General features: G+C 48.1%; 4 protein-coding genes across 5 annotated transcripts; 2 read left to right on the forward strand and 2 right to left on the reverse strand.

The window, feature by feature from the left end:
* Positions 1 to 1,481: 1,481 nt before the first annotated feature.
* On the forward strand, positions 1,482 to 29,791 carry LOC103182403 (suppressor of tumorigenicity 7 protein homolog). 2 transcript variants are annotated; one of them, XM_042342096.1, is made up of 15 exons: positions 1,482 to 1,513; positions 5,326 to 5,408; positions 5,809 to 5,971; positions 6,389 to 6,443; positions 6,783 to 6,898; positions 8,333 to 8,411; positions 9,434 to 9,588; positions 9,675 to 9,772; positions 10,273 to 10,387; positions 10,756 to 10,828; positions 13,275 to 13,377; positions 22,576 to 22,726; positions 24,156 to 24,248; positions 24,515 to 24,654; positions 29,453 to 29,791. In XM_042342096.1, exons 2-15 carry the CDS (start codon positions 5,331 to 5,333, stop codon positions 29,546 to 29,548), a joined length of 1,515 nt encoding a protein of 504 aa, XP_042198030.1. In that variant the 5' UTR covers positions 1,482 to 1,513; positions 5,326 to 5,330; the 3' UTR covers positions 29,549 to 29,791. The 2 variants fall into 2 exon arrangements, with proteins under 2 accessions (XP_042198030.1, XP_042198031.1); XM_042342097.1 differs by lacking the exon at positions 1,482 to 1,513 and adding an exon at positions 2,217 to 2,239.
* Positions 29,792 to 32,255: 2,464 nt separating this feature from the next.
* Positions 32,256 to 43,961, reverse strand: LOC103182404 (protein Wnt-2b-A). Its single transcript, XM_007899413.2, has 5 exons — positions 43,482 to 43,961; positions 39,926 to 40,146; positions 38,502 to 38,779; positions 36,815 to 37,079; positions 32,256 to 36,067 (listed from the first exon to the last, which is right to left on the reverse strand). The coding sequence occupies exons 1-5, from the start codon at positions 43,661 to 43,663 to the stop codon at positions 35,838 to 35,840; spliced, it is 1,176 nt and encodes a 391-aa protein (XP_007897604.1). The 5' UTR covers positions 43,664 to 43,961; the 3' UTR covers positions 32,256 to 35,837.
* Positions 43,962 to 61,388: 17,427 nt separating this feature from the next.
* LOC103182529 (putative serine protease 45) lies at positions 61,389 to 62,571 on the forward strand. The gene has a single exon (XM_007899594.2). The coding sequence runs from the start codon at positions 61,477 to 61,479 to the stop codon at positions 62,569 to 62,571; it is 1,095 nt and encodes a 364-aa protein (XP_007897785.1). The 5' UTR covers positions 61,389 to 61,476.
* A 2,276-nt stretch (positions 62,572 to 64,847) lies between these two features.
* On the reverse strand, positions 64,848 to 66,374 carry gpr61 (G protein-coupled receptor 61). Its single transcript, XM_007899414.2, has one exon. It carries the CDS (start codon positions 66,201 to 66,203, stop codon positions 64,863 to 64,865), a length of 1,341 nt encoding a protein of 446 aa, XP_007897605.1. The 5' UTR covers positions 66,204 to 66,374; the 3' UTR covers positions 64,848 to 64,862.
* Between the last annotated feature and the right edge of the window lie 4,147 nt (positions 66,375 to 70,521).

Below are 70,521 nucleotides of genomic sequence, written 5' to 3' on the forward strand. Positions count from 1 at the left end.
CTTGTCTCCAAAATGCTCAAGCAGCAGCACTTTAATAATAATAATCCTTGCATTTGATATAGCGCTTTTCACGTCTTATCGACGTCTCAAAGCGCTTCACAGAATAGACGGTAAAATGAATTGACTGTATATTTGTGGGCGAAACCTGGCAGCCAATTGTGCACAGCAGCGTCCCACAAACAGTCGTGGATTGAAAATGACCAATTTATTATTGTTTTGTTTGGAGGGATTATTATTAGGGCTGTGTGTGGAGTAAGGAAACTTGCCCAAGGTTTGGATCTGCCTGGAACTGAACCCAAGTGTCTCGTTTGGAAGGCGAGTGCTCTAACCCCTGAGGTACAGGACTCCACTTTAACTATCTCAAGCTGCCCAACCGTCGCTGTGTGTATACACATACAAACGCCTTCCAGCACAGGGTCACCAGCGACAGCAAACGGGAGCAAAGGTTTCCCTGAGGGAAACCTTTGCTCCCGTTTGCTGTCGCTGGTGACCCTGTGCTGGAAGGCGTGTGCGTGGGTGTGTGCACGCAGCGAGGCACTGTGAGGCCCTCTGTGGGCAATGACCTGCCAACACTTGGAGTCCTGTAGCTCAGTGGTTAGAGCACTCGCTTTGCAAGTGAGAGACCCGAGTTCAATCCCAGGCAGGTCAGGGGGAAACCTTGGGCAAGTTTCCTTACTCCACACAGAGCCAAATAATAATCCCTCCAAAACAAAGCAGTAATAGATTGGTCACTTCAATCCACGACTGTTTGTGGGACATTGCTGTGCGCAATCGGCTGCCGCGTTCGCCCACAAACATACAGTCAATTCACTTTACAGTCTATTCTGCGAAGCGCTTTGGGACGTCGAGAAGACGTGAAAAGTTCTATATCGAATGCCAGGATTATTATTATTATTATTACTCGCTTGTTCCAGGGTTAGGAACGAGCAGTGGCTGCCGTGCCCGAGGCCAGGAGATGGCACCACCGTGTCACGCGGACAGACCGGGGGTTAGGAGCCGAGGGGTAGGAGGGCGGGTGGGGGGGAGAGAGTGGGGGGGGGGTCAAGGAGGCGGGTCTTCAGACAGTCTTGTCCTTTTCCCTATGAGGCACTGTCACAGTCACTACACTCGTGAGCAACAACAACTTGCACTTATGTCACGCCCTTCCCGCAGAGCGCCCCCCCCCCCCCCCCCCAGGGCTCACAGTCACTACACTCGCTCCTGATGGCGAGCGCGCACCCGCTGCTGTCTGGCGCCGCGCGGGCTGGGAGGACTGGGACGAGTCCTCCAGTATCCCGGCGTGCCGCGGGCGGGAGGCCGGTCGATGGCGGAGGCGGGGCTGGGGGCGGCCGGGGCCGGGCGGCTGCGGCGCGGCGGCGGCTGGAGTTGGAGCTGGAGCTGCCTGTGGGGCCTGTGGTTCCTGCTGCTGCTCGGCCTCGTCTACATCCTGCGGGCGCCGCTCCGCCTGCACCACAACCTCGGCGCCGGTAAGCGGCTCGGGGCGGCCCGGGGGCCGGGGCAGGCCCGCTGACGGGTGAGAGAGGCCGAGGGAGGGAGTGGGGGGGAGAGGCTGAGGGGGGTGGGGGAGAGGCTGAGGGGAGGGAGAGGCTGAGGGGGTGGGGGAGAGGCTGAGGGGAGGGAGAGGCTGAGGGGAGGGAGAGGCTGAGAGGGGGGGAGAGGTTGAGGGGAGGGAGAGGCTGAGGGGAGGGAGAGGTTGAGGGGAGGGAGAGGTTGAGGGGAGGGAGAGGTTGAGGGGAGGGAGAGGCTGAGGGGAGGGAGAGGCTGAGGGGAGGGAGAGGCTGAGGGGTGGAGAGGCTGAGGGGGTGGGGAGCGGCTGAGGGGGTGGAGAGGCTGAGGGGTGGAGAGGCTGAGGGGTGGAGAGGCTGAGGGGTGGAGAGGCTGAGGGGGTGGGGAGAGGCTGAGGGGGTGGAGAGGCTGAGGGGGTGGAGAGGCTGAGGGGGTGGAGAGGCTGAGGGGAGGGAGAAGCTGAGGGGAGGGAGAGGTTGAGGGGGTGGGGAGAGGCTGCGGAGGGGTTGAACAGCCTGGATGGGGGAGAACCTGCACCCAGTGTGGGCTGCACTGTACCCGCTGTGCGAGGCTACTCTGGTGAGGGACGCTATATAAATGCAAGTGGTTGTTATGTAGATGGGGATCGGGAGCTGATTTCGCCCTTTCTTGCCCCAGGACGGCACTTTTGCCCCTTTTCACCGCCCGGTAACCAGCCTTGACCCCGGCTGCAACCACTCACTGAAACCTCTTGGTGGGTCAGGCTACCCTCTCTGGGCTTCAAGTGTCCCTCTCTAGAAATATTTGTTTTTAAGTCTCAAAGCGCTTCACATGATATACTGTAAAGTGGAGTGACTGTGTGTTTTGTAGATGACATCTCAATGTAGCCTGACACTGGCAGTGACACCTCTACATACACCATGATATTAGCAATCCACTTGTCTATCTACATCTGTATATCTATGTATGTGTGTGTCTTTCTCTCTCTCTCTCTCTAGGTGTGTGTCTCTATCTTTACCACTCTCTATCTGTATCTCTTTGTTTCTCTGTGTTTTCTATGAAGCTAACCTGTCTGTGTATGTCACTGTCTGTGCGCGCACGTGTGTGTATGTACATCCTTGGCACACACTCTGAGAAATGGGAGGGGAGAGAGCAAATTAAAATATTCCCAGTCTAGCTTAGTTATGTTTCCAGTGCCAATTTTGAGACGAACGTTTCCCGTTTCTCTACTGTACGAGAGAGACATTTCTGGTCAAAAAAGCCTTTTTTTTGATCATATTTTTGCCTTATATCTGGTTCTGTAAGTACCTTGTCCATGTGGCAGGAATGTTCAGTGTCAACTCTTCCTGTAGGTATTGCTGAGCAATGTTGTATACTGTACATGTAATTAAACATTCAACTAGCTGCTGGGCTTTACTCACGCTTCACTCACCTGAAATGTGATGTGTAATGATTGCCTCATACTGGAGAAATTTGTGAGCCACTCGCTTTCCTTTTTAACGTTCTTAGAATAATAATAATAATCCTTGCGTTTGATATAGCGCCTTATCACGTCTTTGATATGTCTCAAAGCGCTTCACAGAATACATTGTAAAGTGTAATGACTGTATACAAGCGTATGGGATTCACTTCCAGTGGAGCGGGGTAAGGAGGTGGGATGTGGAGGGTGGATTTGCAGCGAGGTTGGTATCAGGATGTGTATAGTAACTGGTGTTTGCTGTTTTTGTGTTCCTGAATTAGACCCCCCACCCCAGGTGATTACAGGTGATCTATCCTAATGAAGATTTTTGTCGAAGGCAATTTAAGAGAAGTGAGGCTTGTTTTCACTGAGCTGGTAACCCAGCGGTTACACTAAGTATAAATGAAATGGATTAATAATGGTTTGCTTTGCAATGTAAATCAGAAGAAGGTAACTTCAAATGTTCTAAAGGTCTCCAGATTTTACATTAGGTTCTGAACTGTCGCTGAAGCAACCAAAGGCAACTAATAATAATAATAATCTTTGCATTTGATATAGCGCTTTTCACATCTTCTAGATGTCTCAAAGCGCTTCACAGAATAGACTGTAAAGTGAATTGACTGTATACTTGTGGGTGAAATGTGGCAGCCAATTGTGCACAACAGTGTCCCACAAACAGTCGTAGATTGAAATGACCAATTTTTTTTTTTTTTGGAGAGATTATTATCAGGCGTGTGGAGTAAAAACAAAATTGGAGCAATGAGAGAGGGAGTCACAACAACATTTTGTTAATGATAATAATCCTGCATTTGATCTCACGTCTCTGATGCTGAAACATCTCAAAGTGTTTCGCAGGCAGTCTGGTGTAGTGACTATTTGTTGGCAAATGCAGGAGCCAACTTGTGCACACCAAGGTCTAACAGCCAGGGAGGCAGTGACCAATATGCTGTATCTGGAGGATTATTGGCCAAGACAACTATTTTTCAATAGTGTCATAGGATCTTTCAAGTTCAGCTCCTGTTTAACATCAAGGTAAATGCGATCTTGTTTCAATGATTCATCCAAAGGAAGGCAACCTAACATTTGAAGCATTACAATATTGTAAACGTACAGTAATTGTCAAGTTACCATTGATCATCGCTGTAAAGCTGCATTGCTGGCAGTGACTCACATTGTCACTGTTGTTATCTGGAGGGGGTTGGTGCTAAGTTCTGTTCCTTGTTTTATCTCACAATATGAGCTGACTGCATTGTCATTTCTAGCCAATGCGCTTCATAAAAAAATGTTTCTAATAGTTTCATATTTTTAGGAAGTGTGGAGATATTTGCTGATTCTGTGGGCAGAATCTTAGTTTGTGTTCGTGACTTCTGTAAACTCTTGAGCTCGACCAGTGAAGAATCTGAACAGCCGGAGGGAGGGTGTTGCTATTGAGTATCTGTTCATCATTTCAGTTCCTCCATCTTGGTTCGGCAGGAAAATTAGAGTTTTATACTTGTCAGATTGATCCTGAATGTTTAACCGCTCTGAGACACTAGCCTGCGTGGAGGGCGCTATATAAGTGCAAGTTGTTGTTGTTGAATGTTGAAACGCACAGGCTGTTGTGTGCATGTCAGGCCCTAACATCAGTCATTTTGAAGTGAAATTAGATTAGATTTGGGTGCATGTATGAGGGAGTGTGTACATGTGTGTACGTGTTGGTGTGAATGTGCTCAAGTATGTCCATAGAATGTATGTTGCAATACTGCTAGAGTTTAACCCACCAAAACCACTTGGTGAGTCATTGAGAGCACAGTGACCAGGTTCCCACAGCTTGTCCAGTGAGGACCAGCCAAGGCCTACCTACCCTTCAGGGCTTTGGCATAAAGGGGAGACAGCAGCTGAGTGGGAAGATTCCCTGCCACAGTAAAGAGCCAGTCTAGCTGGTCTGTCGTTAGTGGGGTACTGCAATATGTCTGCTCACGAACTGGGTTACAGAGACTGCTCACAGCATCAAGCTCACATACTGTCGTCACGTCGGGGGTTTTGAGAAGAGCAGATTCTCTTCTGTTTAAAGCTCTTTGGTGCCACCTACCGTTACTCCCCCAGTCTAAAACATATTCGAAAATTTTTTCAGCTCATTCAGAAGTCCATGATTGAGGCCGGCCCCTTATTCCCACCCTGTAGCTCCCGCCCTTACCCTCCTCCCATTACCCCCACCACCCTGTAGCCCCCTCTCCCACCCACCCTGACTCCCCACAGAGTTCATTTCAGGATCTTCATTTTCCACTCCTCCAAGTCTCACTGAAATCTCTGGTGAAATAAAGATATATAATATGTGTGTATTGTAAATGTGAGTTGTGAATTGTTCCTGATTATAATTATTTTGATTCCTTCCCTCACAGTGACCATGTTCCTGAACACACTGACTCCGAAATTCTATGTGGCCCTTACAGGGACCTCCTCACTCATATCAGGACTAATATTAGTAAGTACAGTATTGCTTCTTTTTAAAACAAACTAAATGAATTATTTCCTGCTCTCAGTATTCCCCATTAGCACAGTGTGGGGGCGAGTGTGTGAACGCAGTGCATGCGTCTCACTGTGTATATATGTGGCAGGCGAGGCCAGAATTTGGAGTTGCTATAATGGGCTGGAAGTGTGCATGTAATAGGGATTCCTTCATACAAATTCATCCCCAAATTTAAAATTAATTCAAATGACTGACATTGTACAGCAATAGGAGCAGCAGCAGAGGTGACGTTACATTTAGTTTTGGAGGGAAATTTGTCCATAGAATCCTCTGCGAATTACACTGAAGACAAATGAAAAGCTGAGGATGTGGAGAGGACTCGGGATGGACTGACGTTCTGATTTCTCCATTTCAGATATTTGAATGGTGGTACTTTCGAAAGTATGGCACCTCCTTCATCGAGCAAGTCTCAGTGAGTCACCTGCGACCCCTGCTTGGAGGCGTGGATAACACATCATCAGCCGTTAACTTCTCCACCAGCAATGGTGAGGCTGATTCCAGCAGGCAGAGTGTCTCAGGTAATGTACCTTAATTTAAGTGCTCTGTGACGCTCCCCTGCGTGAAGGGTCTATAAAAAATGTAAGTTGTTTTTGACTTATAGTTTAGCCGTGAAAAGTGGGACATACAAGGTCTGAAATTCCACCTGGTCTTAGCCTTTCAGATCTTTTTATCTTAAAATCATCTTAAGCTGCCGGTTCTTTTAAAGAAATGTAAAAAAAAANCTGCTTCTAAGTTAAGACTGAACTGAAGGATTTTTCATGCAACTATCGACCCGTCACTAAATGGAGACATTGACTGGGCTGCCGGGAGGCTTGTCACCTTGTTAAAGTTAAAGCTTCTTATGTGAACATCTTGGTATAACTGTACGCTGTGACTTGCTGAGTTTGAGGTCATTGTATTTTGTTGGACTCACGTTTGGAAACTTTCATCAACAGAATGTAAAGTGTGGAGAAACCCGCTCAATCTCTTCCGAGGAGCAGAGTACAGCAGGTGTGTTTGTGCCGGGATTAATGTGTGTTGTTGGGAAGGGGACGGTGGGTGGCGGGGGGGTGGGGTGGGAAGGGAGAAGCAGGGGAATGAAAACCAAATTCCCTGTCTTACCCAAAGCTGCTGCTGGGGTGGGTGCCTACGCTTGGATAAGCTGCCGACTCTTGTCAATTACATATGGTCAGTGATGCTGTACGTCTGTCTAACTTTAACATAGATACTCCTTTGATGGTTCAGTGGGTAAAAGCAGCACTGTCCCACATGAACGTGAAGGTGTTTTGTGATGCTTTGAGGTCATAACGATGTGTGTCTGTGAGTAAATCCTGCTTTTGTCCCCGGCAGGTACACATGGGTGACAGGCAGAGAGCCCCTGACCTATTATGACATGAATCTGTCCGCACAGGATCATCAGACTTTCTTCACATGTGATACGGATCAGCTCAGACCTGCCGACATCGGTGAGTACAAACAAGAGAGAAAACAATTATGTACGGCGTAGCCGGGGTCCGTGGTTGCAGCTGTGTAATAACAGGATGCACGAGATTAACCTGACTTGTCGTTCACATTCTTTGTTTGGGGATTTGGCATCTTTATCAGTTTGCCGGAGTTAGATGGCCGAAGGCTCAGTTGAAGAGGAGGGTCTTGAGACGTGCCTTGAAGGAGACGAGGGAGGGAGTGAGGCTGTGGGACTGTGGGATAGGGTTCCACAGGGTGGGGGCAGAGAGGCCTTGTATGTAGGTAGGTTGTCAATCCTGTGTATAATAATAATAATAATGACCAATTTATTATTGTTTTGGCGGGATTATTATCAGGCGTGTGGAGTAAGGAAACTTGCCCAAGGTTTTGCCCTGCCTTGTGTGGTGCACATCCACAGATATGTAGAGATATCAAGGAACCATGTTGTAAGGAAGCACACGGTCAAGATGCCTGCCTTGACGTTACTTCCTGCCCAGGAAATGAAGTTAAGATCAAGCATCTTTACTACGCTCCTACCTTACAATCCAGTTTACAACTTTAGATCTACAGCACCTGCCATTTTCAGCACATATGCTTCTGCACCTCAACTTCTAGCCACTCCAATTCTTCTTTTGCGCATGTATAAAGTCTAGTTTAAGTGAAAAATGGTTCCCATGGACACAGACACACATACAGAGAATCCTGAGTGAGCACAAGGGACGAATGTAGAAGAAAGTGTAAGATTGCGAGTGTTATCACTTGATAACAAAGGCAGCTCTCTGTGTGATGCCATGTGTGGAGGGTGTATTTGTAGCCAGAATGTATAGTGGTTTTGGTGCCACTTGCTTTGCACCAGGGATCTTACTTTTTTAAAGCACCCTGTCTTCCTATTCCTATTCCTCGCCACTGGCTCTGCTGATAACCTGCTTCCTCTCTTTAGTAGCTGAGAGGTTTGTGAGAGCAACACTTCCTCTTCCCCCTCCCCCATTCTAGCTTCTCTGCACTGTGAGGGGTTGCGGGGCGTGGGTGGGTCGGTGGGGGGGGACGCGGCATTCTCAGAGGCACTGTCATCACATTGAGGTTTAGGACACTCAGCCCCTCAAGCCTGTTTTGCCATCCTGTAAGATTATTACTGATCTGTACCTCAGCTCCAATTACCCATCCCTTGATGCCCTGACTTAACAAACGTATATCCACATCAATCTTGAAAATTTTTATGTTTTTCCCCAGTGGCTTCACCAGGTAAATTGGTCATTTCTAAATGATAGTCCTTGGGTTTAATGTAGCGCCTACATTGTCAAAGAGTTACAATCACTACACTCGTCAGCAATTCCGTGCTGACGAGTGTAGTGATTGTGTTGCTGTTCTCATACTGAATATGCTGTGTGGATATAAACCCTTATGTGATTTGCTCTGATGTTTGTGTTCTCTGACAGTGATGCAGAAGGCCTGGCGAGAGAGGAACCCACAAGCCAGAATCAAAGCTGCTTATCAAGCCTTAGAACTAAACAATGAGTAGGTTGTGCGCTGCAGATTGTGTTCAGCGATGACTCCTTTCGCTCCTCCTCATCCCTATAAGGTTTTCACACTTAATCGGTGCCTTTTTCTGCCTTGATTAAGAGACTAACAGCTCTGGTTATTATTGCCAACTTGAACTTTTATTTTAATATCTTTATATCTTTTTATCTCAGAATTGGACTAGAAGACAAGGCATTGTACTGCGTTGCTTCTTACAGCATGCTATTTTGCTCTGAGCACATCATTGACTGACATTTTAATGTTGTAAGTGACTTTCAGTGAGAAGGTCTCACATTTCTCAGCTAGCGAGGCCCTAAAGCACTGAGTGCTGTAATATCCGCAGAGTGTTCTCATAGGTTGTTAAATTCAATCATTTGACTTACAAATCCAACATTTGACCGGTGCCTGATTCATGTGTCTGGTGTTAGGAGAGGCTGATTTTCTGATGAGGGATTTGAAAAATAAGATATCTACATAGATGCCATTCTTCCCACTGAATTAACAAGTGGTTGTCGGGGTCTCTTATTCTCACAACTAAATACCAGGATTTATATCAGTGGCTGACTCAGTTCTAGGTTGTGTCCTGGCTGTGGGAATATCTCAATGTTTGGCTGAGAAATAGGAGCCAGTGTTTGAGCTCTGGGGATTAAATTGAACTGGAAAAATAATAGACTACCTCAGTGACACGGAAAAACATTGTGAGGGAGTTCATTTTCAATTTTAATCTCTTAATTCGGGGATTTAAATACTAATTCTAAGTAAATCTTTAGTCATATTGAGGAGTACACAGAGATGTGCGAGTATCTTTACTCTTGCCCTCACTGCTGTGTGGAAACAGTTATTAAATTATATTGAACTACAGATGCTTCTGATTATAAAGACAGTTGCTGTCCTTCACAACAATTGCCTGCTACAACGTCCTGTTGAGATGTTTCCACTTGATAAAGTACCGTAAAACCACAAGCTTTTTTTCCCCTTACATTTTGATCTCTGAGGTCTGGTTTATCTACAATCTCCAGGTGTGCCACAGCATATGTTCTGCTCGCTGAGGAGGAGACAACTACAATTGTTGAAGCCGAGAAACTATTTAAACAGGCCCTCAAAGTGGGAGACGTATGCTACAAACGCAGCCAACAATCCCAGCATCACAGTGCCCAGCTGGAGGCACAGCACAGTGAGTACCAGAGACAGAGTGGCATTCAGCCTCTGTACCTGCTGGCACTGACCTGTGGTAACCGTGTGATGTCTTCTCTCTGGCAGGACGGGACACCAACGTGTTAGTTTATATTAAGCGAAGACTGGCCATGTGCGCACGGAAACTGGGACGAGTGCGAGAAGCCGTCAAGCTTATGCGAGATGTTAGTAACTCAACAACAAATTACATTTGTGTAGCCCTTTCATGTCAGGAGAACTACTAGTTTGCTGAGCTTAGTAACAGGCCGAAGAAACTTCTTCATGCTTTAGCTCCAGTTTTCACGTAACAGCTAATAAGTAATGTCGCCTCAGTTAAACACTGCGGAGATCCCACACAACACACTTCCAGCCTTTCCTCAAACTGTGTCATTAGAAACTTGCTGTGCGGCTTAGTTCACTGTAAGTGAAGAGTTTGTAAATGTTGCATGCTTGGTGTTACATTGCCAAGGCTCTTCCCTCCTACACTGAGGTTCCTGTGAAGCACAGAGTTATGGTGGGCACGTCAAACACAAGCAATCTGTTTGGGAGTGGGGTGGTGACTGGGCTGCCGATTAGCTGGGTTTTCACCTAACGATGTCCCGACTGTGGTCACATGCTTCTCTTGGTTCTGTATTCCCATGAGGTTACAGACCTTGGAGTAATAGCTTTATTTTATTTTCCTTAGTTAATGAAAGAGTTCCCTCTGCTCAGTATGCTGAACATACATGAAAATCTATTGGAAGCTCTGCTGGAGTTACAGGCCTACGCTGATGTTCAGGTGGTGCTCGCCAAATACGATGGTAAGAGAATTAACCAGGACCTTTGCATGTTGTTTACAGATAGACCATTAATGGGATACACTCACCCTCTAGTCTCTGATTGAAGCAATGAGTTGAAGGCTGGAATTTAATGAAGTTATTTTTTGGGAGTGATTTACAGGATGGAATCTGATCGAGGGATTTAGATGGTTTAAAAGGGAGTAAGTTATAGGCTGTGAATCTGTTTTGATACAAAGTGTGTTGGTCTTTTCTTTAAGGACCTCATTCTTCAGGGAGTTATGGCCAAAGTCATTCATATTGCCACATATCTAATTGTGTTTGGAGAGAATTTGTGTTGAACATTCATTAGAATTTCCAATCCTTATGTCACTTATTTATTTTAATTTCAGATATTAGTTTGCCAAAATCAGCAACAATATGTTACACAGCAGCACTACTGAAAGCAAGAGCTGTATCAGACAAGTAAGTGTTATGGTTTTGCAGGGAGGGGGTGTTTTGTGGGGTGGAAGCGGAGGTAATGCGTTCATCGAATTGCCTCTTGCAGGAGCAGATTGGTCTGGCCCTTGGAGCTTGACATTATTGCTGTTTTCCCAATGCACAATTGTGTCCAGAGCAATTCCTTTCAATAAATGCTGACTGTTCAAGTGATAAATTAGATCAACCTTCAAACTTGCATTTTTTGGGGCCCTGTCACATTGTAACGTCTCTAAAAGCTCTGAGGTAATTTCTGTGAAGTCGTCATAGGAAGGGTAGGTACTCTAGCTTGGATCAGATGGTTTGAAGGATCTCTTTCAACTTCTCATTCACTGATATTGGATTGAAATGGCCAATGAGCCCATCATGTATTCATTGCTTACAGTTACAGCATGGACAGGTTTCAATGTCTGTCATGTGTGTGTTATAAATGGCTTCCAGTGTGTTCAAGGCTGTGCACGTTCCAGGGCTTCACATCATGAGTATAAATAACTCTAGCTTTTCCTTGAACCATTCATAACCTCATCTGAATGCCACAATAGATTCCGCTCTTGGTATAAATTGCCTGTTCTCTCGTGTTACTTGCTGCCGTCTGAGACGATTGTGTCTGTGACACCCTCTCACCCACATTCCAAAGCTCACTTTCCCACTGCTAATGACCATTACAGATGAAATAAAGCAACTCCACCAACTTCCATAAGTCATGAACACAACCCAGAATGTATTACCATGAATTGTGAATTGTCCAAGCACCGAGGCTTGATGTTGATGTTAAAAGCTCCTCAAGCTTCTTATCCATTTGATGATGGCACCAACACTGCTACACCAGCCTAGCTCCAGTGGCAGCTGGCTGGTGTCCAGATTAGGAGTTTGCGAGTTCCTCTCATACTGTGGGACTTGAGCTCACTGTCTGGGCTGCTGCTCTGGTGCAGTGCTGGGGGGCACTGAGTTATCTTTTGATTGATACATTAACGTTAAACCACGATCCAGTCCGTCTCCTCGGGTGTGTGTCTAAGATTCCGTGACAACATGGCAAAAGAGAAGCAATCCTGCTGTTATTTACCCCATGCTTGTTAGTGGGACTTTGCTCTCACAATTAGGTGCTATGTTTGCCAACAAAAGTCACGGTACTTGACAGCAATTACCTGTGAAAAGCTTTGAGATGTTTTGAAATGATGAGTTGCTATAAAAATGCAAGTTTCTTTCTCTTTCTTTTTCTTTCTCTTTCTTTTTCTCTCTTTCTCTCTCTCTCTTTGTTTTGCTGTCTCCTATCTGGTCATCTGTTCCTTTTTACATTAATACTCTGCTGTCCACGTTCTGTGCTTGACACAGAGGATAATTCACATGAGCAATAAGTTACCTGACTCCTCACAGAAATAAAGCAAATGGATTTAAGAGATAATGGGATGTGTTTATTGAGAGTTGGGAAAATTGCAGTGTGAAGGTTGAATTGAGATCAGTCAAAAGGGAGTGAGTTTGAGCCAAATATCTTTTGCTTGTTCTTAAAATGTCCCAATGTTTCCTACATGAAAACCTCCTGTATCCTTTGATTTAGATTCCAGACTGTAACTCACAAGCAGCTTTACTCAGTCCAGATGGTTGTCGCTGTTTCCAAACACATCACATTCCTCTCTAGCTTTAACACACATGGTATAAGAATGTGCAGTTTTTAATATTGTCAAATCGTACATTTCAGAACAATGAAACGGGCTTTTGCCGGGTTGAATCATTTCGCCCACAAAATACACTTAACAATATATTCTGTGAAGCGTTTTGAGACATCTCGAAGACATTAAGGCGCTAAATCAAATGCAAGGATTATTATTATTACGGGTTATTATTGAATCTGGGTAAACCTCTCCCATCTTTTACACTGAAGCTTTGAATCCTGTCTTTGCTGGTTAATGGGGCAATATGGAATGAGTTTGGCCACTTTTTTCTGGTCCAGGAGAATATCTGTAGCTGTGTAACATGCACAAATGCTACTAAACAACATAAATTCATAGGAACATGGTTATCTCCATATCTTCTACAGCCACAGCCCCATCCAGTGGGCTCAGGCTGGTCCCAAAACTCTTCAAAACAATAGATGGTAAAAATTAAACATTTTCACTTTTTCACATTCGTTTGTAAAGTAGGGTTTTCTAATCTTGTTTCTAATCTGTTGTCTCGTATTCCAAACTGTCACCTAATTTTATAAGATTATCTGATTTAGAAAATTACTCAACGCCTCAATGATATCATCAAGACTCATTGTGTGAGTTAGATACGAGGAAACTGTGGTTAGTGCATTCGCTCAATGCTCAATCGCCCTGATCATAAACTAGATATTTAGCTACAAAGACACAAAGGGTAACTGCCTGAGAAGTGACTGAGCCATTTGATGTTTAGATGTTTGGTTATCATCAGAAATGTCTGTTTTGTCTAAATGCAGATTCTCCCCCGAGTCAGCGTCCAGGCGAGGACTCAGTACAGCGGAAATGAACGCTGTGGAAGCCATACACAGAGCAGTGGAGTTCAACCCACATGTGCCAAAGGTGAGTGTTAGACACACCTACCGACCAGCCGGGTGGCTCTTTAATGAGGGCTGATAATCGCTGGAGCTTGTAGCAATTGTCTCCGGTCCCATAAAATCTTTTATGACGGACAGGGCAACTTTCCTGCACTTCTTCTCTTGCCCCTGTGCTTGTGTGTGTGTGATTGTCCGTCTGTTTGTCTGTGTGTGTGTGTGATTGTCCGTCTGTCTGTGTGTGTGTGCTTGTCTCTGTGTGTGTGTGTCTGTGTGTGATTGTCTTTCTGTGCTGTGTGCCGCCTGCCCAAGGGGACAATTACAGTAAACATCTGCCCATTGTATTTATGTGGTCAACAGCTGAAGAGGTTTCTGCGTCTTATCACACTTTAGCTCTGTACAGACAGAATACCCTTGATTGGCTCCTGTACCAGACACTGTGGTCACGGCACAGTGTCTGGCACAGCTACTGAGCCATGGCTGCCCCACACGACAAGATTAGAAACATTGCTTCTATGAGGAATGGGAAAAGTCGAGATAACATTGAGCTTTGGATTTGCACAGACAACTCTGTCAGTGCGTAGTCTGTTTTATTTACAAACCAATAAATCCTTCATAATCATTTTGTTTTATTGAATGCAATATTTTAGTATTTTATTGTTTGTTATAAACATCAATGCCCGTTATTACATTCCTGTCCCTGTTCATGGCATCCCAGGCCACATTTGGAATATCAATGTAAAAACTGTGACCTAATTTTCAATTAACTTGACATTTATGGTCACGCTGTCTACTTTCCAGAACCCTTTGACATTTTACCTGTTTCTCTTATTCCTCCTGTGGATTTTAATGTCAGCAAAAGACGACAAACTACACAACATGTGGCAGAAAGTGAAGCCCTGAGTGGCTCATCCCTGGGGCTGAAAAAGCAAAGCCTGGAGCTCCACAGTGTCTAGCTCATCAGGGGAACATAGTCATTAGGAGTTGACATATACACACATACACTCTCGTTTTTTCTCTCTCTCTCTCTCTCTCTCACTTACTCTTCCCTCTCCCTGTCTCCCTCGCTCCCTCTGTGTTTTTTCTCTCTCTCCCCCTGTGTGTGTGTCTCTCTCTCTCTCTCTCTCTCTGTGTCTCTCTGTTTGTCTCTCCCTCTGCTATCTATAGTGCCCTGCTCCACAGCTCATTTCACCTCTCGGGGACATATCCCTTCCTGTTCTCATCAAGCAATGCTTTCCTGCTCACTTTTCTTATAGTGGGGAAAGTTACCTCTTTTGCCGCACCCCCCCCATTTACATTTGAAAGATGTTTCTGAATAGTTTTCAGAGATGTTGTTTGACAAAGCCTCTCGGAAGTATGGATTTAATCAGCTTCATTGAGCAGAACAAATGAACACAGTTTATGCTTGTTTAACCCTAAAGCTGTTTACATTCCATGCCAAGCTTTCCATCTGAGACCTTGACACCAGGCTGTGTTTGCTATGTTTGCCTGAGGGTAGAGCAGCCATGGCACTGAGCCACACTGGTACATGGTGGGAACGAGGATGTGAGCCGTGCAGTGTTAGGGAGGATGTACAGTTCAGTAACGCAGTCAATTTTATATTTTTGATGTGATTTTTTTGGTTGTACGCAGAGTTTTGAAATTGTTTCTGGACTCAATCTGAGTACATAGTGTGACAAATCTTTAAATGCCTACGAGCAAGAAATTAGTTATTACAATTTAGCTTGTTTAAGTCATACTTATCTGTACCTCGGCAATTGGTTTGCTTTTCATAATCTATGGCAATGGATGGCAGAAGTTTTTATACCTTTGTGAACGTTGTGATGTATCTGCAGTGTATGTATGTCCTGGCCACCCACAACCATCACTGTGTGCAAGAGGGAGAGAGAGAGAAAGAGTGTTAGTGTTGAGGCAGCAAGAAGTAAAGAGAAACACAAACCCTGGCAATGCACATCTGGATAATCAACATGAGAGAGAGGGACTGCTCAGGTGTGACTATATCAGAGCTGTTCTGCTTGAGTGGATTTACATCTGAAATGCCCCGCAGTCAGGCCTTGGTTCCAATTGATGTGTGTTTCCAGTATTTCTGGTTTAATTTAAAGCCTCAGGGAATCTGTTCCTGGTGCAAGACGCACCATGAATCATTCCCATTCTTGCTCTTCAGTAAATGACCTCTTTGCTGGGTCTCTGGTGTTGTCATCCACAGATGTTAATCTGTCAATTATTGATTTTTTGCAAAGTGCTGAGAAGGAGCTTACTCTTCACAGCACAACAACAACATGGATTTATATAGTGCCCTCCACGCCGGACGGCGTCTCAGAGCGCTTTATGCATTAGGATCCCGGGACCGAGCCAGGGGGAGGGGTGGGAAGGTGACCAAAGGTGCGGTTGAAAAGAAAGGTCCCATCTCAGCAACTCAGCACTTCCCTGTCCAGTGTAGTGATTGTTTTGGGTGGTCATTTGCACATGGAAAGATCCCACACACACAGCAAAGAGGAGAATAGATCTGGCGTACACAAGGATAAACTGCCCTATCTTCCTAATAGTGTTGTGGGATCTTTAATGTCCACCTGAGCAGACAGGGAGCAGCGGGGTTTAAGGTACATCTGAAGGATATTATCTCCCGACAATGCAGTGCTCCCCCCAGCACTGCAGTGTTAGTCCAGAGACTGTGCTCACGCCCCGATGTGGGGCTCGAACCCACAAACGTCTGACCCAAGAGCGCGACCAACTGAGCCAAGTTGAGGAGCGACAGCGAGTGGCATTCAGATGTAGTAAAGCTTGTAAACGAGTTGCTTTTACAGTTTCTGGTTACTTTATTGTGCGTGTGGTGTATTTCGACCTTGACCTCGGTGTTGTTCCTGACGGACACGGTTCGGTCTAATTGTATCCTGTGTTAGTCGAGGAGTATTGAGGGTTTCCCCGAGCGAGCGGGCGGGCGGGCGGGCGGCCTGGGTGCTGCTGCAGTTCACTCTCATCCCAGCGGGTGGCAGTCTGGAGCTGTGGCAGTAGCTGCCGTGTGTCCGACCTCAGCACAGAGTGGCCACTCGGTGAGGAATGGATCATTCCAAGGTCAGCGCAGATCGGCATGGTTTAGTAAAGTTCAGCAGTTATTCCTCCTTTTCACCCCCTCCACCCCCCTCCCTCCACCCCCCCCCCCCCCCACTCCCCCCCCCCCCAAAAAAAGCGAAACGACTTGTATTGTCTAAGGTTTAAATAACAGCCTTGGAAATCAGAATGTGCCCGAGAGGAGAGGAGCGCGACGGCTCCAATTGCTGAGCTGTTGGAGGTTTCAGCACTGAAACTGTTTCACGCATTAACCGGGGGACTGACCCACTTTGTCTCGTTGGATCAAGGTGGTGTTACACTCAGATTTCACTCAGCGGTGTTGCTTTCCAGGGTTATGTCGTCAAAACTAACTATAATAATAATCCTTGGGTTTGATAGAGCGCCGGATCACATCTTCAAGACGTCTCAAAGCGCTTCACAGATTGTACTGTAAAGTGTACATTTTGTGTGGGCGAAACTCAGCAGCCAATTGTGCACAGCAGTGTCCCACAAACAGCTGTGGATTGAGTGACCACATTATTATTATTTTTATTTATTTATTTTTTGAAGGCATTATTACCCTGCTGCCCAAAGGGCTTTGGGTTTCCCAGCAGCCTTATTGCTGAGCTGGATGGAGGAGAGTGCCGTTTACAATTCCCAATCTGTTCCTGTTTTCCTCAAAATTGCAACCGCGTTTTAAACCCAGTCAAAATTCGACAATAATTATACAACTTGCATTTATACCGCGCCTCTCACGAAAGATGGATATCTTGAAATGCTTAATTATAATTCTCTGCAGCTGTTTTTGATGTTCTTACCTAAATCCCACAAAGTAATTTCTCAGCAGTTAACTAATGGCGGCACCATGGTGATCTGAAAACTACTGAGTGAGCAGCATTTATCACTGATTGACGCACTCCTTCATGTCACCAACTTTTGGTCTCCAGTATGTGTCACTGGGTCTCTCTCTCTCTCCTGTGTGTGTCACTTGGGTCTCTCTCCCACTGTGTTCATTCCACAGAGACTGTAACCCCTGTCAGGGTGACTGGGCAACGTGAACTGAAGGCTGGCAGCCTTGTGTCCTCAGTTGTACAAGTTGCCGTCTCATGGCGTTAAGCGCAGTGCATTGACGTTTGCACCACGGCCACTGTTTGTGTAAATGTCAGATTGGCCCAGCCAATGTGATTTGTGGGCAGAGAGTACTTTACACTTGGCAGCCAGAACTGTGAGCAGCCCAGGTGCCCGTCCATCCCATCGTTTCCATCCACCCTGACATGGTGGCTACTGTCTCCCAGAGCTGCATTAACTCAGACTTGTTTCTGGGATGTCTTAGCCCATATTGAATGCTGTGGTTACTTTCCCAACAGTGTTGTACATTAATACAAGTTTATTGTTTCACCTTTTTTGATTATGTGGATTTAGGCTTTTGTCTGCCTTGAGATTTGTATGTAAAGTGTTAAAGATAATTATTTACTTGAAGGGAACTATAATAAATATAAGTAGTTGTGTAATTGACGAAGCCTACCTGAGTAAGTGCAGAGTTTACAGCGCAGAGTTCACTTGTGTCTGGATCTTTGACTGCTGCTGTGATAGTGGCTGTGTGTTTGCGTTGTCTTAATGAGGGTTCGTTAACAATGGGGGGGATGAGAGAAGAGGTCTGTTTCGGTGTGTAAAAGATTCAGTGTTTCTGATCTATGGGTGTTTGATCACTGGGTCACTCTGATCCCTTGAGATTGGGGGAGGACAAGGGGGATTCCATGAACTGGCTATAAACACCTTGAAGTGTTCTCCAAATATTGTGTCTACAAGCCTCCCACCTCTCTCCTTCCCTCCCTCCCTCCAGTCTGTGGGCAATATCACACAACCGCGATCTTAGCTAGTTATCCTTCAACCCTTGCTCGGCTAGAGCCTCGTTCAGCTCATCGTGGCTGGGCTTGTATCATGTTCCACTGGCTGTTATAGCATACCTTGACATGTGGATTGGAGGTGAGCGATCCAATGGTGGGAAGTGTTACATTGGTTGTTTGGAAGGGGCGTTCGTTGGAGGGGAGGTGGGGGTTGGCTTGGTGGGGGGGCACGAGCGGCGACTGTTGATGCCTGTTGTTGGAGATGTGTTAACATCGCTGATGGCCATAGTTTAGCGCTAGATACTGGCTAGTTAGCACCAGAGAAGTGTCAGGGACACCTTGGTTCTGGTCCAGGGTAAACCTGCTCTCGAAGTGAGACCACACTACAGTGAGGGCACTATAATAGCCTTCCTCTGTATTTGTTAGCAAACACAGACTGAGCAGCTGAACACTTGCTGTTTGCTAATAGTGTAATACAATATTTAGTGGCTTGGATCTACTGCAGAGGGTTTGTTCTGTAATTGCATCCTGTTAGCAAGTTTATGGTCTAAAAATGCTCTTGTCAGCATCTAGTCGGTTATTAAACACATTTCTGAGATCTTTTACTCACAGGGAAACTGTTCATTAGAAACATTTATTCAGAATTCTATTTTCCTTTATTTTTATTCATGGAAACCAATCATTGCGCCTCGTATGTGTGTATAAACAGTCACTACGCTCACCAGTAACTATTTGTGAAGCTCACAATTAAGTGATAATTGACCATTGGACTTCACTGAAGGTTTTACACAATTCTGTGGCTTGCGGACTCGCTTCCCTTAAATAAGACGTTGGGAAACGTTGGTATAACTAACCTTTTTTACACACAGTTCTGGAGGCTTGGTACTGTTTTAGCCTCTGTGGTCATGTACATTGTCATGGAGCTCAGGGTTTAGGGCAGTCAGGAGCTAGACAATACTGTATGTGAAATTATTTACTCTGTGCCAAAAGGCACACAACACAGCAGTGTTACAGTGTAGATGTGACATTGCTGCTGCCCTCGTACACCTTGCAGAAGCCTCCACAGAGAGAAGCTGGAGTTCATGCATGGCCCAATGGATCCCACAAGGGGACAGGGGGGTTGGGCTTGTGCAGTGAGCGATCTTAAAGTCACAACAATCTGCAGGTCCTGCAGAAGAAGCCCACGAGGATTAAGTATTATTAGCCTCAGAGCATTGGGCCAAAAGATTAGACAAAATGCAGCCAGTAGTTTTACATTCGAGTCGCACCTGATTATAACGTCCCGTCATCTCCGGGGAGTTTGTGACACCACTGACCCCGAAGCTCGGCCATTTAGGAAATTAGGAAATTAAACTCTCGTTTTCCTGTTGTGTGCAAATTCCGAGTTTTAAGCTTATTTTGGGGAAAACAATTGGAAGTGGAGAGCACACAGGGGTGGGATTGTTTAATAGGTCCCTGGGAATACTTTGGCCGGCTCTGTTCCTCAGGAACGCTGAGGCTGATGGTGGCTAGGTGCTGGCCTGTGTAGATGCCGAAGCTGGAAGCAATTAGTGGCGATGGATAACAATCAGCAGCTCTCTGCGGGCAATCAGTTTGTCGCTGGGCATTGTGTTAATATTGATCGCTTTACAGAGATGTAATGTGGGATCCCTTTGATCCCCAAATTAAATGAAAAGCCTGTATAATTCCACAAGGTTTGAATACGTTACCTTCAGTCGTCACTCGAGATATTAGTGATTGATACCCAGTGAGCTACGTGAGGTTAGCACATTCTCAGTTTTATTTTTGCTGCAGATTTCCTGACAGGACCAGGAAGCTTGGCTCTGTTGCTAACGTGCTAAACTGTGGGTCAGGTTGAAGCACAGCCCTGGGACCTGAGCTCAGAGTCTAGTTATCGTGCTGTTACCATACTAACTCGTATAGTCTAGTAACAATCATTCACCTCACTCTTTACTCAGAGAATAAACAATTAGTTTTGCTGTTTTTTTTATAGGGTTGATTTTTTTTCTGTCAAAAGTAGAGAGAATTGGAGGAAATATGCAATATGTAACCACCACCCCCCCCCCAAATAAATTCAGCTAAAATCAGGATTTATTGTGGAACCTCCGCTAAACTGCACATGCAACGCAGTGCTCACCTAACACCTTTGTAATAGTCTTTAAGTATTGAGTGGGAGCACTGCATTGTTGGACCCACCATCCTTTGCCTCGAAACATTAATCTAAGACCTCATCTGCGCCTGTTCAGGCAGACGTTAAATCCTCCTAACGCTATTGGAAAAGAGCAGGGAGTTTAACCCCAGTGTCCTGTCCAACAATCCCCCAGGTAAATTGATCATTCCCTTCAAGGTTGATGGTGGGACTTTGCTGTGTACAAATTGGTGGCCATTTGCCTACAGTTACTGCACACGACAGCAGTGAGCTGTGAAGCTGTGTGACATTCATAGTGCGATAGCAAATACAGAGATTATTATGAGATTCTGTGCTAATGGCTCCATCGATCCTGTAGCTCAGCCCAGGGCTCCCTGGGGGGATGATTCCATTGGCAACTCCCAGCGTCAGCACTGACCTGCGAGGGGCTGAGCTCCGCCAGATATAACGTGCGATACAAACACACACTCGAGAGTATTCCTCTCCGCGTGAAGCAGAAACGCTTTACAGTAATCCGCTCTCGGGTGTTCTCCTGATCCACATGTTATTTATCATGTCTTTTATTAAGGATATAAAATGAGTGCGTCGGGGGGGGAAGAAGACCCAGGCAAAGTGTCTTTACGACCCCTTTTAGGAGCTTCAGCCCTTTTGTGGTAAAAGATATAAAATAATTATATAGGGAAGCAGCGGCCTTGGGAGTGCAAGATGGATTTGAGTGGGTCTAATCCTTGACAAATACAGCTGTTTCATTAAGCACATCTGAGTGGCAGTAACCTTGAGGGGTCTGTGTTTATCCCTCATCCCCCTCCCCTTTCCATGCACACTGTGTGCTGCTCTGTGTGTGTGTGTGTGTGTATGTGAGTGTGTGCGTTGCCTCTCAGTGTGTGTGTGAGTGTGTGCTGCCTCTCACACTGTTCACTCAAAGAAGCTAATTGCTGAATGAATTTGCCTAATGCTTGCATGGCTGATTAAGAGACATAACTTTAGCCACAGACAGTCCCAGACACATTTGCCTTTAGGGGAAAAGAGCTCATGAGAGAATGTTAAACTGGTTTATATTTTTTTTAAATGTCCTTGCATAAATTCTGGTGCGAGAGCTTTCATAACTCTCCATTCTGTTTCCTCTTTACAACCCCCCCCCCACCCCGTGTAAAGTCGCTGGTTGCTGTTTGTACCTGATTGAAGCAGAGATCTCACATTTTATTATTAGTTGGTTACAATTCAGGAACAAAATGAATTTAAGCAACAAATTGTGGAAAGAATGAGAATTCCTGGAGTGAAAATCAAAGATTGTTATTGTTATTAATAATAAAGTTACGAGTGCTGTATTTTTCACAAACGTAGCGACTTTTTTCCGGCTTCTTTTCTCATCAAATTGGCCGATTGTCGTCAAAGGCAACAGCACGAGAGCCTGGGCAAGGAGTCAGGGCAAAGGTCAGGTATGCAAGTAAGTTTTCCCACAACAACCCAAAGTCTCGGTGATCCTTGCTCTGTAAAACAGACTGGAGAGGATTAGCTGGGATTAGCGTGTGTATTACCACCAAAGTGTAGGACTCAACGCTCCAAGGGAAGCCAGCCAGGCAGCAAATTGCCTTTTATTCCAAGGGAATGACTGGCTCTAGGAAACCAATCCACACATTCCTTCAGCAAATGCATCTCCAAAGTGAAGTCTGATAAACAGATTAGTAAATAATCTTGTAGATTGTGGTATTTCCCCAAATGGGCACAGAGCTGGATACTGCACGATCTGTCCACGTCCCACATATCCAGCAGATGAGATCTTACTGAATGAATGTCCCTAAAATACAGTCTCTTTACTGTTTGTTGTAGAAATGTGAGCAGTGGCGAGCTCCTCGCTTGGTGTCTTGAGACGCACTTTCTGTTGTTCATGAGGTTCACCTTGAGCTTCATGAACAATGGTGCCATTATGCTGGTCAGTACACTGGCCTGGAGGCCTAGGGCAGCAGCTAACCTCCTGGAAAGCGAGATATCAATGTCTTTGATCCCGAACCAGTCAGAAACACCTGAATGTATTTTTGTTAGCTACACTCGGGGAAGCCGATAGTGATAAACAAACTTTCTCTGCCCCTGAAATCCAGGTTCTTTCTAAAGGCCCAAATCTGACAGGTTTGGGTCCGTGGCTTGTATCTAACGGGGTGTTTGTGCTATTCCTGTCTTTCAGTATTTACTGGAAATGAAGAGTGTTATCTTGCCTCCGGAACACATCCTGAAGCGAGGAGACAGTGAGGCCATCGCGTATGCTTTCTTTCATCTCCAACACTGGAAGAGGGTAGAAGGTGTCCTTAACCTATTGCATTGCACGTGGGAAGGCAGTAAGTTATCCTTTTACAACAACAACTTGCATTTATATAGCGCCCTTCATGTGATTGCATTCAGAGCGGTTTCAAGTCATCATGTTTAATGGGATTGTCTGCACACACCAGCAGCCTCACGCTGTGTCTGTAATGAAGATTAAATGGAATGTGAATGGCTTGGCTCGATGCTAACCTGCCCCACACATGCTGACAGCAGAATTTCTTCATTCTGTTTGGATATTATTATAGCTATCTGCTCACCAACATGATCTGTGCTAACGTTAAACCCTTTGTGAGGTTATGGAGTAAAGCAGACAGACTGGTGAGATTCCAGGCTGCAACATGTGAGGTGCTGACAGTCCATTAGTGGCTGCTTGCTGACTCCCAGGTGAAATCATTGTGAGATTTAAATCCAGATTAAAGCAGAGCCTGAGGGGCAGGGAAGCTGCTGACACCAGCCATCCCTCAGCCTCCCCTTCTCTGTGAACAAATAATCATAAATCATGTTGCTCTTTGTTCCCATCTCCACTTAAACGTCGCTCACAGAAGCACCTTCCTCTCGGCTCCCTGTACACAGAGCCCAGGGCGTTGGGAAGGTGAGGTTCACGGAGGCTGTTGTTACAACAACAACAACTTGGATTTATGTAGGCCCTCCACGCCGGACGGCGTCTCAGAGTGCAATGGGTGACTGTGAACTGTGTGGGTGTTAGCTGGGAGTAGCGAGGCTGCAGGTGCATCTCACTTTTGCCTCTTTATAGTCACATTTATTTGTGGATCCCATTGATTGAATTTGGTTGCAAGTCTTAACTGGAGTCCTGTAGCTCAGTGGTTAGAGCACAAACCCCGCAAGCGAAAGGACCCGGATTTGATTCCCGGGCAGAGTGAAACATTGGGCAAGTTTCCTTACTCCACACACATGTCTCTTTACCTAGTAGTAGAGTAGGAACCCAGTTGTTAATCATTTGGAGGATCACTTTTCCGAGGATAATAATTCCTTCAATAATAATTTGATCACTCAATCCACAACTATTTGTGGGACATTGCTATGCGCAAATGGCTGCCACGTTTTGCCCACAAAACACACAGTCACTACACTCTACACTATATTCTGTGAAGTGCTTTGATGTGTCTTTAAGACCTGGTCAGTCGCTATATCAAATGCAAGGATTATTATTATTATCAACTGAGTTGACAGCAATTGCCAGCCCTGCAGTTATACAGGTCTTTTGTTCTGTTCGGTGACATGAGCCATTGAATCTATTCTTACGCCGAGGGCATCAGAATATCAGTGCAGAATCACAACAGCAACAACTTGCATTAATATAGCACCCTTCATGGGGGTAGCGTCTCAGATGTTAATATACCTGATGGATTATTAAGAAGAATACTGTGTATCTTCTCTGTGTCACTGTTCTAAATTATTGTTGTTGTTATTGTTATCTTCCAGCTTTCCGAATGATCCCTTATCCCCTGGAGAAAGGCCACCTTTTCTACCCGTATCCCAGCTGCACTGAGACAGCCGACAGGGAACTGCTGCCATGTATGTTCCCATCAGTCCTATTACACTGTGAAACACGGGCTGCATTGTACTGTGTGTGTCTTAGGTTTGCCTTCTGCCTGGACCGTTGTGACTGCTGTGAATCTGCTAACAGCGTGGTTTGTCATCTGGTGTGTGTGTGCGCGCGTGCATGCGCGCATGTATGAGAGGCTACCCCACATAAAGGGTGCTGTACAAATGCAAGTTGTTGTTGTTTGTGTGTGTGTGCCTGTGTAAATGCTAAATGCTTCCTCTTTTTGCCCTTTCAGCTTTTCACGAAGTTTCAGTTTACCCAAAGAAGGAGCTGCCGTTCTTCATCCTGTTCACGGCAGGGCTATGCTCATTCACAGCAATGCTCGCTCTCCTCACTCACCAGTTTCCTGAGCTCATGGGGGTCTTTGCTAAAGCTGTAAGTACTGCTGCTTCCTGAGGGCTGACAATCCAGCACAACTCCTTCCTGTCTTACAGCTACTCTGGGCTCACACCACACTCCAGTGCAGTACCAGGGAGTACAATATTAGTCAGAGATGCCATTCTTCAGATGAGACATTATATCAAGGTCCCATCTGCCTGTTCGATACAGATCTTGCAAAAGCATATTGTAGTGTCGACCTGATCTGGGAGCTCAAATTCCTTACTTGGGGATTGAACCCACAATCCTCTGACCCAGAGGTGAGAGCGCTAACTCTGAGCTGTGCTGCACCAAATACATATTCAGATCTGGTAGTTTTCCTCATGTTTAGCAGCTCCGGGTGGATGCTTGGAAAGACAGCAAGTGACTTCAGACAAAATATTTCAGTAGAAACTGGGACTGTGAATGAGAACGCATCCCAAATATTACTGCTGTCTCGTTGCAGCATTTTGTTTGTTTTATTCCAGCTGTATTTTGTGTGTTTAACAAGGAGCCACACATTTCACAACTACTGTATACAGGCAATAGAATAGATTTTGGGGTGTATAGTTGTATAAAGTCATGATTCCGAACTTTGTGGAATGAACGACTTGTGGGAAGAATAATAACTGGGGAGAGTGGAGCTCGGGGGTGAAATGTGTGAGAGCAAGCATGAAATAAAGCAGAGGGGACAGTGTGTGTATGACTGCTGGAAATTCAGCAATAAATCTTCTCTAATCTTTGCGGGGGGGAAGAGATGGAATAGTTAAATCTCACAATGTGAGTCGTTACAACCTTTCCTCAATTTGCTGACTCCACTTGTTCTCCAGCGTGAAACTAACCAGAGCAGCTCCGCAGAGAGAGGCTTGCGGCCCAGCGCCCTTGGCTTTTACTCTTTATGTGGAAATCTCTCTGTGTCCACAGCAGTGACGGATGTCAGGGCAGTAGTGTAATTGGGGGTCTCGGTGCTGCCTGGGCTCGGGGCTGGGGTGATTAATGGGGAGACACAGTGGCCTCTGTGCAAACCATCGGCAGGGATCAAGCTGTGTTAAACCTGCACGATAATGTGTATAAGAAACGCTGTGAAAGTCTGCCACGCTGCTGGCCTCTACGTGGCTCAACACAGGAACTGTGTTTAAATAACTCCATATGGGGTTTATACCTTCAAACCCAAACCCCACTAATGAGACTGTGACTGATGTAAGGATTATTAATGTAACCAGCCCCGTTTTGAAGTTTCGTTCACTCGTGATTGTTGTGCTCAACGTAAAGCAAAACTTTAAAAAGTCAAGTCAAGCTTTCTTCCTAGATCTCTCAGTAATGTTTATTCCTCCACCATTGAATCCTTCAGTCACTCCTCCAGATAGACCACTGTCTACCAGGATCCACGTCTTAAACCAGCCTCTAATTATCCCATCATTAGAACTCTGACCTGTGCAGGGTTGTCGTTGGGAGAGAGTACTGACTTGGCGGGGTTCCGTGTTGCGACTCTGCACAAGTTAGGTGTTGTTTAGCTGTGAGCCATTAGTTTCTGAGCTTTACTGCATCTGTTCTAGCTGTTTGTTGATGAGATGCACTCAAACCCTGTGGCAGATGCCCCAACAGGGGCTCTGGGCTGCCCCTGGTGGCAGGGCAGTTCAGCCATCACTCTAACATGGGGTTGGGGCGCGGGGAATAACAACATTTACATAACGAGCGAGAATGAGATTTGAGGAAAGGTTTGGCAACAACACTCTGTGCCTAATAAATTCAGCTCGCTAGAGACTGCATTCACACCGGGTCAAGGTGGGGAGTTCACTTGTGTGGTCGTCAGTATTTACAGCGAGTCTCTGTGTGCTTTACAAGTGGCCCAGGTCACAAGATAAGCAGTTTTTTTTATTTGAAGGGAATAAATACATGTGCTCTTTATTTCTCTCAAATTAAACATTTAAACCATAAATGTTTCCTGAATTTTGAAACGTTTCAACAAAAGAGTCAAGAGTTTGTGATTTTCTCAGAACCTAGCTCACAGGGTAAATTCTGAGACCTAGTCTCATTGCCCAGACCCTCGATACAACAACATTACATAAGTAAAGCACCTTTCACTTCGGGAGGAAGTCCCAAGGCGCTGATATGAAATGCAGGTCAATTCTTTATGAATGTTACTGTGTAAATGTTGTGGACGTCAAGCTGGAGTTCCCACACTGCACAGCGTGTAGGAGCTGAGCCATTGCCAACCCATCTTGAGTTGTTAATCGAAGGCTGTTATGTGGTTCCAGGGAGACTTGAGTGATGTGAGGCTATTAACCACATAACTAACTACTTGGTTTCCAAGGTGTTCCATATCAAATTAAATATGTCATTTTAGACTGTAAATTGGGTCACAAAATTGTGGGTTTAAGTCCCACACTAGGACTTGAGCTCATAGGATACTTCAGGGGATAACGTTGCTAGAGGTGACATCCTTTGGATGAGACACTGAACTAAGTCCTGTCTGCTTGTTCAGGTGGTGTGTTAAGATTCTGTGACACTATTGGACAAATTAAGGCAGTTTCTTCAAGTGTGCTGATCAACAATTCTCCAGATTAACATGTCATTGACTTCATGGTTGTTTGTGGGATGTGGCTGTGTGCAGGGTCACTGCAGCATTTGTGTACAAAAAATAGCCACTGCACATGGCAATAATTAGTGTGAAGTGCTTTGAGATGTTTCAATGTATATGACGGTCTTAATTCTAATGGAATAATGACTAGCAATAAGCTACAAGTCTGCGAGGTGCTGTGAGAACAAGAATGCAACTAGCATTTAGTTAGTATAGTTAGTGACCTCTGATCTCTTGAGACTCTCAGCAAATGTCAGTTTACAGCTCTGCTGTGTGACGCTGCTTACATTGCACTAAATGGCGCCTTTAGTAGTAAATAAGTAGAGTATTGTGTAAACAGAATGAATGCTTTATTCTGGCACCTTGCCTGATCCATTCTATGTTAAATGTGTACCGTGGATTGATTTTCAGTTCTGACACTCGCAGTTGAGTTTTGGATGACCCTTTGCTCTCCGGGGTTTACTGACTGAGAATATGGTCAGTGCTCCTCGGAACAGTTCTAACAGAGGCACAAAGCGGGGACAGAGACTGCTGGAGCAGGAGAGTTGAGGCTCATAGGAGATGAACCATAGAAATGTACAGCACAGAAGAAGATCATTCATTCTGCCCATTGTGTCATGGGAATAGAAAAGGCAATGGGCTTTTGGCCCCACTGGGAATGATGCTTTCTAGCTAAGGTTTGACCGGTTTGGTCGCTGTAAATGAGCATCGTGCGAGGAGGGATAGGAATGAGAAATGGTTCTTCTGCTTGTCTCCCAGATAAAATGGTCCATCTTCGTCCATCTCCCTCACAACCGTTTACCTAGATTATTCTTCCTTCCCAGCTGCACTTACCAATGACTAGAGCTGTCTCTAATCGAGAGTGTAACTGTGGATCTCCCAAAGGAGCACTAAATTGATGGAATATTAAGTTAATACACACAGAACCTTCTCAAGACAATCCCAAGGATTAAAATTGCTTTAAAAAAAATTGGCAAGAAATCTAATTTTTTTTGTTTTAATTAAAAAATCTTGGAAAGTAAATGTTATTATATTCTCCAGATCGAGATAACTGTGACCTGACCTTGGTGTGGAGGGCAAGGTTCCTCCCACATTCCCCAAAACTGCCACCAGCCAGCTCAGCAGTTGGAGTTGAGATGGAGGCAATGCCATGGCACTCACAGTGAACTTAGTCTGTGTTAGTCTGTACATAATGGAACAAGGGACCTTATCGATCTGACTTCAGCTCCCTCGCTCAGTCACACTTCCCGGCCAATCTTCTGAGTGATAACATTAGTTCTCTACATTTGTAGTTTGATTTTAGGTTAAAACAAGCCGCATAAACAGATGCTGAGGTTAACATTGGCGCTGTATAATTTCCAGTTCCAAACAATTATTCTTTATCATAACACCGGCTGCAAACTGAAGAACAATCTGGGGAGTTTAAGACCGATTTAAGTTGTTGAGATCAGGGTCAGTGGAATCTGCCAATGTCACTGTTTGTATCACTGTAGATAAAGTGCATGTCGTACTTCAGCCAGCTCACCACTTAGTCTCTGGCATTGCTTCAGTATTCAGCCACGATTTCCATCTCTTCTCTGTGCAACCTCACACACTAGATGATAATATAATAAACCGTGCATTTGGTATAGGGCCTTATACATGTTGTCATTGAGGTGTCTCAAAGTGCTTCACAGAATGGTTTTATTGTGAAATGCAGTGACTGTGTAGATGTGCTGAAGTCAGAGCTGGATGTTGCCAGGGTGCAGGTTTATGATGAGTTGGGGTGGGAGATGCTTTGCAGACCTGTTTAAATATATGGTGCTGGATTAATTGTCAAGAGAGTGCAACAAGTATAGACAGTGGTCTTGTCTTTCTTTAATCAAACAACTTGAAGTTTCGCTTTAGAAGCAAGTGATTGAGCCTAAGCACACATTCTTGTTCCACCTGGAACTTGTCACTCAATTACTTGTGATCAAATCTGAATGTTATTTTCAGAGGATTTATTAATCCACTTCTCCCTGTCCGCTCCTTACCCCTCTGTTCCTGTTTGCCTCACAGCAGCCTTGATTATACTGATACTCAGTGTCCTAACATTCACACTCTAGTGTTTATAGGCTGAAGGAGGGGAGGTGTATTATGTAATAGTGCGGAATGATTTCCTGTGGCTCTGTATGTGTACAGGATGATGTAAAGGGGACACGTTTGCTGAAGATGTGAATAACTTTCACTTCCTCGCTGTTTTATGTCTTGCAGTTCTTCAGCACCCTCTTTGCACCCTTCAGCTTTGTGATGGAGAAGATTGAGAGTGTCCTTCCCTCCAGCCTCTGGCACCAGTTGACACGAATCTGACACGAACAATTCACAGAAAACAGACCAAACTGGCTTCTCTTCTCTTCCCCCACCCCCCCACCACCCAGCTCTCAGCTAGTCAGGGGACACAGACACCTAGGCCATTGAGGGGGGAGCGAGGGGAGAGCAGCGCAGCACATACCCCCACCACAACAGCCCGTTCAAAATAAATAAAATGTTTGTTCCCGAGGGAAGATGTGGATCAAAACTGAACTGAAAACATTAAAGTGGAATTTTAAGCAACTTGTGAGAAGTGGCTGAGTTTTTCCCTTTGATTTGAGCCGTGAGTCAGGGCGAGTTTGTAAGTTTGTGTGAAATGGAGTCATGGTTTCTCCATTAGCTTTGGGAACAATGACTTCGATGTGAATTCGACATTAACTGATCACCACCCGCTCTCAGGAACGGTCTGATCTCAACTACCTTGAGGTTTACAGGATAAAAGTGACCTGAATGTAGGAGTGATTTTACTGCTGTAATCTCTGCTGTGTGTCCACGTGTTGTTCTAAACATTGGTGCTCTCTGTGTCAGGTTACTGTGTGTGCACTCTGTGTGTGTGTGTGTGGGTGTCAGGTTACTGTGTGTGCACTCGGTGTCAGGTTACTGTGTGCACTTTGTGTGTTAGGTTACTGTGTGTATATACTCTGTGTGTGCACTCACAGCTACTCTTGATTCTGCAGGTGCATTAAGCCACGGTGGTTCTGGTTAGTGTGATGGAGCATATGGTGATCGGTATTTCATCTTGACAATAGATGTTTCCTTATTTCTGGTGTTAGGTGAAAACAAAAGCTTTGGATGTTACTCTGAGGATTGACGTTTCTGAGCTGGTATCTCTGAGTGACCAGTAAACTAATGAGTGGAGATTACCTTGTGCTTGTCCAGCCCAGGTACTGCCACTAACCAAGCTGGTCTCCCATTTGACAGTGAATTTAAGCTAATTTCTGAGCTTCCTGTGACTTTTGAGGCAAGCACTGTGTTTTTCTCTTGAGTTTAGAAGGTTGAGGGGTGATTTGATTGAGGTATTTAATAGGGTGGAGGATTCGATAGGGTAGATAGTGAAGTTATTTGCTCTGGTGGGGAATCGAAAACAAGGGTCCATAGTCTTAAAATTAGAACCAGGCCATTTAAGAGTAAAATCAGGAAGCATATTTTCACTCAAAGGAGCGTAGAAATCTGGAATTTGCTCCCCCAGAATGCTGTAGATGCTTGATCCATCCACACCTTCAAGAGTGAGGTTGATAGATTTTTGCTAGTTCAGGGTATTAAGGGATATGGGGAGAAAGCTGGAAATTGGAATTGAAAGGACTAGTTGAGGTGCAGATCAGCCATGATCTAATTAAATGGCAGAACAGGCTCGAAGGCTGAATGGCCTCCTCCTGTTCCTACGTTCAGGTGGATGTTAAAGATTCCATGTCTATTGGAAAACAGGTTTAATTAAATGTGTCGTCAGATAGCAATACATTGATTTAGTGGAGCTGGTTTTCGGAAGAATAGCGGAGACGGAAACTCTTAATGCTCCTGGTACTGTAGCTCACACTGGCCCTGGAAACACAACCATTTGCAACGGAATATAATGTACTAATCATCTCGCCTTTTAAACCTCTAACATATTAATTTTCAAACATCTGGTATGAGGAGAATGCAATGTGAAGGCTCAAGGGATGTGATTTCCAACCCCCTGTTCGGCCTGACTATGATTCACTGTGATCTCCAGTGTTCAGGAGTGTGTTCCTCTGACCCCTCCTGGGAGCTCTATAATGTACCGTTTATTTACTGCTCGGGCTGCTTACCTCACAAGCTCTACAGCACTCCACCTCTCCCGCAAGCAGCAAATGAAATTCAGATTACACTGACGTTGTGATGATCTGTTTTAAGTCTTATGCAGTTTCATGTCTTATTTCGTACACGAGTAGTGATTCAATGCAGGTTCCACATAGAATCCCAAATATGCCATTCTGCCCATTGTGTCTGCAATTCACTGACTAGTGGAAATAGTTTTTCCATTTACCTGATCAAAGCTACTTATAGTGTGTGTTTGGTTATTGTACTTGGCCATTGTGTGCCAGATCCTGGGATGGACACTGTGGCTCTGGCTTTAGCAGGATCTCGTTTAGATTTCCATCATATGTTTCCCCAAACCTCTGGATTGACAGGTGTCCATCACCCTTATTTGTGAAAGTGTTGCTGTGATGAATCGGTCTGTTGTGCTCATTTAGATTTCACAAATATGCCATTGAATGCTTTTACATTGAATTGATTCCAGAGTTTGTGTGTGTGGTTATTAATGGAAAGAATGGCCCATGTATCTCCCAGTAAGCTGTGCTCTCTCACTGTCTCCTGTGACAGGAAGGTATAATTAAAGCGATCACTTTCAGCAGGAGCATCCAATGCCAAGGTTCTTTAGATGAATAGGAGCTTACACATATCCCAGCACTGGGTGACTCATTGCCGGAAGATTCCACTTCTATTCTTGTGTTAAGTCTCTTAGGGTGGCAGCAGCTATTTCTAACCCTGAGTGCTGGATAAATAACAGGTTTGTAACTTGAGCTGTAACAATAGGACCAAGGGCAGAGTTTGGGTGAGGGTCCTTCTGCTCTCCACTTGACATTTGAAATCTTTGCCTCAATCACCCACACTTTATGGCGTTTTGTTTGTGCAGATAATGATCTTAAGTCATGGTCGGGGATTCAGCATTGCTGCTCAATACTTTTTCAAATGATTTATTGGATTTTGTGTTGCTGTTTTCCTGCCTCGCTAAGAACATCAGTATCTGGTGGGATGGGGTGGCTGTGGGAGTGGGGATGAGATCACGGGGTTAGATACAGAAAGGCATTTAGCGTAAATGAGACTTCTGCTTGAGAATTAAGAGTATTTGTGGAGACCATGTTGGCAGTGTAATAGATGGTAGGTTGCCATGTTGGAGAGGCGGGGAGGCTTTTAGAAAGCTCAAAATGATCCGAACTTCCCTATGTTGTAACAAATATGCATGTGTGTGTGTTCATTGACACCCTCCCCAGATGTGTTTCAGGTGTGAGATGTATGCTTCATGTGTGTAATATATGATCTAGTGTGTGATGCGTGTTTCAGGCGCCAAGTGTATGTTGTAGCCATCTCGCTGTCCTGTCACTCCCCGCTTTTCCCAGTTGAATTATGATCCCGGATCCTGGCTGGCGACAGGCAAAGCTTTATTCCCTCAGAAACAGGAATGTCCCCGTGTAGCTGCCAGAGGCACGATGGGCTGTTTACATTCTGGCTGCTGTTTGGCTGAAGTTTGAATCATTCTGGAATAATGTGCGTCACGCAAACCACTTGTACAGAGAGACTTGTCGGAAGGCAGACGGATCACCAGGAAATAATTCACACAGCAAATTTGTAAGTGACAAGACTGAGGGTAAGTGTCTGCGTGTTTCATGGTGACATAATCATGAATTATCTAATATCTTTCCCGTCTCCCAAACAGTAACATAGCGGGTCAGATTAAGGTCCCAGAACATTTTTTTGGGGTGAAGCAAAGTATCTGTAACCATTATGTGATAGTTTCTGTACCAAGGGGGCCTCGAAGCTCAACACAGTAATAGTTCACATCACGTCCGCATGACAAGCAAACAGCTAGAGCCGATATAAAGAGAGCATCTGATGACAGGACTTGAATGTCAGAAATACATAGTTGTGATCTGGCTGTTCTGACAGTGACATGTGTTGCAGCCACCAGTTGTCTGTCTCTGTTATTGGACAATGGATTTTATTTTAGCATGAAATTGCTCTGTTTTTTAATGATCTGGTGACCTGCTGGACAAGAGCTGGTTTAGATAGATCAATGGCTGTAGTTACTGAAGGAATAAACTGTCATCAGAATTATCATTCTCACAGAGGCCAGGGCTGGGCCTGTATACAACACCCATCGGGTTGGAAATTAATGCCATTTGTTTTGGAAAAGAAAATTCTTTAACTTTATAAACTGAAGGTGACGTGGCAATATCCAAGTGCAGAGGTGGCCAGAGTGAGATTAGAAAGTGGGATCAAATGGGGGAAGATAACAGACCAGTAATCACTTCAAGGTCTACCTGTGTCACAGACAGTTGGCGGCTTTCTCTTACTTTGCTGTCACATTGGCTCAGTCAGAGGCACGTTGGCCCCTGAAGCAGAGGATTGTAGGTTTGAGCCCCACTTCAGGGAGACGCCAACCACATGAACAGCACTTTTCTCTCGCATCAAATGCAGGGATTATTGTTATACTTTTCTCAGCTTTTCTGACTGACCAGGAATAGGTGAAAGAAGTTTAGTGTCTTCCCAGAATCCCGGAATGCTAAGCCAGGTCTCCCTTTTTCTCGCCCCATTTTATTCACTTATTTTTCCTCAGGGTGTTGACTTGAGCTGGGTGGGGAGATGGGGGTTTGGAGGTTGATGGCAGTATATACCAGGTACTTCAACAAATGCGGATCCCTGACTGTCCAGCGCTTTGGGACATTGTCCTGACTTGAAAGGCGCTAATTTGTTGCTGTTGTTCATCATGTGCGAAGCCAAAATCTACCATTAATATATTGTTCCTATATTATGTGTGTATTGGACTTGCTGTGAGAGCTCATGAGCTAGTATTTGATACGGCCATTAGTCAAGTGGCTGCTTCTCACTCCATAGCCCCAGGACTCCACACTAACTGTTTATTAGTTAGTAATGGGGGACAGGGAAGCGAAGGGGGACAAATGCATTCCTCAGCCCAGCTGCTGTTTGCTGCCCTGGGGCTGCTCAGCCTGAGAGACCAGATCAGTGGAATTCTGTCAGGTGAGCAGAGGAGCCAAGAGGTTCTGACCCACACTAGCCCCAGGGCCTGTTCATCAGCACAAAGCTGACCTCCTTTATCCTCATTACCTCCCTGTCCTCACCCCTCACCTCCCAACATCATTCAATACAAGTGCTCAGTACCAGGAGACACTAACCTGGGTGGGATGGAAAAGGATTCTGTCCCAGTCCAATCACCCTCCCCTTTATACACCTGCACACTGACTCTCTCTTTCTCTCTCGCACACACTGACACACACACTCACTCAAAATAAATAAAATGTTTGTTCCCAAATCCATGACAGAAGAAACAAGCCAAAGATAAATTGTGAATGGGAGGGGAATTGCCATTAATCCTGTCACTATGTGATGATGTTACAGTGTGTGTGCTAGTGCTGTTCCTCGGGGGAGTGAAACTAGCTGAGCGGGCTATTGGACATCGGACAGAATTTTATACGTTAGCATTTAACATTAAGGTGTCAGTTTATTTGTTATTTGTAATGGAAAACTATTGCATTAGATCCTGACTGAAGCTTTCTGATGGGCTGACAGTAGAAAGTTCCCCTGCGCACTGCCCCCTGGTTCAGTGACGAGCTCCAGCGAGGCAGTATTGGGCATCTCTATGGCCAGACTGAGCCGCATACAATGTCAGGGGCCTGAATTACCAGCATTGGTTGAGCTGTTTGTTGTTGCATTGGGATGTCCTCCCGACGTGAAAGGTGCTCTACAAATATAATTTATTATTGTTGCGTTGGCCACATTCACTTGGATTTTGGTTGCTCACACAAACAGCAACTGGGAAATTGCCAAGTCTTAGTTATACTCATAGCGTGATATGAATTGTTACATTGAAATAATATTTAACAAAAGTCCCGGTTTGTTGCCCTGTTGGTTGGAACCTGTGGAATGAGCCCGAGCCCAGTGTTGAGCAGAGAGCACATTGTTCTCGACCGTTCCAGTCCACAGGTAGATCAGCACCAACCCAAGTGTCTCTCTCTCTCTCCCTCTCCGTCTCTCACCTAATGTTCATAGTGCAGACTATCCTGTTAACACAGAAAAATACAATTGCCTCGACTAATCCGCCACTTACAAAAATCACCTCCTTCGGAGCAAGTTGTCACCATCGGCTTTTCATGGACCAAACGCGGCTTTGATGAAGCGTTAGATGCAGTTTGTGCTGTCGATAGGAGAGGCTTCACTTCTTGACCAATATGGAAGGAGGGCGTTGAAAGCTCTCGTACAATGAGCGCTTTTGCACTGTCCCACGTTTAAAAACATTGCAAATGGTAAGATTTTAGGATTGAAGCTTTATATTGGCTGTTCCTCAGTCAGTGAGGAACATGCGGAGATGTGCTGAGCATGTGCAGTGTTGGCATTGGTCCCAGGCAGCTGCACTTCAGTCTTTAGTAACTTTGCACAATTAGTGGAGAAGCTGAAGCTGTAAAGAAGGCTCCTGAGTGTCACCGGCCTCCCTTCCGCGTTTCCCGTCCTTAAAGCCAGGCTGCTGGTGATCTCAGGTTTGGTCTCGCCAGTCAGCACGTTTGGGAGCTTTGCAGGTGTGGACGTCCACCATCTCCTGGCAGTCGCGGCACCTGACTGTGCAGCACCAGTGAAACTTACACTCACACTGGCTCACACGTGTGGCTCGTCTGGTGTCATAGCCCCGACCACAGCACATCACCTCACAGCCATCTGTTCCTCGCGACGACTTATTGCACACACGCCCTGCTGTGCCCAGCGAGCCTACAGCAACAAGGGGAGAAATCACAACAGGTGTGTGGACACAGATCCCTTTCCACCGTTGATCTCATCTTGTAGAATATCCACAACAATAACAAATGACACTTGTATAGCGCCCTCCAGATCGGAAAGACTTCCCAGGGCTCTGACACCCCATATCCACTCTATCTTCTCCCATCACAGCATCAAGCTGTTTCTTAAAAGACTCCCATTCCTGACCACTCTTTTTCACCTGTTAATTATCCTCTGTGTAAAGAAATACTTCCTGGTATCTATGCTACACTTTCCCCTCACCCCCTGGAGCCTGTCGTCAACAACAACGTGGATTTACATAGCGCCCTCCACACTGGACGGCGTCTCAGAATGCTATCTTCCTGCCCGGAAGATGAGCAACGTGAGAGTCAGGAATATCCATATCCTGACAGGGACAGAAAACTGGTTTCCGAATTAAGAATAATTCAAAATAATGTTTTGCAATTCTCCAAAATGTTACTTTTTAAATATAAATCTTAAATCTGAACTCGGGAAAATTTTGGAGATGAGTTAAAATAATTGAGGAGATAGCTTCACTTTTGGCACATTTCCCCTTACCTCCGTGCCCACCCGCACCCCCCCAACCCCTGCACCCACTCCTCCGCCTCCCCTTTCCATTTTTTTTTTTACAGTGACTGAGCCGAGACTTACAACAACAACTTATATTTATACAGTGCCCTTCATGCGGGGAAGGGTCCCGGAGCACATTAAGCTTACCTATAGCTTTATCCAGGACACAATAATCGGGGGAGTTTTCGAAGTAAACCAGCTCGGTTTTCATGAGCTGGGCAGTCCTCCTGTTAGCCACGGTGAATCCCGTGCCATCCTGGTTCATGGTGACCTGCACGGCTAAGTGGTACCGTTTCCGCAGGTAATCCCCGGTTTTTCTAAAGTCCGACATGGCATTCCAGCAAGTGCGAACAGTGCAGGTGCCACTGATTCCGTGACATTTACACTCCAGCTTCATGAAGCGTTTCACCGCCTGGTGAGACGGAAAAGTGACAGCATTAACCCCCCAGGGACAGGGACTAGGACTTACCTCTCCCCAACGAGCTCTCAGCCCAGCCTGAAGCTCTCACTCACACCTACACACGTGCTATAAACAATGGGAACGCACACAAGTGAACAGCATCAGCATGTTTGTATTCTCGAATGTGAGAATGACTTCCTGCTGCTGGCAATGCCTCTGTTGGCCGGGATCCCAATCACTGCAGCTGCCCATTTCAGGAGCTTTTTGGACACGACTGTCTCCACAGTTCCTTTTTAGGTGCCACACAGCGCAGAGAGCAACAATACCAGGTTCTCCGCTAGGAACATCTGGCTTTCCTTAGGAGAAAATATTTCCTGACAGACCAGGTGAGGGGAATGGGAGGAGGGGAATAAGGAGACATCCTTAGATATCCCCGGAAAGGTGTCCCCAAAATAACCTCTTCGAATAAGGCCAACAGGGATCATTAAAGTGCTGATAGACAGGAGCGCAGTTTAATGTCTCCTCTGAAGGATGATATCTCTAACAATGTACCCCCCCAAACACTGGACTGAGGTGTCAGCCTAGACTAAGCTTTAAGTCTCCAATGTGGGGCCTGAACCCACAACTTTTTGACTCTGAAGTCTGACATACAGGCTGACATACACAGAGAAATGTGTTGAGAAAGCATTTCTAGCTGAGCACATCTGGAAAAGGTTAGGACAGGCACCAGGAAGTATTTCTTTACACAGACAGGAGACAGCAACTGGTGGAGCAGGTTAATGGCAGGACGTTCATGCTGTCGTGTGAAGACGAGAGGAGTGAGGTTCTGGAAGATGAAATGAACAATATTCTTTGACCAAATGAGCAGCAGGAATTCCAGGAACTTTGTGTTTCTCCAATAGGAATGAAGTGAAAGTCGAAGAATGATACAGTGAGTGAAATGTTTCCTAATATTTCCTACTGGGAAGTAATAATAATAATAATCAGGATATTTCCAACTGCTGAAAAACGTAACTTTTTGAAAAGTGAAGTTCAAAAAAACTATCATTTGTTGAGAATTATTTTAAATTGATTTAAAAATCATTAATAATTGAGCTCTCGAGGCACACGTTTCAAACATGTAGATGTTTGGAGGTTTATAGCATCTGATACCAATTGTTCTGGGCTGGCTGACAGCCCAACACAACCTATAGCAGATGTGCAGCTCACTTTTTTTACAGGAGAAAGAGATCAACATGTGTCAGCTTCAAGATGTATGTGTGTGTGCGGGGGGAGTCAGCATGGTACAGGGTCATACGTGGGAGGCAGAGGGTGGGCATGTGTCTGGGGACCGGTTAATAAGACTGGTCCTCGAGGCAAGAGGAGAGAGACTTTGGGATGTTCCTTAGGAGGAGGGCGTGGGGCGTGGTGAGGGGGGGTGTGGTCAGCACTTACTGTCCTCCCACAGCGATTGTTGTGCAGGTTCATGTGTGCTCTGGCGTCCTTCTCTTTCTTCTCCTTGGCGTCCACAAACACTTTGGAGAAGTTGATGGCGTACTTGATGTTGTCACTGCAGCCGCCCCAGTCGTACTCTCTCTTGGTGTTGTGTTTCTTGTCCCCCTCGTGTGTGTCGCAGCTACAGTTGTGGAGCTCCCCCTGGCTGCAGGCTCTGGTGATGGCGTGGACCACCCCAGCCGAGGAGATGGCGTACACAAAGGCCGCCTCAGGGCTGCCTGTGGGGGGAGTGGGCAGCGGGCAGGGTCAGTGTTATACAGTGCTTTGCCTCCTGCACCCCCCTCTCTCCCAAAGCCCCTCTCTCCCAAAGCCCCTCTCTCGCTGCTTTGAAACCCCTAAGACCCTCCTCCGGGGTCTGTGTTTCAGATCCTCTCAGGCGGTCGCTGAGGGTGACAGCCTGACCCACAGCCCTGTGCGGCCGGGAGAGAGAGACAGACAGAGAGGGGAGGGGGTGAGGGAGGCGGAGGGCAAGGGAGGCAGAGAGCGAGGGAACGAGGGAGACGGAGAGAGAGTTAGGAGGAGAACAAGAGAGCAAGAGGAGGAGAACGGAGAGCGAGAGGAGCGAAGAACCGTCTCTTGCTTTCACATAAAACTTCCACTTTAGAACAAGTTAGCCATAAACAGCTGTGTGTTTATTGTGAACATTAGTGAGTGTCCGGGGAATATTTATTAGCATTTCTGATAAAACTTTGGCTGTTTATGCTGCATTTATAACACGTTTTATTTCTAGTTGAGGAGTCGTGAGGCAATGACTTAATTTACTGATAGCAAATAACTGCTCTCGTAGCAACATAAACAGCAGTAAATCCGCCCCGGCACCAAGAGAGAGAGAGTGTGTGGCGTTTACACTACCTCCCGCCCGCCCGCCTGCCTCCTGACAGCCATCTATTACCAGCGCATTCCAGCTGTGTCACAGCAGGGCCTCTATACTGTAAGCACTTGGTCCCGCTCACATTAAACACTCTCTCTTTCTGGCGAGGAAATCTCAGCTTGGTTTGGACACAGTGATGGGTTTCCGCACATGTCAGACACATATCTCTGGCATCGCAGGAACACAAGTGTGAGTGTTAATGAGGCACCAAAACAACACATTGTAAAAGAAAAACACACTAACAAACTACGCTATTCCCACTTCAGGCTTCACACAGTGTTGGCAACAGGGATGGAGTGTTGGTGTGGTGTGAAGTCAGGTTAATGTCGTCTTAAAATAGCACAAGGAAGTGAGGGGGGAGAGAGAAAGAGTGAGTGAGTGAGAGGCTGAGAGAAACAGCTCCAACGTAAGGATTATTTAATACACACACAAACACCACCCACCTACATCCACACACACACACGAACACCACACACACTTGTTGCCCACTTACTTCTGAGCATGACTTTGCCGAACACAGTGTGGTCTCTGGCTAAAGTGCTGCAGTTCCACCGGTGGTGTCGGAATTGGTGCTGACATTCCCGGATCCACTCTTTGGCGCCCTCCCCGATGGACTGCATGATATCGGCGTGTCTCTGGCACAACTGCCGCTGTTTGTTGACTAAACCGGGGATGTTGTTACAGATCACACGAGCTCCCAGCGCCCCAATGTACCTGCCGGAGAGACACAGAGACTCAGCACCTCACAGTCCACAGCAACTTTAATAATAATAATCCTGATATTTGATACAGCGCCTCATCACGTCTTCGAGACGTCTCAAAGCGCTTCTCAGGATATACTGTAAAGTGAATTGACTGTATACTTTGTGGGCAAACCTTTCAACCAGAAGATCATTTAGTGGAACATTTCAAGATCCCATTCCCCTGCCCCAAACAAAACACTCCTTGTCCAGCAAGGACCACCCTTCCAGTTAGAACTTTGGCTGCAGGGTTAACAGGAGCTGAGTGGGAGGATTCCCAGCCCCCAGTGACTGGTCTGCCCTTCCAGGTCCTGCCGATGAGCCAGGCCGGGCTGTGCTGTCATCATCAATGCCCTGGAATACCATGGTCCCTCCTGGCTCAGGAACCAGACGAGAGACCCTCACAGGTGGCTCGATCCTGACATTCCATTGCCAGGCATGTCACCTTGAAGCCAATTCAGCCCTAAACAGACCTCACTTACTCCCCAACTAACCCCACCCCCCACCACCCCTTCCAGAAGAATCATGTTGTACTTTTAGAAAATAATCATTTTTAGGGGGTGTCAAGGCTACAGAAGAGATTCATGAAGGTAAGAGCAGCGATTAATTGTTGAGAGGTTTCACTTGTGAGGAGAAAAATTGGAGCTGTTTTGACTAGAAAGTAGGGAAGGTTGAGAGAAGATCTGATAGAGGTTCTCACAGTCACAAGTGGTTCTGATAAATAAAGAGATTGATTTCCACTGGTGGGAAAGTCAGTAACTGGAGGCTGTACATTTATCACCAGAAACCCAGTGTGAGAGGTTAGCAGTGTTACACGGCGGGGGGTGGGGGGTCTTGGGAAATCCTAACAAAAATACTGATTATAGCAAAATCCATCACAGCTTTTTAAGGATGAATTAGACAAATGTTCAAAAAAATATATATATACAAGGCTCGTAAGGGGCAGGGTAGCTCATAGTGGGATTCTGAGGGGGGTATAGTGTGGGGGTGGGGTGAGGTGTTGTACAGTGTGTGGAGGGTGTATAGGGTGGGACAGTGTGTAGTGCCGCGGTGAGGGTTGTTGTACGGGGACTGGGGATGTTTAGTGTGAGGGTAGGGTGAGGAGTGGGAGGGTATAGTGGGTGGGGGGGGGAGTAGAATTAATTTTATGTTACTTAATTTTGGAAACTGCTCAGCCTGTGAATATCCCAGAATTTAACCATGAATGGTTAATAATCTCTCTCTCTCACAGTGACCAGGGCACAGACAGACACACACTGAGTTCACCCTCACCCACATTCGTGAACTGAAATGAGTATTTTATTTTCAAAGTTTAAAGCAGAAAGTGTTGCACATTTCTAATCTGACCATTTAGTCACACAGTGACCCTCCAGGACTTATCACATTGCAATGTGTCTCTCTATCTCCTCACAGAACAACACAAATAGACACAAGCATCCACACACACGACATCCTTCCTGTGAATGTCACACACAAAACTCCCCCAACTCACCTCCTTCATCACTTTCAATCACCCACAAAACACACAGTCACTACACTTTACAGTACATCCTGTGAAGCACTTTGCGAGGTCTTGAAGACACGATAAGGCGAGGATTATTACTATTATTATTGATGACCGAATAAGGTTTTAACGATCGATCACACGTCCTGGTCAGTGTGAGCACAGGAATCTCCAGATCAATACATTCACAAATGTAGCAGATTTATTTTGTCACTTCTCTTTCAAAATTTCTCTTGTAATAACATCACCGCCCCCCCCCCCCCCCCCCCCCCATCACTGAGCCTGGGACATTTGGGAATACTGGTACTGGACATTGGGAATATTAAGACTGGACTGTGAGAATATTGGAATTGAGGGAGCTGCGATGGTCATTGTGTTCGCAGAGGCTGCGGGAAGCCCCGCCACCCCAGGCAGTCAGACACCCACAGCGACCCTCAGACACCAGGCAATAACTCAAAATGTTTTATATATTCTCACAGCAGGAATGTAGGCGCTGGAAACCTGAGCAATGTGTGCTCTGGACAAACGTGTGTGAGGGAGAGGAGGGGAGGAGAGGAGATGGACGCTGAGATGGGAAAGTGGCGAGAACAGGTAACAGCCCCACAATAGTGAGGGTAACTGTAGAGAGAGACACTGATTCAGTCAGGACCTGAGCTCACTTCAGCCCCTTAATTTAACAACAATAATAAAACAAAAAATGTAATAATAATACTTGGAGTCCTGTAGCTCAGTGGTTAGAGCGCTCGCCTTGCAAGCGAGAGACCTGGGTCTGATTCCCGGCAGGGCGAAACCTTGGGCAAGTTTCCTTACTCCACGCGCCTAACAATAATCCCTCAAGAAAATAATTTGGTCACTTCAATCCACGACTGGTTGTGGGACACTGCTGTAAGCAATTGGCTGCCGGGTTTCGCCCACAAATATACAGTCAATTCACTTTGAGATGCCTCGAAGACGTGAAAGGCGCTGTATCCAATGCAAGGATTATTATTTTGTTTATTATACTAATAAAAAGCACGAAAATAAAATCCAATGATTCCCTGCAAAGCTACCTGGAGCTCAGTGAAGTGTCTTGAGTGTGTGTGTGAGACAGAGAGCTGTGGGATATGATCAGCACAATAGGTATGTTTTACAGTCACTGACAATCTTATCGCTCGGACAGACGAAAGATAGCGAGAGAATCCATCAGCGTCCACAGTCCTACAGCTACACAACACAGTGCTTAACACAGGGACTGTGTCTGTGTGTCTGTGTCTCTCTGTGTCTGTGTCTCTCTCTGTATCTGTCTCTCTCTATGTCTGTCTGTCTGTGTGTCTCTCTCTGTGTCAGTGTGTGTGTCTCTCTATGTGTCAGTGTGTGTCTCTCTCTGTGTCAGTGTGTGTCTCTCTGTGTCACTGTGTGTCTCTCTCTGTGTCACTGTGTCTCTCTCTCTGTCACTGTGTGTGTCGCTCTCTGTGTCAGTGTGTGTGTCTCTCTCTGTGTCAGTGTGTGTCTCTCTCTGTGTCATTGTGTCTCTCTCTGTGTCACTGTGTGTCTCTCTCTGTGTCACTGTGTGTCTCTCTCTGTGTCAGTGTGTGTCTCTCTCTCTGTCACTGTGTGTGTCGCTCTCTGTGTCAGTGTGTGTGTCTCTCTCTGTGTCAGTGTGTGTCTCTCTCTGTGTCATTGTGTGTCTCTCTCTGTGTCACTGTGTGTCTCTCTCTGTGTCACTGTGTGTCTCTCTCTGTGTCACTGTGTGTCTCTCTCTGTGTCACTGTGTGTGTCTCTGTGTCAGTGTATCTCGGAGGGACTTCGCTCAGTCGTGCACTCACCACCATGACGGCTCCACTCGGGGTGTCAGAGTGAGGAGGATGAGGAGGAAAGCGACACAGAGCCTCGGGGTGGGGTTGTTGCCCTCGGAGACCCCCGGAGTGTTCCCGTGTCTGACCCCCGCGGCTCCCGAGCCTCTGCAGAGACGTCTGTGCGACTCTCCAGCCCGGACCCCCCCGGCCATCAGCACAGTGACAAGTGCCGCGTTACACCGCCGAGCAATCGCTTTAAATGTCTGTTGCAGTTGTTGTCCGAGGTTTTAGGTACAAATCTGATTAAATCCACCGCTTTAAATCCATCTTATGCTGCGATGGGATCTGCGAACTGCCCATCCACCCCCTGCGCTGTGAGCGCCTGTGGGCGAGGGATGCGGAGCTCTGGGGGTCTGCGGGCAGTTTGGGGAGAGGTACCTTATGGCTTCGATCTGCTCAGCTCTGACCTCTCTCTCTCTCTCCCTGTGATGAGCTCTGAATGCTCTCTCCCTGTGCTGCTCTCTCTCCCTGTGCTGCTCTCTCTCCCTGTGCTGCTCTCTCTCCCTGTGCTGCTCTCTCTCCCTGTGCTGCTCTCTCTCCCTGTGCTGCTCTCTCTCCCTGTGCTGCTCTCTCTCCCTGTGCTGCTCTCTCTCCCTGTGCTGCTCTCTCTCCCTGTGCTGCTCTCTCCCTCTCTCTCTCTCTGTGCCTCTCTCTCCCTGTGCTGCTCTCTCTCTCTGTGCCACTCTCTCCCTGTGCTGCTCTCTCTCCCTGTGCTGAGCTCTGTTCTGATGCTCTCTCTCCCTCTCTCTGTCCCACACAGTGAAGTCCGGTTCCTCACTATAGCATTAGACCGTCATCAGCATCAAACGCGAGCCTCGGAGTCGCCCTCTTCTGGTTCAGAGGCGTCACTGCACAGCCCACACCACCTGCCGACACAACATCACACACTGCGTTAGTCAGGGTGGGAGACACAGCCTGGCGCCCCCCCCCCAACACACACACACACACACTCTCTATCCCTCCCCCCCCCCCAACACACAGACACACACTCTCTATCCCTCCCCCCCCCACACACACACTCTCTCTCTCCCCCAAATAATAATACTAATAATTCTTGCATTTCACACAGCGCCACATCATGTCTTCAAGACGTCTCAAAGAGCTTCGCAGAATATATTGTAAAGTGTAGTGACTGTATTTTGTGGGCGAAACGGCTGTGGATATTGGATCCATTCAAATTTTCATACTTTCTTCAAACTCGAATGCATTGCCTGAAAGGCTGGTGGAAGCCGATTCAAGAACAACTTTCAAGAGAGAAGTGGATAATTTTTGGGGGAGGACAAGTTTTCAGGGCTATGGGGAGAGAATGGGGGAGTGGGATTGATTTGGAAGCTCTTTTCCAAGAACCGGCACAGACATGATGGGCTGAATGGCCTCCGGTGCTGCGTAATTCTATGATTCTATGAATGGCAGAACAGGCTCGAGGGCCTGAATGGCCTCCTGTTCCTATGTTCCCATGTTGGGCTGAGTGACACACAGGGATGGAGAGTTGGGTTTAGGGAATGTCACATTTAGGTTAATAAAGAAACTGGCCCCAACTTTAATTTAGTTTTCTCTCTGGGCAAAATTATTTGTTCTGATGCTCCCTGGCTGGAGGGAAAGTATCAGAACCTGAATATAATTATAAACACATGTTTGTTTATGTGACATTTTGTATCGTTAAAAACTGTAATAGAGGAAGGAATATCCAGTTGGTATGTTAACCCCAAAATAGTTGCTCGTTTCACAATGATGAAAGAGATGGACAACAGAGCATAGATACTAACAGTAAGTCATCTGTCACTGTGTCGGACTGGGTATAGAGTTGACTCAAAGATCCCAGGGATGTGGCTATGTATGTATGTGGGGTGTGTGGGGGGGGGGAGCCTGAGCCTCACGCCTCACTCCCCGATACTCACACCTCCCAGATGCCCCACCGCCATACAGTGACAGGACATCAGTGACAGGCATCGGACATTCCCCTGTTTCTACTTTGTTCATTGAGATAAAATGGAAATTAATAAAATGTCACGTATAAAAGCAGCTGATAACAAGTCACCATCTCCAGGTAATGATGCCGTTGTTTCTGTATCTGTCAGATTGCATTGAGAACAAATTGTTGGGAGACAGATGCTGTCAGACAAACCATCCTTCCCCCTCACTGATGTCCATTTGCAGCAGGATTTTTGTACAGGTAAACTTACACATTTCTCTTACCTTAAGAAAAACTGCTTGTCTTTATCTCCAACTGTGTCACCTCTTTAGACTAGTGTAGAGGGGCATTTACTGGATCTAATCCTGACCTGGGAGTGTGAATGGACAGTGTAGAGGAGCTTTACTGTGTCTCTAACCCTGACCTGGGAGTGTGGACGCACAGTGTAGAGGAGCTTTATTTTGCATATTTTAAGAACTGTGGAAAACTGAATTCAACAATTTTCTAAAAAATGTCACTTTAGGAGAATGGTTTTATGGCTGAGACCAGGAGAATTCTGGGGCTTCTAATCCCCGTAACCGGCTGTGAGACAGATACACACTCCAACAGCATAGTAGCAAATAGCAAACAACAAAAGTCACCAGAGAAAGTGACAGAGACGAACGTGCAGTAACTGTATGTGTTTAGTAACAGTGTCGGTGTGTATGTGTGCATGTGCATGTGCAGTAACTGTGTGGCCACTCCACACAGCAGATGTTCTCTTTCTGTTGCTGTTCAGCTAATCTCTGGATCCCCACAGCCCTATGATTTGCATTGTACAAACAAACAATTTTTCATTTGCCTTCAGGATTCATTTACATCAAAGGCAGATCTCACCCCTCACAGCCACCCCCGCCCGCGCTTCAATTCCTTTACAGAAACAACCCAAGTCTGAAACTAAACTCCACATGTGACAACACACACATCTCTGAGCAGCTTCAGGGACCTGGGTCTGTGTGTGACACAGGCTGTATGTGTGTGTGAGACAGACGGTGTGTGTGTGTGGGGGGGGGAGTCGCGTGTGTGCAATCACTGCTCTGGCACATCAGTTTGTAGTAAATCGTTTACTCTATTTTCTCCAACTCTACTGAATTAATAGCCTTTACCTCCCAAATATCCAATGTGTTAGTTTTGCTGTGATTACAACTGCATGTGAGGACGGTGGGGGGTAAACATAGAGGGTTCTGCCCCCTCCCTACTCTCCCTCACTCCCTCCCTCTATCTCTCTCCTGCCCTTTTCTTCCCTCTTTCCCTCACTCGTTGTCTGCCTCTCTTCCCCATGGCTCTCCAGGGAGTTGGCTCTTTACTTATTTATTAAAAGCAAACCATTAGAAACCCAGCCAAATGACTAACTGAAGCTCATAAACACCCCAAGGACTGACTCACTTCCCCATAGAGAGGATTATTACATTGTTACTGACAAACCCAGGCCCAGGGTGTGATGCCCTGAGGGAGAGTAGAGGAGACGGGATGAATCAGATTCCCGTGATCAGATGGGAGACAATAGCCTGGAGCGAGAGGGAGGAACACTGTAGAGTGTGGGTGGAAAAACATCAATACAACAACAACAACTTGTGTTTACACAGCGCCTTTCACATCAGGATGACATCCCAAAGTGCTGGACAGTTTGCAGATGAGCTGGTAGTTGGGACCAGAGGAGGGGGTGGAGGGCAGAGGAGGGAAGATGACCGAAGGCGCGGTCGAAACCCAACAATCCTCCCAGATAAAACCAGTCATTCATTCATTGTGGAGTCCTGTAGCTCAGTGGTTGGAGCACTCGCCTTGCAAGCGAGACACCTGGGTTCAATTCCAGGCAGAGGGCGAAACCTCGGGCAAGTTTCCTTACTCCACACAGAGCCTAATAATAATCCCTCCAAAAAAAAACAATAAGAAATTGGTCATTTTCAATCCACAACTGTTTGTGGGACATTGCTGTGGCTAATTGGCTGCCGTGTTCCGCCCACAAATATATGGTCAATTCACTTTACGAAGACGTGAAAAGCGCTATATCAAATGCAAGGATTATTATTAATATTATTTCACTGTTTGGGGGACATTGCTGGGCTTAAATTGGCTTCCTCATTTGTTTACAAAGTACGCAGTGAATTCTGTGAAGCATTTTGAGTTGTGTGTGTGTGTGTCTGTGTTCAGGCATGGTATGAAACGTAAGGAATTTATAAATTTCTTGTTGGAGATAGAGGCGAGTGAAGGTGTGAGGCGGACAGTTGGAGATAGAGAAACCGTGGGACTGAGACAGATGTGTAAATAAGACGTGAGGACAAGAGATAAAAGGTCTCCAAGTTCAGCTGATTCCCAGCTGTTCAATAAGCGGCACAGAAACAGCACAGATGTAGCCATCGCTGAGCACAGCACCTCCCGCTGTGTCTGCAGCTGTGTGTGTGAATGTACGTGTGGGTGTGTGTGTGTGTTACAATGTGCGGGGGTGTGGGGGGGTGTGGGGGGGAGCTTATATTGTGTTGTTGGATTCAGACAGATGAAATGAAGATGAAAATTCCGCTGATCTCCACTCGGCCAGGCACCCCACATGCCATCTAACACCATCCCGGCAAAGGCAGAGTAAATATAGCCCATTGGTCATATTCAGCTATGAGCTGAATTCAGTCCCCAGAACACAGAGGGTATTGCAGTGCTGGCAGGACTGGGACAGAGATTAGTACAGAGAAACAGAGGGAGAGAGAGAGATACAGAGGGAGGGAAAGAGACAGAGAGAGGGAGAGAGAGATTAGGACAGAGACAAAGAGGGAGAGATTGAGAGAGGACACAAGCAACACAGCAACAACAACTTGCATTTTACACAGCGCTCCTCACGCAGGGGAGCATCCCAGAGCGCTCGACAGTGACAGAGCACGACACCGAGCCGGAGGATGTGTGTGTGTGTGTGTGGGGAAGGGGGCAGTGAGGGTGTGTGTGTGAGTGCGGGGCGAGGGGGAGGCAGTGAGGGTGGTGGGGGCTTGTTGTTCACATGCTGTCAGGGCAGCCTGAGCTGAGATTGCGTCACTGCCGTCTGGCAGGGGCTATAGCCAGAGTCCGTGGGGAGTCAGGAATTGGGGACTGTGGGAGCTCAGAGACATTGTGTGGCTGACACAGAGCAAGAGGCGGCCTGGGGGCTGGTCACTGTCCATCACACCGAGAACCAACCTCAACAAGCACATCTGAACCCGTTTCCCAATGCCTCCCAATGGCTCTTCCTGGGCGGGGAAAACAGAAAGGTTTTCTCAAAATGTGAGTGGGTGTGAGGGTGGAGAGAGGGTGTGGGTGTGAGGGTGGAGAGAGGGTATGGGTGTGAGGGTGTGTGTAAAGGCTGGAGTGAGTGTGAAATGGGTGTGAGGGGGTGCACAAAATACACAGTTACTTTTTAAAGTAAAAATAATTCCTGCAAGGTGCTTTGCGGTGTCTTGACTTGGTGCTAGGAGCTGCTTCAAACGCAAGGATTATTCCCCCAATTCCCTCTGCTCCGAGGCTCAGCTCCCCAGTGTAAAGAACAGCCGACACATGTCAACACGGGAAAGTCAGTCAACAGGAATCTCTTGCTTAACGTCCTGGCTTCTGAGCGGGGCCATCGCGGACTAAACATGGCCTTTAGAGTTTACACATCACATTGTCCGAGTTCTTGGAATATCCTCAGGGACCCGGGAAGCCAACAGTTCCCACCCGAGCTGTGTGCAAGTGCGGAGCCACGCAGTTTACATGTTTAGATTCATTCAAGCTTTTAATTGCTGCGGTTAGCGTTTCTGCTTTGAACTCCACCAGGGAACGTGACATTAACGTCAGGAGCTTTAAGTTCTTAAGAGGACAGACTATGAAAGCCCTTCAAAGCCCATTTTGGTTAACCCTTTAGCTGCTGTGAGGGTCCCTGCCCCCCAGCCTGGGGTCCCCGTGCTTACATTCTGACAATTTCCTCCAATTCCTTGAGTCTCCACCAAAAACACTGGGATGTGTTCCAGTGCCTGTAGGCTGGGAACATTGGCTTTGCTCTGTTACACCAGTGACTGACTCGGGAGCGAAGCTTATTGCATTGACTGGGATGGAAAGGTCGAAAGAACTTAATTTTCCCAACATGAAAATATGTAAATTGTTGTTAATTCAGCAGGAAATACAGGTTCACCTGCAGCACAGCTTAGCTTGAAGGACTGTGCGTGTGAGTGAGCGAGTGATGAGGGTTAGGGTTAGGTGTCCCGGCTGACAATCCCCCCAGATAAAATCATTCACTGACTTCATGGTTGTCTGGGACGTTGTTGTGCACAAATGACTGCTGCGCTTGCCTAAAAATTAGTCACTGCACAATTTCTGTGAAGCTCTTTGAGATGTTTTGAATATAAGACAAGACACTGTGTCAAGTGCAAGAGTTGTTATTCTTGAATTGCTTTCCTTTATGTGGAAGGTGGTACGTCAACAAAGATAATATGTGATTATTATATTGAGTTTTGAGAGATACATTCTGTTCTGCGCTCAGATAGAGAAATCTGCTAGTCCTTGTCTGAGATGTGGCTATTGAAGTAGTTTAGTGTCTGCACAGGTGTCTGTCTGTCAGTCTCACTCTGTCTGTCTCTCTCACTCTCTCTGTCTATCTGTGTCCCTCACTTTCTCTGTTTGTCTGTGTCCTTCACACTCTCTCTCTCTCTCTATCTGTCCCTCACGCTCTCTCTCTCTCTCTCTCTCTCTCTCTCTATCTGTGTCCCTCACTCTCTCTGTCTGGCTGTGTGTCTCTGTCTGTCTGTGTAACTGTGTAATGAGAGATTGACGCTCTATTCCCTAACCCACTAAACTCCTGTTTTCTGTGCGTTAGTTTGGTCGTTGATTCATGTACTCACCGGACACTCTCCCCGTGCCTGTGAAGTCCGTGCTGAGCCCAGAGTGAGAGAGCGAGTGAGAGAGCGAGAGAGTGAGTGAGGCTCTATGCTGGACGGATGACTGCACAGATTCACATTAATCACAGCAAAGCCACCGGTATTAGTCATAAACTTAACAAAAGGTCAGAAACAATGCGACAACTAAAAATACCACATTGCCCAGCAGGCTGCTGCATGGTGTTCAGTTACTGCCCCCCTCTCTGACTCCCACACACACCTCGCTCCCCCTACACCTCACTCCCCAGAATTACACACACAGCAGAGCAGTGCCCCTCCCTCCCCCCCCGGCCGAGAGCTGTTGCTGTGTGTGTTCACTGTCAAGACATTGCAGCCATCGTGTAGATGGAAGGTTGCCAATTCAGTGGAGCGTCTGACACAGGATGAACAAACGGCTCAAACTGATCACCAACGTTTTCCTGGGTTCTCTGTCCTGTTAACTCTTTCTGTACGTAAACCTGTTTCTCCTAATCTCTGGCTTTGGCCTTTGAGGAGATGATGTGAGGTCGATGCTGCCCAATTAGTGACTCACTGACCAGTGGCAATAGCTGCTCCGTTTACCTTCCTCTGTAAACCCAGGGGATGTGCCTGACCCTGTGCGCGCTGTGGGGGGATTTGTAGTGTGTAAGGATTGTGTGTTGAGGGTTGAGTGTCTGGGAGTGTCGCTCAGTGTGGAATGGGAGCGTGTGACAGGCTCGGCTGCCAGCGGCCCCTAATCCTGCAGCTGCTCCTCCCTATCTGATCATCCCGAGATGTTAGCCCAGCCGGCACCTTCCCTTCTCTTCCCTTTCCTGCTCGTGTTAAGATTATCTCATCCCTCAGACCAGCAGCTCAGAACAATCTGAGGTCATTCAGTGTCTGTCGGCCCGGCTCACAGCCTGACCAGTGTGTGTGTGTGGTCTAGGCTGACCCTCAGTGACGGTGCTGGGGGAAGTGCTGCATTGTCAGAGGTGTCCTTCAGATGAGACGTCATGTGAGGGTTGTTGTGGGCCCAGCGAGTGTGGGTCAAACATTGGCACTGATAGAACAGGGAGGGTTTAGCACCTTCCAAAGTGCGTCGCTGGGAGCGAGGGGAAGGGGCAGCAAGTGATAAAATGTTGACGTTACCCAGCAACTCTCTGCTCTGGGTGCCCTCTCCTCAGGGGCCTCTTATACCTCACACTGACCACACTCCAGAGGGTGTGCCCCACACCGACCACACCTCAGAGGGTGTGGCCCACACCTCAGAGGGTGTGGCCCACACCCACGAGGGTGTGGCCCACACCGACCACACCCAGATGTTAACCAGGACATTATTCTACACAAAATGGCTGCTCTAAAGGAGGAAATCTCAAAAGATGAATGAGACACAGTAAGTCTGAGCTCCTTCACTGTATATTTACAATTATTTGTCTCTTTATAGACGAGTGGTCTGTAATTAGTAAACTAGACATGACCTCACTACATAGTCAATCTGAGACCATAAGTTCCACCTCGTCCTAGCCTGTGATGCAATTGTGACAATGTTAAAAATCAGCCAAGGTTGTGGCCAATTTTTCACTTCCTTCCCAATTTGTCAGTTGGGTTTCAGGTCTTTTATAAAGACACCGGATTCTGGTTTCAGTCCATCCTGTAATAAGCCCCGCCGCAGCCTTGTGACCATCACCTGTCAGATCCTGTGACAGTTTAGAGATTTCTGATTTTGTGAGATTCTGCTCTGGGCACCATTACTGACTGCACTGTATTTGGTGATCATGGGCTGGGGGTCGGGGGCTGGGGGACAATGTCCAGAAGCTCAGACCTGGGGGGCAGTGAATAGACTCGAGCCACTGCTTAGAGAACATGCCGCACAACATGTCAACTCAACTTGAAATCTGGCTCTCAGTCAAGGCTTTAAGTTGTACAAGATGGAGATCTATTGATGGAGGTCAGTCCAGCATGACTTGACCCAACCGCATGTCACACCGATCCTCTCCTCTCGTCACTGGCTTTTACTAGCTTCAATTATTCTTAATCACAAAAAGGTTTTAATCAAATGTGAAGAGGATTGTTTGATTTTCGCTGGTAACTGTGTCCAAGTGGCCGACAGGCAACTCATAGCTGAGACCTGCATAAAACACCTGTGGTTAAGGTGGCGGGTTGGTGGGGGGGGTGTGGGGTGAGGTTAAGTTGGGGGTCTTGAGGTGGGTGGAGGTTGGGTGGGGGGGGCTGGTTGAGGTGGGGGGGCAGGTTGAGGTGGGGGGCTGGTTGGGTGGGGGTCAGGTTGAGGTGGGGGGGCTGGTTGGGTGGGGGGCTGGTTGGGCGTGGGTCAGGCTGAGATACAGAAGGGCAGTGGATGGAACAAGCTGATCTGCCTGTGACAGATGTTGTCTCCCTTGTGATTGCCGTTTGGCTAAATGTGCCGGGGATTTATGTGAAACCTTCACATCTCCCAACACGAGGAAACCTCTGGCTTTGGCTCTAATGGTGCCGTTTGTACAGATCTCAGTCCCGGTGGAATTGTTAGTAAAGTATAAATAACATCTCTCATTTAATGCCATGTTAGTGCTGTTTTACAGGGCGGAGCAGCACCTATTAGTTGTGTTAGGAGCCTCGTAGGGACAGTCACTGGAGAGCGAGATGTTCCCACGTTCCTGTCGGGTCGATTTACAGTGTGTGTGTGTGTGTGTGTGTGAGGCAATGGCTTCCCCACTCGCTGTGTTAACATCTCTGATCCCACATTCAGCAGAAGATCTCTCGCTGTTTGTCACTGAGACTGTTACAGGAACAGCACAGAAGGTGACCATTTAGCCCCCGGTGTGTGTTATATCAAACCTTACATTTTTCACATCGGGAGCGAGTCTCAAAGTGCTTCATGGGATTTACCACAAAGTGTAGTGACTGTCCAGTTTGTAGGCTAATGCAGCAGATGTTTGTACACAACAACATCACACAAACAGCCATGAAGTCAGCAACTGATTTTGCCTGGGGATTGTCAGCCAGGACACTGAGAGAGAGAAACTCCTCTCCCCGATTCCTGTGCTGATGACCCTGTGCGGAGTCTGTGGCTGTGGCTGAGGCACCACTCTCGGCTTTACTGGTTATAGGTAACTATATATATATATATATATACAGCCACAGATTGTCAGACACGGGCTGATTGTGCCAGTGACAGACTTGGGTCCCCTCTGGCTGACTGTTTCTTGGACAGAACTTTATTTATACAATTCCTGCCTGAACAAAACAGTAAATAAACAACCGAAAAAATGAAACTGGAGGAACCACAGTGTCCGTTGGCCTGTTCCCACAGTGGTGGGGACGCGGGGGAGGGGTGTGAGACAGTGATGAGGAGGAGAAACTTTCACTTATATCCATAACCCGCTTTTTAATAACTTTCTTTTGGTGGGGATACAGCACAGATTAGAGACACAGTAAAGCTCCCTCTACATTGTGCGTCTGTCCACACTCCCAGGTCAGGGTTAGAGACACAGTAAAGCTCCCTCTACACTGTGCGTCCACACTCCCAGGTCAGGGTTAGAGACACAGTAAAGCTCCTCTACACTGTGCGTCCACACTCCCAGGTCAGTGATAGTGCTGGTTAGAGACAGAGTAGAGCCCCTATGAGACTAAAGGGGAAGGTGGTTCCACTGAACAACTGTCAGTCAGTGAGACCCTCTTGATGTTCCAGCCGCACTTGTTCAATGATATTTTTCACTTTAAATTTCTCATCTCTAATCCTGAGGACGTGTGTGAGTGAGTGTGTGCTTCCTTGCTTGTATGTGGTACGTTTTGTGTGTGAGTGCGAGTGTGCGTGTCTCTGCTTGTATGTGGTACGTTTTGTGTGTGAGTGCGAGTGTGCGTGTCTCTGCTTGTGTGTATGGTACGTTTGTGTGAGTGCGAGTGTGCGTGTCTCTGCTCGTGTGTGTGGTACGTGGTGTGTGTGTGAGTGTGCGTGTCTCTGCTTGTGTGTGTGGTCAGGGTGTGTGTGTGAGTGTGTGTGTCTCTGCTCGTGTGTGTGGTCATGGTGTGTGTGTGAGTGTGCGTGTCTGTGCTCGTGTGTGTGGTCGTGGTGTGTGTGTGTGAGTGCGCGTGTCTCTGCTCGTGTGTGTGGTCGTGGTGAGTGTGCGTGTCTCTGCTCGTGTGTGTGATCGTTGTGAGTGTGTGAGTGTGCGTGTGTCTGCTCGTGTGTGTGGTACGTGGTGTGAGTGTGCATGTCTCTGCTCGTGTGTGTGGTACGTGGTGTGTGTCTGTGTGCGAGCAAGCACGTGAGTGAGTATGTGTCTTCAAAATGTAATTTATACAAAGAAATATTTATTTGCCGGGAGACGACCTTCCGTGACACAAGTGGATCTGACAATGGAAAAGATGCAACAGAAGATGTTGCTGTAATAACTCATCGCGTTGCACAGTGGACAGATCCTAGCGAGGCAGGCCAGGCGGGCGTCACTGAGCCAGTACTGCTGCTCCACTGTTTTCAGGCCCGGTCAGAGGTGACTTTTGCTATCATTAATCCACTTTGTTGTTGTGTTGTTCAGCAGGGAGCAAAGGGGGGGGTGTGGGGTGGTGCGGAATGGGGGAATGCTGGCTACGTTTCCAGATACTGAACTCCAGTTTGCGGATGTTTAACCCCTTCTGGGTCCCGCTCCCTCGCAATGCCAGGTCTTTGCTCGATCACCGGGCACTGATTACAGGAAACGTTTCCACTTTATGTCGCTTCTGTTTTGGTCGCGTCACATTACCGAACTGTCACTGAGCCCCCCCCCCCCCCCCGTCCCAGCGCCCCACACACTTAACAACAACAACACAGCGCTGGGGGGGGTTTGTAGAGAGAAAGAGTCAGAGACTCCGTCCTTTGGTTCAGGTGTCAAGCTGAGCTCTGTGTCTGTGCCCTGTTTCAGGCAGATGTTAAGGATCTTGCGGTACTATTGGAAAAGAGAAAAGCATTTCTTTTTCTTTATCTCACTCTCTCTCGCTCGCACTCTCTCGGTGTCCTGGCCAACAATCACCACCGCTGATATCACTCATTAACTTCAAGATTGTTTGTCGGACGGCGCTCTGTGCAAGTTGGCTGCCACGTTCGCCCACAAAATATACCTACAATCTTTGTGCTGTACAGTGAGGACGTGTGAGACATTACAGGTGCTGCAGTGAGCGTGAGGATTATTATTGTCCACTTGAGGGGCAGGTTTCCTTTCCGCACGGATAGGGATCAGGGTTCAGACAGGACTTGAACTTGGACTCAGCTCGATGCCGCATACAGACATGCAGCAAAGCCTGAGATCTCTCAGCTGTCCCCCCCCCACCCCCGCCATCACACGCACAGCGTCCACAGCCAGCACATGTCCCTCTCTGCCCCCTCTTGTGTGTGCGTCTGTCTGTCTCCTGTTTCTCTTTCCCTCCCTCTCTCCTCTCCACTCTATTGGATCAGAACGGTTACAAAGGGGCCATGACACCAGCAGAACCTCCATTCTCTTTCCCAAGGCTCAGATGAGACCGTGGTTTAATATCCCACCCAAAGACTGTGTTTGATAATGCAGTGCTCCCACCCTCCTCCTCCCAACACCTTCACAGCCCTCAGCTCCATAGAGTGTGAGAGAGTGTGAAAGAGAGCGTGTGAGACTGTGAGAGAGAGAGAGCGTGTGAGACTGTGAGAGAGAGAAAGAGAGCGTGTGAGACTGAGAGAGAGCGTGTGAGACTGTGAGAGAGAGAAAGAGAGCGTGTGAGACTGAGAGAGAGAGAGAGAGAGAGCGTGTGAGACTGAGAGAGAGGGAGCTTGTGGCACCTACATTTACCTCCATTAAAAGATATTAAAGTTTAATATTGGGAAGTAAAAGTAAACTCTAATTTGACTTTGGCGCACAGTTACTGCGGCTTCGGCTCCTGAGCTGACAGATTGACATGTTTGATATCCCGGCCAACACTTGCACCTTTTCCTGGTCTCAGACCAAAAATACCTTTGTTCAGAATTGTTTTGCGATTAAAGATGTGGAGGGATCTGGCTGGCTAGGTGGGTGGGTGGTGAGTGTGTGCGTGTGTGTGTGTGTCTACGTGTGTGTGGGTGGGAATCCCTCTCAGGCTGTTTCCTGGGAGCGATGTTAATAATAATAATAATCCTCGCATTTGATACAGCGCCTTATCACGTCTTCGAAACATCTCAAAGTGCTTCACAGAATAGACCGTAAAGTGGAGTGACTGCGTGTTTGGTGTGCAAACTTTCTGATTGTGTGACATTTCACAGTGTAACTGAATCTAACAGCAACCTCAGCTGGGTGGGGGAGAGGGAAGGGAGGGGGGAGGGGCTGGGGGTGGTGGTGGGGTAAGTCCATGTGCTGACATGCCTGCCATCAGATGACAAATTGCCCAGCTGAAAATCCACGTTCACCTGATTTAAAACAGGGTCCGCCTTTGACATGAAATGTGGTTTCGTACAGGAACGTGTAGTTTTCGGAGCCGGGACCAGAAACCAGACAAAGGTTTGTGAATGGTTAACAGAATGGCATCTGCACCTGATTTAAAGGTAGTCCTCAGTCTGGCACTAGCCTTCTGAAGGCTCCGCAAATGTTTGTGCGCCACGCTCACATCTGCAGCCCTGATGTGAGATTCTGGCAGAGCTGACCCATTGTCCCAACCAAATCCTTGACATTAATTGTTATTGGAATCAGTGCCCAGAGCTGTGTATAGCCAGCCTGCAACCTACCCCAGTCACTGTGTGGTTTGGGCATCAGAGAGACAGAGAAACGCACACACACGGAGCAGGAGAGAGAGACGGAGACAGAGATACACTTACACAGAGAGGGGAGAGAGAGGCAGAGAAGATAAATGAATAGTAGAGAGAGATGGAGACAGACAGCAAAAAGTCCCCTTCAACAGGAGTGGAGGAGGAGAAGAGAGGCACAATAGTGATTTTTTTTTCCGAGCTAGGCTAAAGTATTCTGTTATTTCCCTGATTGATTTAAGTTTTTTCAATAAACCCGTCGCTGAATTCAAATGATCATTGAAGCTACGAGAGAGAGAGAGGTGGGGGGAGGGTAGAGAGTGTGTGAGGGAGAGAGAGAAAATGAGTCTCACACTGTAATATTGAGTGGCTTTAGTTTCTCTCCCAAGTGGGTCGGAATAACCTGGAGTGACCGAGGCTGGGAGCAGTAATTACAGATAAAATGAAGGCAGATGTTCGGAGCCTGAGTCCAGCTGTGCTATGCTCACTTGCTGTGTACCTGCTCGGTCACTGTGTGACACAGTGACCAGTGCAGCACGGGAACGCACATGTGCGTGTGTGTGATCGCTCGCACGCTCGCTCGCTCACACTGTAGCTGACGTGACATAGGAACGTGAAGGTTTAAAGACGTCTTGACAACGTGATAAGGTGCTATATCAAATGCGAGGATTATTATTATTCACATTATTAATATTATATTAAAGATATCGGGGATCAGTGATGTGCGGCTGTTATAACTTCTCGTGATAATTGTCACAGATTGTAGCCTATTGTCTTCAGAACGCTACAGTGCGTTCCGCTCACCAAGGCCACACGCCTCGAGCTATACTCATACAGGTCTTCATTACAACTAGGCTCGACTATGCTAATGCTCCGCTTGACGCCCTCCCCAACTCCTCCCTCCACAAACAGCAGATCATCCAGAACTCTGCAGCTCGTGTCCTCTCCCCCACCAGGTTCTGTGACCCCATCACCCCCATCCTCGCCCGGCTCCACTGACTCCCCATCCCTCAGAGGATCGAGTTCAAAATTCTTGTTCTCATCTTCGAGGCCCTCCATGGCCTTGCCTCTCCGACCTGGTAACCCCCTTATCAACCTGTCTGCCCCCTCCGCTCAGCAGGCTCCAGCCTGCTCCATATCCCCCTCCCGGCCCACCCCACCTTCAGCGGTCAGGCCTTCAGCCTCTCTGGAACCCCAACCCACAGTCTCGCCGCCTCGTTCGCTCCCTTGCCTCCTTCAAGGCACTCTCAAGACCCTCCTCTTCCATCGTGCCTTCAGTCACCCCCCCCCATCCTCTCTGCCCTCCACCCCTTCTGACTGTTCAGCGCTTGGGATGTCCTCCCAACGTGAAAGGCGTTTACAATTGTAATTTGGTATTGTATACTCAGAATGGCTGCTACACTTACCATAAAGATACACAGTCACTACACTCGGCAACTGGTTACCTGTCAAGCCTTCACTTCACTTTACAGTACAGTCACTGAGGTGGGGGTTGGGTGGGGGGTGCTGTGTGCCCACATACTGTCCTGCTCGGGCATTTCACTGATCTCTAAATCTTTCGCTTTGTAGATGTAGTGACCTCAAAGCAAACCGCAAATCAAATCACGTTTCCAGATGTGTTTGTCCGTCCGTCTCTTCAGCACAGGGATTGGTGTGAGCCCAGAGTATGTGTGTGTGTCTGTGCGGATGTGTGTGTGTGGGGGGGTGGGGCCGGGAAGTGGGGTAATTGCCTCGCAGATGTGAAGCTTTCTCTTTGATCGCACGAGGTAGAGAAGTAACTCACTGATTTATGAGTTCGCCGTGGAATGTGTTTGCGGCGTCGTTCTCCCTCCCCCTCGCCACCCCCCACCTTGCCCCCCCACCCCCTCGCCCCTCTCCTCATTGCCCTCCACACCCCCACCCTACCGTGTGGAGTTTTACACAAGATTGGGTTGGATGTCTTTTACCCTTTTACCCATCCAACCTCATCCCTACAGGCACCCTCCTGACCGTCCCCCCATCGCACCATCCAACTACTTTGTAAATGAGTCCAGTGTCCTGGCCTCAACCCCCCTTTACTGACAACCTGTTCCAGTCATAAATTACCCTCGGAGTAAAGAAAATTTGCCTGGTGTCTGTTCTGAAATTGGCCCTTTGCAACTCTAAACCCTTTCAACTGTCTTATTGAATCCTAAAGTACTGTTCTGGGTTTATTGTTTCAATCCCATTTAAAATTTCATACTCAACGAGAACCCGTCTGAGACACATTATCTCAGCACTGAAGAGCCCGCAGCTTGTCTAATCATTGCTCATAGCATGTGCTGTTACTGACCTGGGAGTGTGGACGGAGAGTGTAGAGGGAGCTTTACTGTGTCTCTAACCCTGACCTGGGAGTGTGGACGCACAGTGTAGAGCTTTACTGTGTCTCTAACCCTGACCTGGGAGTGTGGACGCACAGTGTAGAGGAGCTTTACTGTGTCTCTAACCCTGACCTGGGAGTGTGGACGCACAGTGTAGACGGATTAATGAACAGCACATTTAAAAAAAAAGTTTTGATATGGAAGTGGTTGAAGTTAAACCCATCAGATATAAACATGAGTGATTGTGAAATATCCTCAGTCACCGACGCAGGAACTGAGAAGAGAGACTGAAATCGGACCCACATTCACCAACTCAGTGCCAAACGGCTGATTGGGCCACCACATCACCATTTCCCATCCTGCTTGGATCAAAGCATTCCTCGCTCACAATCACCGTTACATTTGGGAGACCGTTACATAACTTTTACCTCAATTACCTTCCCTGGTGCCCTGCAGCTGTGGGCAGTTAGTGTTTGTTCTGCATCGCGTTTAATCTACAAACTGCAGGAAACGCACTGGGTTGTTCCCCGACCCCGCAAAGAGCAGCCGTCGTGGTTCCCCATTGCTCTCTCCCCACCTCTCGCTCAGCCCGAGACCGGGGACACCGAGAACCTGCCCTGACTTTCAGGTTGTATTTGGAGAGGAACGCTGCCTCCCCCTCGTGGACTTGTCTGGAGTTGCTCTTCAGAAGCTGAAATGATTTTCTGAGCTTGATTTCGGGGCAGTGTTTAGTAACGGGGGCGGGGGGGTGGGGGGGGAAGAGGGTTTGTCTGTGCATAAAACAGGAGGATGGGAATCTGCCTCCAGCAGTGAGAGTAGCCGACTACAATACAGGGTCTGCAGTTGGGATCTTTGGGCTGATTCCGGTGGCATTTTGCTTTGGAAACTTTTTAAGCCTCAGAGACGCTGCCCCACGTGAAGCACTATATATATATATATATGTGTGTACATGTGTGCAAGTTATGGCTTAGAGAGGATTCCGGAGCAGCTTGGGGCTGGAGATAGTCATCATCAGTGTCAGGAGATTTACACATCGCTGTGTTCTCTTACATGTGTGTGCATGTGTGCTCTTGCACATGGGCTCATCCACGCTCATATGTGTTTACAGATCACAGCTGTGTCAGAGGTGCCTGACACGGTGTTTGTCCAGGAGCAGAGAGCCGATGGTTGGTCAGGGACAGCTGAACCTGATCTCAGCCCAACCCAGGCTGCCAACGCCTCTCTGTGCCAGTAGGGAGCGCTGTTTACTGCTGTTACCAAGTGTGTAAGAATGATAATAATCCTGGCATCTGATCGGTCGCCAACAACATCTTCGCAGGGAAACGTGTAGTGACTGTGTACTTTGTAAAGCGAGTGAGGCGGCCAATTTGCACGCAGCAATAGCCCTGAGGTGAACAAACCCAATTATCTGGAGGATTGTCGGCTCGGACAGCCGGAGAGTCTTTGCCAATTGTCACCAGGGAGATGAGGTGGGATGTGAGTTTCGTGCCTCGTCTGAAGGACGGTCCCTTTGACAATGCAGCCCTTCCCTGAGGGACAGCGAGAGGGGGGACATTCCAGTCTGTGTCCGCGCTAACTCTCCCCAGTTTATTACTGGCATTTAACCCCTTCCCAACATGTGACACACATGTGGCAGGGAGGGATAATGTCAGCCAAGGTTCCCTGCTTCCGAACCCTATCCATCGTTCCTCTCCTGGCTCAGAAGGGCAGCAGTGGGGCAGCTCATTGCCGGGGCTCGAGGATTGGGGGTGGGAGCAGACAAGGGAACAGGAGAACATTGAGAGCTGGAGATGTCAGGTGGGGATGTCAGGGGTGGGGGGCATTAGGGGAGTGTTGTTGGGGGGGTGCTGTGGGTTGAGGCTGTCGTGCAGGAAAGTGATACAAGTGTTTATGATGGGATGTCCTCAGTGACTTCATAGTTGCCCCCAACGACACTGTCTCCTGTTGGTGCAATGTGACATTACATTGCGTGTGTGTGAAGCAGGCGGTGAGCAAACAAAAGCCCTGTGTCTGACAGGCCCTGCTCCCCGGGGAGGGGGGAGGGGAAGGGGTGGAGGAGGTGGGGGGGCACAGGGCACATCTCACAGCATCCTGTCTGCACACACACGGCGATGCGCTGAATTCCCCGGTGGGCATGCGGTTAGCGAGTGTGGCACTGGTCTTGGCATTGCTCCTGGCCACTCCGCTGCTCACAGAGAACCTGCTGAAGTGTGGCACCCGCCGGGCCGGGGTGAGGGGGACCTTCCGCAACGTGAGGAGCAAAGAGCTGGAGCCGGGAGCCTGGCCCTGGCAGGTCAGCCTCGAGATGGTGGCGGAAAACAAGCATTTCTGCGGAGGGACCATCCTGAACGAGTTCTGGGTGATCACGGCTGCTCACTGCTTCCTGGACCCTGAGCTGCAGAACCTGAAGGAGATCATCGTGGTGCTGGGCCTGAACAAGCGCCTGAGCCCCGAGAACTGGGCCCTGTACTCCAACCCCCACGACATCATCCTCCATGAGAGCTTCGACGAGGAGACGGGAGTGAACGACTTGGCTCTGATCCGCATGAAGGACCCGATCCAGTTTGGGCTTTACACCTGGCCCGTCTGCTTCCCCGACAACCCCACCTTCAACGAGAAAGACTGGGAAATCTGTATGGTGACGGGCTGGATGAAGATGGGGGAGGAGAGCTCAGACACGCTCCAGGAGACCTCCGTCTTCTTCCTCCCTTTCGATGAGTGCAACAGCAAGTTCTACAACGGCATGCTGACCCAGAACATGATGTGCGTGGACTTTGTGGAGAGCGACACAGCTACTTGTCACATCAACACGGGCGGCCCCATGGTGTGCCAGCCGGCCAACACCAACCGCTGGTTCCTCATCGGCGTCGTCAACTGGGTCAGCGACTGTGACCGGATGTGGCCCGGAGTCATCACCCTGACCAAGTCCTACCTGGAATGGGTGGAGAACACCACAGCCAAGTACGGCGCCCGCTTCGTCATCAACCGCTACGGCTCCGAGACCGACATCACTCACCAGGCCAAGTCCCTCAAGATGAAAGCTGACAACTTTGCTGCTCAGATGATGCAGAACTATTGGTCGTGGAACATGATCAAAAAGGCCTACGAGCAGACCACCACCAACACCCCGCAGTATGTGACAGATACCCCTGCAAACAGCCAACCCCTCCCCCTCGCTGGGGGCAGACTGCTCCTCTGCTCCCTGACCCTGGTCCTGCTGCCAACGTGATGGGAGAGACATGCATCGAGTGCATGCGATGCTGAGCACTTCCCCCTCTCTCCCCCTCCCCCCCCCCACACTTCTCCCATCTCCGCCACCCCCCTCAAAACTCCTCCCCTGTTCCCTTTCTTCCTCGGGGAATCTCTTTAAATAAAGAAACCGGGAGATTCCAAACCAGGGCTCCATCGCCTGTGAGTCTTTTCTAATTAAATATGAATATTAAATATTTATTAGAATATCGTGCCGAGTGTGTGGTGAGAATATTTTCTTCTCTCTTTTGCGGCGATGAATTGGGTCATTCAATTCACGACTGTTTGTGGGACACTGCTTTGCGTAGTTGGCTGCCGTGTTACGCCCACAAAATATACAGTCACTACACTTTACAGTATATCCTGTGAAGCGCTTTGAGACGTCTCAAAGATGTGATAAGGCGCTGTATCAAATGCAAGGATTATCATTATTATTATGAATGATGTTATTTGGACCACGATGGGAATGTTTCACAAGTGGCTGCGAGGTGGGGAGAGGAGGGAGGGGGAAAGAGAGGGAACGGGCAGGAGGAGAGGGAGTGGGGGAGCGGGGGACTGAGCGGAGGGGAGATGGATGATGACCAGGTGAGGTTTGGTGGTTGGTATGTTCGGGCTTGCGGAATGTGAAAGCTTGAATGCGCGGGACTGCTATTTTTACAGCAATTAGATTGAACTTCTCCTCCAGTCACTGTGGCAAGTGATTCCAGCACTGCGTCTCCATGGAAACGAGGCTCGAAAGGCTATTTTGGTAAATTAACGACTAATTTTTAATTACAATCAATGTCAGGAAGGAGCTGTGGATGTATATCTGGGAACAGAACCTGTGTGAATGTGGTGGTGGGGAGACAGATAGACAGACAGATTGACTGTGAATGTGCTGGAGAGAAAGAATAAATGTCCAGCTGGGGGATTGCTATACTAATAATCCTGGTCTTTGACACAACGCCTGATCACGTCTTTTGAGACGTCCCACCGTGCTTCGTAGGACACTCTGTGAAGTGTAGTGACCGTCTGTTTTGTGGGCGAAACGCGGCAGCCAACAGGAGAAATTCCCTTCTCTTTTCCAGCGAAATCTCCGGATCCTTTAACGCCCACCCGAACAGGTAAACAGGACCGTTTCCTCTGAAGGTGGGCGTCTCCGACAATGCAGCCCCACACACTGGGCCGGGTGTCAGCACAGACACTTTGTGGGGGGGGGGGAATTATGGACCCCCCAGAGGGTGACATTTTATCCTGAGGTAACCAGATGACAAGTGTTAGAAGTGGTGAGAGTCCCGCGCGCAGACTTTCATCGCTGGGCAATGGGGAGGTGGCTGAAAGGTCAGCCCTCGCCTCCCCTCAGAAGCCGGTACCCGTCACACTCTCTGATCTGACATGAAAAGCAGTGACTCAGTCAGTCACAGGTCCTTCCCTCCAGCTAAACCCATCGGAAGCGGCAACTCATGCCTGTGTTTGGCTACACAAGAAATCGTACGCAGTCGGCGGTTAACCCTTCCTGCTCCGTGGCGGATCCAGTGATTTCTGAGTCAGAAGGTTGCGGGTTCAAGCCCCACGTCGGGGGAGGTTGGAATCACGCAGTCTAACCTGATGCTCCAATGCAGCTGAGCAGGTGCTGCATTGTCGAAGGTGCCGTCCTTCGGATGAGATGTTAACCCGAGGTCCCATCTGTGCCTGTTCAGGTGGATGTTAAAGGTTCTTCAGAGAATGCCAAGGGGACGGAAGGATTTCGATCGGAGGGAAGAGGAATGAGCGCCATCCCCACAAATAACCAACCTCATTTATTAGAATTTTCCAGAAATTACAAAGCGAAAGATTGTGTTAATTTACAAAATCTCTCCCGTAAATCACAACACGAGGAGCCCGAGCCATTAACCTTCTGACTGTCCAGAAGATGATTTTGTGTCCATTCAATTAGGCGAGTGTTTCCTCCTGTTTCCGTGGTTCCCGGTCACTGGGGGTGAGGGAGGTGGGAGTGGGGGGAGACAAGGGGGGAGGGGAGATGAGGGAGGTGGGAGTGGGGGGAACAAGGGAGGAGGGGAGGCAAGTGGGGCGACGGGAGGCCTTAAAAAATCAAATTCGACACAATAAAGTGCTGGAAAGGGAAGGGAGTGAGACCTGGTGATGGTAAAACTGGTTGTGATCCTCGCGATGAACAAGACTGAGCCTCGAGGTAGGAAAAGCCACCGCGTAAACATAGATTTATATTGTAAACATCATGTGACAGTCGAGAGAAGGAGAGGGAGAGAGACGGAGGGGGAGAGAGCGGGAGGGCTACACCTCGTGGTTGGGAGAGCGCCCCAGTTTAACACAAGTGTTGGACACACTGAAGTCGCTGGCTATCTGCTGCTCCAGGAACTCGCACGTCTCCTCCAGGATTTGGCCGGGGATGTGGAAGGCGAGCGCGGGCTGGTCAGGTTTGGGGCTGGAGGCCCTGGTGTCCGTGGTGCAGCCCGTGCGCTGCAGGAACTGGAGGAAGTTCTCCTCGATGGAGCCCTCGCGGCTGGGCAAGGCCGGCTCCTCCTCCACGGCCGGGGTGAAGAGGCAGCTGAGGTGTTTGCTCAGAGCCCCGCGGATCTGCCTGTTCAGGCAGCCGTAGAAGAAGGGATTGGCGCTGAAGGAAGTGTAACCGATCCAGGTGACGATGGCCTCCCAGGGTTCCTCGGGGCCCAGACCTGGGGTCATGGCTGAGTACAGGTGAAAGGCAAAAAATGGCAGCCAACACAAGACAAACTGTCCTCCCACCAGCACGAGGATCGCCGCAGCCTTGCCCCCCCCAAAGGTCCTCTGTGGGGAGCTCCGCTGGAGGCCGGAGCTGGTGACCATGGTGGACCTGCTACTTAGGGACTCTGAGCGTCGCCTTGGGGTGTCCAGCCAGATAGGCAGCGGCCCTCGCTGCATGGCCGCCACCCTGGCCACCCGGAACATTCCGCAGTACACCGTCAGGATGATGAACACCGGCAACAAGAAGTAGAAGACGCTGAAGAACACCACAAAGACCTTCCTGTACTTGTCGACATTCCACTGGGAGCAGCAATGGCTCCTGTGTGTGGAGGAGCCGTGAGCCAGGCAGCCCAACACCGGCACCACCGACATCAGCGCGGCTTTGATCCACACACACACGATGACAGACACGACCAGTCGCACGGTCACACGGCCCTCGTACCTCATGGGGTGGACGATGTAATAGTAACGCTCCACGTTGATGGTCAGGATGGACAGGATGGAGGCGCTGATGAACAACATGTTCAGAAAGAGGTAAATACGGCACAAGATTTCCCCCAGGGCCATGCTACCGAACAGCCCCGAGCTCGTCACCATCCCCAGCGGCATCAGGACCAGGGCTGCCAGCAGATCCACCAGGCACAAGTGGAAAACAAAGACAAACTTCTTCAGCAGCGGAGTCCGGATAATCACCAGGATCACCGCGGCGTTCCCAATGATTCCCACCAGGTCAACCAGCAACATGAAGAAGAGGCCGATAGATTGGGAAACGATGTCCGTAGGTGCGGACACTAGGCTCCCGTTCAGAGCTGTTGACGTGGGAGAGACTTCGCTTGGCCTCCCCGCAGCAGAACCGTTCCATGTCCATCCTTCCTGACTGGCAGCAGCCATGGGTGTGAGTGGCAGGTAACAGACCCCAGAGCCCTTCCTGCGAGTCCATCACCCATCCTCTTTGGGGAGAGGAGTGTCACTGGTGGGCGATGTCTGGTCTAGCATTGGTCATTGGTCAGATGACAGGGCCCTTCCCACATCTCCAAGAGCCACGGTTACCAGCTGTCAGCCCCCCACACCCCGATCAGCCCCGCCTACAACCCCACCCCTTACACCGGCCCACCGGGTGGCGAGGGTCTTGTCCGTCCGGCTGTGACGGGTCGATCTGATGGCGGAGACGAGGAGTCCGGAGGGGATGGAACCACTCATTCACGGATCATCAGAAACCTCTAGGAAGAGACATAGCAAATGGGTTAGGAACCGAAGAGAGAAACGGAGGGAATTCAGAGTGTGATATTGTCACCCGGGATAATTTTCACATCAACCATCAACAATCAGTTGTTATCACTGATCAGGGGGGGGCGGGGGGGAGAGTAAACACCCCCTTCACCACCAACACTGGGAACTGCTGACTAAATTTGACTCCATTTTTGTGGTAGTTCTCACTGCTGATAATATCGCAAGCCGCCTTCTTCCCCCTGTGTGAAAAGAAATACTTCCTGGTGTCTGTCCAGAAGTTGCTCTTTGCAGGTCTCATCTGAAGGATGGCATCTCCGACAATGATCCCACTGAGTCTCAGGAACTGACAGCAGCCTAAGGGTTAACATACACCTGATGATCAGTCCAAGCTGCTGCTGATTATTCCAATCAGTGTGTGTGTGTGAGAGGAAGGGGAGAGGACAGGTTGAGGACCAGGTAAGATCTTCCCATCGGCTGCGCAGTGACCTGCTCTGTGAGAGAGCCCCCTCCCCATCTCCTCAGTGCAACCAACCAATCTAACATTGTCCTGCAGCACAGAGTGTCTGACAGCCGCAGGCTCGGTAAGAAAGCCCCAGGTTCTGTCCGCAGCCTGTACGGAGTTAGCTAATCTAGGTCTTGTTTCTAGACTTTCCTCACGACCGCCACACACCTGTCCCTAATGCCTCTAACCCTCATGATTCCAAACCCCCAGCTTGGGTGCAAACCCTTAGCTGTCCAGCGCCTTGGAATGTGCTCCTGACCTGAAAGGCGCTGTGTAAACACGTACGCACACAAGTACATATACACAAACAAGTACATTCACACACTCAAGTACATACACACACTGAAGTACATGCACACACACACTCAAGTACATACACACACTCAAATATATGCACACACTCAAGTACGTGCACACATCCACACACACAAGTACGCACACATACACAAAACATACACACACACAAGTACATGCGAATGCACACACAATTACATGTGCACACACATGCGCACACAAGCACATATGCACACATTTATGAACACACCCACATGTGCACACATGCACACACACACAAGAGGAATAATGGGTCTCTCGCACATTTCAGCAGGCGGTCAGGCCTTCAGCTTTTTGCCACACCCTCTAGAACTCTGTGCCGGAGCCCCTCCACCTCACTCCCTCCAGGAGGCTCCCTCTCCTCCTTCAAGGCCCGTTTGAAGACCTTCTTCGACTGCGCCTGTGTTCATCTTCCCTCCTCCAGGCTCCCTGTCCTCCACCCCTCTCTGATCCCACCCATAGTTCGGGTGCAAACCCCTCATTGTCCAGCGCCTTGCGACATCCTCCCGACGTGAAAAGAGCTGTGCAAATTTAATTTGTTGTTGTCTCTACCTGTAACCAGCTCACGTGCACAGCGCTCACAGCAAATGGTTACAGGTCTCTCTCAGCAGAAAGGCGTGAGTGAGGCTGGGAGCGAGGAGTGATTCCAGCGCCTGTGACTCAGACCTTTTCATTTTGATTCACAAGGTGCAGGTCAGCCTCCACTTGCCAACAATTGGACAAGGAATAATAGCCGTCTGTCACTGACTGCCAGCGCGGAGAGGAGAAGAGACATCGCTAGGTTATTTTAGAACCAGAAACCAGCAGCTGATTCAACTCTCTCTCTCGTTCCAGCATTAGGCTTTAGATTTTCCTCTTCTCTCTCTCTCTCACACACACTCACAGCTACACCTTCCGCCACATAACAGCCATTCAGACCATCAAGTCTGTGTTGATGTTCATCTCCACATTAGTGACCTTGTCTGATTCCACTCTCCTCCCTCCCCCATTGCCCTTTGATCTCTTTAGCAGCCACCTGTCTCAGTGAGCGCCAACCTGTGGCCCGCGGGCCAGAAGTGGCCCTCCGAACACTCGCACTAGCCCAATTCTTGATTTATGGCATCAGTGGAATGACACAGGATGTTACAGCACGGAAACAGGCCATTCGCGGCCCCACTGGTTGGTGCAGTGTTTGTGCGCCCTTTGAGCCTCTGAGTCTCTGTTGGCTGTGAGGGTCTTTGTGGCCCTGTTGGCTGTGAGGGTCTGTCTCTGTGGCCCTGTTGGCTGTGAGGGTCCTTGTGGCCCTGTGTGAGATGGAATCAATTAGCCAATCTAGAGTTCTTCAACGGTGAGCGTTGTGAGAGAGTTTTGTTAGAGATTGTCCCCGGATAATCACATCAACAGTCGCTCTGACACAAGTGAAAGACCAACATTGACAGACAGAGCAATGCAGCAGTGAACTGCATTGTGAGCAACAGGGGAGAGATGAGAGGAATGTCTTCACTCAGAGACCTGTCTGTCAGGGTTTAGAATTCACTGGCATTGGAGGCACTGAGACTGGATCAATAAAGATGATCAATTGGGAGCCGGGTCAGCACTCGATATAGTGCAAACACGAGAAACAAACTGATAATTAATCAACAAGGTTATAATATAGGGCGCGAGGGCACAGGCATCGTGGGCTGCTGTGTGTGTGTGTGTGTGTGTGTGTCAGTGACTGGCTGCTGAATGGCCTCCTTTATGGCTCACATTGTCTCTGATTAACCCCTTGATGCCCGCGGAGAGGAACAAAACACCAGCTTCACGAGCGCTGACACTGATACACACACACACAGTTGACACTGACACACACATACAGCCACTGACACACACACACAGCCACTGACACACACAGCCACTGACACACACACACACACACACACACACACACACAGCCACACACACAGCCCCACACACACACACACACACACACACACACAGACAGGTTAGTGACACACTGACCCTAACTCACATCAGGATTTTGCAGGACATGAAAACAGCAACGATCAAAACCCCGAAGATTATTTTTGCTGCAGTTACTAAAGCTGGTTATTAGAAACATAGAGCTGGTTACTGAGCCCAGGGCTGGTTACTGAGCTGGTTACTGAGCTCAGGGCTGGTTACTGAGCTGGTTACTGAGCTCAGGGCTGGTTACTGAGCTGGTTACTGAGCTCAGGGCTGGTTACTGAGCTCAGGGCTGGTTACTGAGCTGGTTACTGAGCTCAGGGCTGGTTACTGAGCTCAGGGCTGGTTATTGAGCCCAGGGCTGGTTACTGGGCTGGTTACTGAGCTCAGGGCTGGTTACTGGCTCAGGGCTGGTTATTGAGCCCAGGGCTGGTTACTGGGCTGGTTACTGAGCTCAGGGCTGGTTACTGGGCTCGGGGTTGGTTACTGAGCCAAGGGCTGGTTACTGGGCTGGTTACTGAGCTCAGGGCTGGTTACTGGGCTCGGGGTTGGTTACTGGGCTGGTTACTGAGCCCAGGGCTGGTTACTGAGCTCAGGGCTGGTTACTGAGCTCAGGGCTGGTTACTGGGCTGGTTATTGAGCCCAGGGCTGGTTGCTGGGCTCGGGGTTGGTTACTGGGCTGGTTACTGAGCTCAGGGCTGGTTGCTGGGCTCGGGGTTGGTTACTGGGCTGGTTACTGAGCTCAGGGCTGGTTACTGAGCCCGGGGCTGGTTACTGGGCTCGGGGTTGGTTGCTGTACCGTGTGTCTCAGTGAGGCTGACACTGGGCTGTGTGAGCGTTCCGCCGCTGTTCATTCCCCGGGACTGGGGGTCAATGCAGCCTCCGGGGGGGGGCGCCGTTTACCAACACCAGTGGGTAAAAGGCTCGGCTGCCGTCTGGGATGGGATACTGGCTGCCGGCTGGGATCGGCGGGGCCGGGATACTGGGAGATGCTGGGAGCCGGGATAGGGCTGCGAGCCGGGAAAAGGGTTGGGATGCCGGGATGGGGATGGGGATGTGATGCCGGGATGGGGATGGGGATGGGATGCCGGGATGGGGATGGGATGCCGGGATGGGGATGGGGATGTGATGCCGGGATGGGATGGGATGCCGGGATGGGGTGGGATGCCGGGATGGGGATGGGGATGGATGCCGGGATGGGGATGGGATGGGATGCCGGGA

This window comes from Callorhinchus milii, unplaced genomic scaffold, assembly GCF_018977255.1.
Source record: "Callorhinchus milii isolate IMCB2004 unplaced genomic scaffold, IMCB_Cmil_1.0 Scaffold19, whole genome shotgun sequence".
Taxonomy (NCBI): domain Eukaryota; kingdom Metazoa; phylum Chordata; class Chondrichthyes; order Chimaeriformes; family Callorhinchidae; genus Callorhinchus; species Callorhinchus milii.

Excerpts from the sequence above, each read along its gene's own strand:
- LOC103182529 (XM_007899594.2), top strand. The coding sequence starts at position 61,477 with ATGCGGTTAGCGAGTGTGGCACTGGTCTTGGCATTGCTCCTGGCCACT.
- LOC103182403 (XM_042342096.1), top strand. The coding sequence starts at position 5,331 with ATGTTCCTGAACACACTGACTCCGAAATTCTATGTGGCCCTTACAGGG. Across the intron at positions 5,972-6,388 it reads CAGCAGGCAGAGTGTCTCAG|AATGTAAAGTGTGGAGAAAC; the intron begins GTAATGTACCTT and ends TTTCATCAACAG. Across the intron at positions 6,444-6,782 it reads CGAGGAGCAGAGTACAGCAG|GTACACATGGGTGACAGGCA; the intron begins GTGTGTTTGTGC and ends TGTCCCCGGCAG.
- LOC103182404 (XM_007899413.2), bottom strand. The coding sequence starts at position 43,663 with ATGGCCGGGGGGGTCCGGGCTGGAGAGTCGCACAGACGTCTCTGCAGA. Across the intron at positions 40,147-43,481 it reads CGAGTGGAGCCGTCATGGTG|GTACATTGGGGCGCTGGGAG; the intron begins GTGAGTGCACGA and ends TCTCTCCGGCAG. Across the intron at positions 37,080-38,501 it reads ACAATCGCTGTGGGAGGACA|GCGGTGAAACGCTTCATGAA; the intron begins GTAAGTGCTGAC and ends CCGTCTCACCAG.
- gpr61 (XM_007899414.2), bottom strand. The coding sequence starts at position 66,203 with ATGGCTGCTGCCAGTCAGGAAGGATGGACATGGAACGGTTCTGCTGCG.